General features: G+C 36.1%; 4 protein-coding genes across 9 annotated transcripts; 2 read left to right on the top strand and 2 right to left on the bottom strand.

Annotated features, from left to right (window-relative positions):
* Positions 1–13,545: 13,545 nt before the first annotated feature.
* On the bottom strand, positions 13,546–16,308 carry LOC140842179 (glycosyltransferase BC10-like). The gene is made up of 3 exons (XM_073209995.1): positions 16,077–16,308; positions 15,158–15,701; positions 13,546–14,451 (listed from the first exon to the last, which is right to left on the bottom strand). The coding sequence occupies exons 2-3, from the start codon at positions 15,689–15,691 to the stop codon at positions 13,813–13,815; spliced, it is 1,173 nt and encodes a 390-aa protein (XP_073066096.1). The 5' UTR covers positions 15,692–15,701; positions 16,077–16,308; the 3' UTR covers positions 13,546–13,812.
* A 10,325-nt stretch (positions 16,309–26,633) lies between these two features.
* LOC140841151 (uncharacterized) lies at positions 26,634–29,730 on the top strand. The gene is made up of 4 exons (XM_073208365.1): positions 26,634–26,752; positions 27,027–28,411; positions 28,510–28,680; positions 29,415–29,730. The coding sequence occupies exons 2-4, from the start codon at positions 27,041–27,043 to the stop codon at positions 29,577–29,579; spliced, it is 1,707 nt and encodes a 568-aa protein (XP_073064466.1). The 5' UTR covers positions 26,634–26,752; positions 27,027–27,040; the 3' UTR covers positions 29,580–29,730.
* A 1,014-nt stretch (positions 29,731–30,744) lies between these two features.
* Positions 30,745–60,148, top strand: LOC140841152 (large ribosomal subunit protein eL28z-like). Of its 6 annotated transcripts, none has more exons than XM_073208367.1 (6): positions 30,745–30,893; positions 30,993–31,214; positions 57,691–57,856; positions 58,510–58,670; positions 59,756–59,888; positions 59,973–60,148. In XM_073208367.1, exons 1-5 carry the CDS (start codon positions 30,891–30,893, stop codon positions 59,876–59,878), a joined length of 675 nt encoding a protein of 224 aa, XP_073064468.1. In that variant the 5' UTR covers positions 30,745–30,890; the 3' UTR covers positions 59,879–59,888; positions 59,973–60,148. The 6 variants fall into 6 exon arrangements, with proteins under 6 accessions (XP_073064468.1, XP_073064469.1, XP_073064467.1 ...); XM_073208368.1 differs by having other exon boundaries at positions 59,756–59,884; XM_073208366.1 differs by having other exon boundaries at positions 59,756–60,148.
* Positions 60,149–61,676: 1,528 nt separating this feature from the next.
* Positions 61,677–66,825, bottom strand: LOC140841153 (anoctamin-like protein At1g73020). The gene is made up of 16 exons (XM_073208372.1): positions 66,346–66,825; positions 65,951–66,020; positions 65,661–65,776; positions 65,383–65,509; positions 65,209–65,309; positions 64,738–64,829; positions 64,543–64,647; positions 64,188–64,454; positions 63,830–63,962; positions 63,641–63,754; positions 63,297–63,367; positions 63,092–63,219; positions 62,897–62,979; positions 62,688–62,795; positions 62,261–62,419; positions 61,677–62,179 (listed from the first exon to the last, which is right to left on the bottom strand). Exons 1-16 carry the CDS (start codon positions 66,529–66,531, stop codon positions 62,051–62,053), a joined length of 1,989 nt encoding a protein of 662 aa, XP_073064473.1. The 5' UTR covers positions 66,532–66,825; the 3' UTR covers positions 61,677–62,050.
* Between the last annotated feature and the right edge of the window lie 471 nt (positions 66,826–67,296).

Below are 67,296 nucleotides of genomic sequence, written 5' to 3' on the forward strand. Positions count from 1 at the left end.
ATTACAGTAAAATTCCAACACAGTGCGACGGCAGTATGGCATGACAGTGGTGACAGTGGAGAGTAGCCTTCGAGTTGTGAGAAACTCAACCAAGTTGTATTTCTCATAAGCAGCAAGATCAATGTTTTTCTCTTCGATGAACTCTCTCTCAACAAACAGAGGCCACAATTCCAGAGCAGACTCAGAATAAAATTGGGGCGAGAAGGACTCGCTGAGATCATAGTCAATAGAGTCCGTGTTGTCCTCGGTGTCGGCAACATCCTCGTCAACACCTTCAGCACCAGCAGCAACTTCCTCGGAAGACTCACTTTCTTCAGACCCAATATCTTCCGATTCACCATCATCTTGTTCCTCAGACTCAAAATCAGACACCGAGGAGGAGGAGGAATCAGTAACAGCTCCAGGCTGATTTTCCTCAAATTCCTTCATCATTTCGGGGTCAGGTTCATCTTCAGCAGGAACCTTTTTCTTGGCAGCTTTTTCATCTTTAAGTTGAGCAAGAAACTCAGCCAAAGATTGTTCATCTTCCTCAGGTTCGGCAGAAGGTCCTTTCTCAGCAACCTCTTGTGGAACAGTGACAGGGGATTTCTTTTGAACACTTGAGGTAGAACCTGTTTCTTTAGCAGCAACTGTTGGTTTGGGGAGAGCCACCAACTCAAAATCATCATCAGCAGAGTCATCTCCTGATGAGAAATCAGGGTCCAATAAATTTGAGGAGGTAGATGGTCGAGGCTTCTTGACTGGTATGAAGTCAGGATCAAACCCTGCTTGTCTCTTTGATCTTCGGGGCATAGGAGCAGGGGGAAATACTTTGTTCAGGGCTTCAAAATCTGGTGGATTCTCAACATCGATTTCATTCCCAATTTCACCCGGGGCGATAATTTCCAAAGGAGTCGGTTGCTCGGGTACAGCCACAATTTCCATACCCGCAACACCGATTTCGGCGATGGGTGTTGTGTTAGATGACACTCTTTGTGCGCTTGCAGCCATTTCACTCCTGATATCTTGAGGGTCGAATCCAGCCATCTGAAAATCAAGAATAGATGCAGTAGTAAACTTCGAAATGCACAATCGTTTACTGTGGGCCGAGAAAAATTGCACAGAGAGGATGAACAGTGAGGGCAGAAGATATTTTAGAATGGGATGGAAACAATAATTAATTAAATCAATCAACACCCATTCTTATATAGCTAACCGCTGTCCTCCAACGGTAACATCCTAAAGAGCCGAAACTGCAGCACATTTCCAAACCAGAATTTACCCAACGGTAACTTTCTGAAACAGTGCAATCATTATTCCACAAATCAGCCAGGATTAAACACCACGTCGAATCAACCCCACAAACGGTTAGAGAACAAAAATTCAAAATTAAGTGGATTAGGGTTTTCTTCGAATTTCATGAATAAAAACATGATACCCCACTGGTCTTGATAAATTCACAAAACATCAGAATGAATGTCCTAAATTTATGCCTAAAATATGATCAAAAATGAAATGCACACGCATGAGATCAAACTGTGATCAGTCTGTACTTGGGTGTTGGCAACACCGTCTGGCAATACTCACAAATTGAACTCAACCTTCCTAGAACATTTTGAATTCAGACATGGTAGCTCCCACTCTAGAGGAACAGTCTTCATGGGACTCCTCCAGGTAGCTTTTTCCAACTGTATTTTGACTTAGAAGTGATGGCTCCCACTCTAGAAGAACGGTCTTCATTGGACTCCTCTAGGTAGCCTTTATCATTTTCTTCTAAACAATTTTTTGTTCTAATTTTCTCCTCTTTTCTATTTTTCACCAGGCTGCTCAAAACTTTTTCCAAGTCACTTTTCACATTGAACAAGATCATGTGTCACACGAACATTCTCAACTACTTAATGACTTAGATTGAGCATAAACCACACTTCAGGAAATTTGGAAAGGAATTTTGATTCTCAAAGAAAGCACACCATTCAGTATCCTTCACTTGTACAAACTTCACACAAAACAGGATGAATGTAATATGTCTAGCATCCTAAATAAAATGCACATGCATGTTGAGTGTTGTCCACGGGTATTGTAACACCCAGGCCAACATCCGTGAGTGATCATTGTGCACACAAACTGAGAGACTTCCTAAGATTGGAAAATCTCTCAAAATCCAAGGGTTTTGTAAAAATATCAGCCAGTTGGTTCTCAGTTCCAACAAATTCCATTCGAATCATACCCTTCTCAACTAAATCTCGAATAAAATGATGTCTAATGTCTATGTGTTTTGTTCGAGAGTGTTGAACTGGATTTTTCGAAATGTCAATTGCACTTGAGTTGTCACAGTAAACAATTAAGGTGTCACTAAGGAATCCATAATCTTTAATCATTTGATTCATCCACAAAAGTTGTAAGCAACAACTAGCAGCAGCAACATATTCAGATTCAGCAGTGGACAAAGACACACAATTTTGCTTTCTACTATACCATGACACCAAGTTGTTACCAAGATAAAAGCATCCACCAGTGGTGCTTTTCCTATCATCTAGGTTTCCAGCCCAGTCAGCATCACTAAAGCCCACTAAGTTGGTGTTTGTTTCTTTGGTATACCACAGACCTAAGTCAACTGTCCCATCAATATATCTCAAAATTCTTTTGACAGCTTTTAAATGAGTGACTTTAGGATCAGCTTGGTACCTAGCACATAAGCAGACACTAAACATGATATCGGGACGACTAGCACTTAAGTAAAGAAGACTGCCTATGATGCTGCGATACTGGGTGTTGTCAACACCTGCGGCAACATCGTCTTTGGACAATTTTTCAGTCGAACCCATTGGAGTTTTCATGTGTTTAGTGTTCTCAGCAGAAAATTTCTTCACCAAATTCTTAGCATACTTGGATTGACAAAGAAAGATACCATCATGCATTTGTTTAATTTGCAATCCAAGAAAGAAACTTAATTCTCCTACCATGCTCATTTCAAATGTGGTAGACATGCATTTCACAAAATCATCAACATGCTTTTGAGAAGAAGTACCAAAAATGATGTCATCCACATAGATTTGACACACAAGTATATCATGCTTTGACTTTTGAATAAAAAGAGTTTTATCAACCTCACCTCGTTTGAAGCCTAAGTCAAGCAGATATTCAGTAAGCCTACCATACCATGCTCGTGGAGCTTGTTTCAGACCATACAATGCCTTTTTCAACTTGTAGACGTGGTCCGGATGATGTGGATCTTCAAATCCTTTAGGCTGGCTTACATAAGCTTCCTCATTCAAAATGCCATTCAAAAAGTCACTTTTTACATCCATTTGATACAATTTTATGCCCATGTAACAAGCAATGGCAAGTAAAAGACGAACTGACTCAATTCGGGCAACAGGGGCAAATGTCTCATCAAAATCAATCCCTTCAATTTGTGTATACCCTTGAGCAACTAATCTTGCTTTATTTCTCACAACAATTCCAAATTCATCAGTTTTGTTCTTAAAAATCCATTTGGTTCCAATAACAATAACATTATCAGGTCTATGAACCAAATCCCACACATCATTCCTAACAAATTGTTCAAGTTCCTCATGCATCGCATTGACCCAAAATTCGTCCTTTAAAGCTTCAATTATATTTTTGGGTTCAGTGAGTGAAACAAAACAGGAGTGACTTACTTGAGAGTACACGGAAGTCATGCATACTAGTCCCATCATTTTCCGATAGTCTACCTTCTCCTTTCTTCTAGTTTGCATTCCTTCAAATGTTTCTCCAATGATCTGAGATGATGGATGATTTTTCTGAATCTTGCTCGGAATGTCAATCCCATCATTGGTTACGCCATCATCATTTTCAGTATTCTCTTCTGGTTCAACATTTGATTCTGCCAATGCAGGTGTTGTCTTAGGTGTCACAACACCGGGTCCAACATCTGTGTTAGGCAGCGTCTCACTTGTATTCAGGAGCCCATCAACTTCATCCTCAAATGTTTTTCCTGTTAGATCTGCAAGATCATCAAATACAACGTTAATAGATTCCATAGTCGTTCTTGTTCTCAGATTATACATGCGATATGCACGACTATTTGATGAATAACCAAGAAATAAACATTTGTCACTTTTAGAGTCAAATTTTGCAAGATGGTCTCGATCATTCAAAACATAACATACACACCCAAAGACATGAAAATACTTGAGGTTCGGCCTCTTTCCCATGATGATTTCATAGGATGTCATAGTAGAACCACTCCTTAAGTACACACGATTTGAAATATGACATGCTGTGTTCAAGGCCTCGGCCCAAAATCTCTTTGAAATATTCTTAGAGCTTAACATGACCCTAGCCATTTCTTGCAGTGTTCTATTCTTTCTTTCGGCTATTCCATTCTGTTGAGGAGTTTTAGGGGCCGAAAATTCATGAGTTATCCCTCTCTTATCACAAAATGATACAAAGTGTGAGTTTTCAAATTCTTTACCATGATCGGTCCTTATCTTACCAACCCTCATATTATGTAGATTAGTAATCTTAGCATGTAGTTTCTTGAAAGCATCAAATGTATCGGATTTTTCTTTAAGAAATCTTACCCAAGTAAAGCGAGAGAAATCATCTACACAAACACATGAATACTTCTTACCTCCAAGACTTTCCACTTCCATTGGACCCATAAGATCCATGTGCAAGAGTTCAAGACACCGTGTTGTCCCAAAGTGTTGCAACACTTGGTGGGGAACACGTGTTTGCTTACCTTTTTGACATGCACCACAAACATACGGAATTCCAGAGGATAGATTAGGCATACCTCTCACAGCATCGTACTTACCAAGACTCTTTAATGTCTTGAAATTTGCATGTCCTAATTTTTGATGCCACATATTTAATTCGCTCACTTTTGAATGATTGCTCACTATGTCTTCTCCAAGTTGATAGCAATTATCAGCAGACCTAGTACCTGTCAAAATGCGAGTATTAGTCTTATCAAACACTTCACAATTGTCTTTATCAAACTTAACATGCAAACCGTCGTCACAAAGTTGACTTATGCTTATTAAGTTTGAGTTAAGCCCTTCAACATAGAGCACATTGTGTAGATTAGGCAATCCATCAACATTCAAGGTTCCTTTCCCAGCAATTCTTCCTTTAGCACCACCACCATACGTCACATGACCACTCCTAAGCTCAACAAAGTCAATCAGATGGTCTTTAGAACCTGTCATGTGGCGCGAGCAGCCACTGTCAAAGTACCATATTCCTGCAATGTTAGTCTTTAATGAAGTATAAATAACAGAACATTGAATCTGTGCCTTTGGTACCCAAACCCTTTTTACCATCGGTTTTCTGTTAGTAGTGTTGCGCCGGGTGTTGTACAACACCCGGGACGACACCTGTTCAGATTCCCATCTCTTGTAATCCTCTCTCAGTTTAAAACAGTAAGGTTTGATGTGTCCAGGTCTGAAACAGTAGTGGCAGATAAAGTGGCGTTTTCTGGATTTAGACTTCTTGATAGACATTCGCACTTTTGATGGAGCACTCTTTTCAGTATATGTGGTATTGGGGGTTTCAACACTTCCTTTCACAAAAACAGTTGGTTTTTCCTTTGCATTGGAAGATTCTCCAGTTTCGAACAGACTATTCGAATAACCAAGTCCAGCCTAATCATTCTGTCCAATCATCAAAAGTGATTCAAGCTTGGATGAACTTGAATTCATCTTGGCAAGTACCTGAGTTGCTTCTCTCAGTTCTTCCTTGACTTTGCATAATTCCAGATCTTTCTTGCTCAGGATTACTTCAAGTCGTGATATTTGTGACTTCAGCTCAACGTTCTCTTTGGAGAGAATTGCATTTCCTTTTGTTCTTTTGATCCAGTCTTCATACAGTTCTTCGTACATTGACTGCACACTTTCTAGGGTGACTTCATCATCATCAACCTCTTGTGTTTCGGACTGACTTGACTCCCCAAGGACTGTCGAATTAAGGCATACAGGATTCGAAGCGGTGTTGCGACCAGGTATTGCAACACCTGTGGCAACACCCAACGGATTGATTTGCATTGAGCGTTTCTCCTTGATCACAGTAGATAATGATGTGTGATTTTCAGATTCATTTGATCCTTGATCATCTTCAGATTCTTCATCACTCAGGGTGACAGTCATGCCTTTGTTTTTCCTAAGACGATTGGCACACTCATTGGCATAGTGTCCATATCCCGAACACTCTCTACATTGCACTGAGTCCAGGTTTCTGACATTAGATTGAATTTGCACTTCGGTTTTTGGTCGAACCTGTCCTTTCATAGGAGTAAACTTTTGAGCTTTTGTAAAAATGGTGTTATTGGGCAGCTCAGATTTTTGCCCAATTCTCTTCTTTTCTCTCATGGTCTTCAAGTAATCACCAAATTTCTTAGTAAACAGAGAGATCGATTCTTCACCTAAATCAGACTTATCCACTTCTTTAGATAGTTGAAGAATTTCATTATATGATTCGGTTGAGGCTTCAAGGGCTATTGTCTTCCCTTTATCCTTTTTCTGCAGATCAAGATTCATTTCAAAAGTTCTTAGGGAACTCATGAGTTCATCCAGGTTGATGTTTGAAGTGTCTTTAGATTCCTCAATGGCGCAAACTTTGACATTGAATCTCTCAGGAAGAGATCTCAGAACCTTGTTTACCAATCTTTCGTTTGGTATGGGATCTCCTAGGCCATGTGATTCATTTGAGAGTTGTCTCAACCGGCAGTCATACTCAAGAATGGACTCCTTGTCCTCCATTCTCAAACTTTCGAATTTTGATGTCACCATTCTTAGCCTAGTTTTTCGCACACTTGCAGATCCTTCACAGTGTTTCTGGAGTATCTCCCAAGCATCTTTGGCGCATACACTGGTGGTGATTAAGTTAAACATCCTTGTGTCAACAGATGAAAATATAGCATTGAGAGCCTTGGAATTGTAGTTTGAAGATTGCACTTCATCGACAGTCCATGCACTTTCAGGTTTGAGTCGTGTGTCTCCATCAGCATCCTCGAGTTTCGGTGGACTCCAACCATCAAGTACACGTTGCCAAGCTCTTTCATCAATGGATTTAATAAAAACCCTCATCTTAACTTTCCACAGTGCATAGTTTGATCCATCCAACACGGGAGGCCTAAAAACAGTATTTGTTGATCCTTCCATAATTCTTTTTCACTCTGAAAACAAAACAAAACAGGATCTCACTTAGTAACGTCAAGTGGAGGCTCTGATACCAAATGAAAGTTCCGTTTCCACAGTGTATGAGAAAATATGGTTAAGTGTTACGTGTATCAGTAAATAGGTGTTGTCTTTAGGTGTTGTAACACTCAAGACAACATGCAGCGGAAATTTTAGTTTAACACATTAACACATAACTTAAATGAAAAACAATACGAGAGACAGGATATAAATTATGCACAAGTACTAAGTACTTGTGCGGTGCCTCAGGGCAAAACAATTCACTAGAAAAACATGTATGATTACAAAAACCAATACTAGTGAAAGAATAAAACAACTCCCTTATTAAGGCGAGTAACAAATTGCATCCTATACTTCTAACAAACCGTATAACCAAAACTTAAAGGATGCATCAACTGAGAAGTGAAAAATCTTCAGAAATCAACACACTAATCAAAACAGTGATTAGGTGTTGTCTTCAAATGTTGTCAGCACTTCACAGCAACACATTCAAGATGGCACGAGATATCTTCGAACTCAGAAACTCTTCCTCGCAGCTTCGTCTCTCTATCACACCGAAATCCTCAATCTCGTCTCTATATATATCATCTCTTCGCAAACCCTATTAAGCATAGGAAACAAGAGTTTATTAGGAAACAAACTCTTTTTAAACAAGGATATCACATCTTAGGGATATTATCACTTCTTAAAGATATCATATACCATGTCAATCCTAGATTTATATCATATATTAAATCTTATATCTAGAAAGGCAAAACACTAGAGATATTCAAATAAGGAAAGAATATCAAGGAATTAAATTCCTTTCAGGCTCGACCTCGCCTATCAACATACTGAACACTATAATAAGGAACATCGATATATCGAGCCACACAAAAAGATTTAACTTTTTCAAGCAAATCATACCATTTGTCGTCCCTTAGCTCATGAAGCAATTTTTTTGTAGATGACACTAACTCCATTGCATTCAAAATATCGTGAGACTTACTCTGCAATCTTTCCGTGATCTCTATAATCATGCTCATTAGATGCAAGATGAATACCAAAACAAATTAAATCATAAACAGATGTTGCATCTGCTCATTGGGAAGGAAGCACATCCTCAATAACTTTGAGCAATACCGTACATGCTGCACTAAACATCTTGATCAAGCTCGATGATGATCTAAAATGAGAACTCCGACGCATATCAGCATATCTGATTAAGTCCAAGCCCTGTCTCGAGTTCATTAATAGAAATCAAAGGAGCAATGTCATCTGTGTGAGCTTCCTTCAACTCATCATCAGGCTTGCACGAAGCACAAACCATAAAAATTGATGAATGGGAGTTACATTTTTTGCTGCCGCAACAAGAGCCAACTGCAGCTAATGGGCAAAACCAAATAAATTTTGCATGTCTGTTGGTTTCATCAAACAAAAATTTGTAGCTAAGAATAAATCAAAAGATGCAGAAACACAGAATGATGCCGAAACTGGAAAGGGAAAAAAAATGTCGATCAAACGTAAGTGATGCAAAAACAACTTCTTAAGCATTTAAACAAACACTTGGTAAACATAATTACAAGTCCACTTGATAAATCGTCGTCTGTTTGTACATCAAACCTTATAAACAAAAAAGCCCACTTGGTAAATCAAATAAGTTCAGGTGCAAGAAGGCAAACCACATAAGATTTTAGAACCCTAAGTGTCAGATTCAATACACCAACATTGATTATGAGAAAAATCTATTTTTTAGGTGTGGAAACATGGGATTTATTTGGATAATAGCTCAAAATTTAAGGATGTTAGTATCACTTGCTTGGCCTCGATTACCTTTTTAGATGCAATATTTGGGGTCACGCAAACATACCAGTTAATGCTTATAGAATGCTTGTAAAACATGAAGAGGCAATTAGAAATTCAACCAGGGCAATACCAATCTGAAAACAACACCAGAAGCGCACTGTTGAATCAAACGTCATAACTCCAAAATCTAAAAGTTAAATTTTTTTCGGACATATAATAAAATTCACTCCAATTCTCATGAAATCAGACTCACTTTCTCACAATCAAGCACGCACTTCAATAATAAAGAAAACCCATGAAGAAAAATATTGAATCGATTATAATTTCGACAATTTTTTTTAAGAAAAATAAGAAAACAGAGTACCTTGGATTGCTGGACTGAAGATGGCGTGCAATGGAGAAGATGAGCAGAAACACTGATTTTGTGCTTTCCACTCCACGAGCTTGTTTTTTTCTTTTTGTATTTTCCAAACCTTTTCACGATCTACCAGTCACACCACCATTTGTTTAAATATAGAAGTAAATAAATTATAATCGATTCATATTTGTGTGTATTATTATTGGCAAAAATTTGTGTGAGACGATCTCACGGGTCATATTTATGAGACATATCTCTTATTTGGGTCACTCATAAAAAAGAATTAATTTTTATGCTAAAAATATTACTTTTTATTGTGAATATGGTAGATTTGACCCGTCTCACAGATTATGATCCGTAAGACGGTCTCACATGAGACCCACTCGTCATTATTATAGAATGTTATAATTGAGCATCGATCCTCAGATTTCGTTTTAAAATTAAGATTTTGATGTCAGATAATTTGCAGATTATCTAACAATTACTTATAGGCAAAAATTTGTGTGAGACGGTCTCACGGGTCGTATCTGTGAGATCTCTTATGTGGGTCATCTATGAAAAAGTATTGCTTTTTATGCTAAGAGTATTACTTTTTATTGTGAATATGGGTAGGGTTGAACCGTCTCACAGATTAAGATCCGTGAGACCTACTCTTACTTGTATATTTCAATGAACCTTGTTGGGCTCTCACAATAATGCATGGGTGTTTTGGTTTACCTGCAACCAGAGTCTTGGGCTTTTTGAGGAGCTTATCGGCATCCCGGAACTCTAAAGTCCAAATCGTGTTTTGAACATTTTTCTTTATAATTTAATTTAATATTTTGTATCAGAATTTTAAATCGTAATAATATATAATAATGCAAAAATACAAGTACGAGAATATAATATGATACGACACTGATATAATAATACAATGTCATTTTGAAAAATTGGGATACAAATAAGGTGAGGATATTATTGTTACTCAGATAATTTGCTATGATCGTATTTTAAAAGAGTATGTATCTTGTAAGACGATCTCACGAATCTTTATCTATGAGACGAGTCAACCCTACCGATATTCACAATAAAAAGTGATGCTCTTAACATAAAAAGTAATACTTTTTCATGGATGACCCAAATAAGAGATATGTCTCACAAAATACAACTCATGAGACCGTCTCACACAAGTTTTTGTCGTTTTAAAAAAACTATTGTTTCTTTGTATGTGTGCTTATACATTTGAAATACTTATCTAGATTATTTTATCCATGGGAAAAAAATAAATTAATATAAAAAATGGTGATTATTTAGAATATAGTTTCAAAAATAATATCTATAAGTTGTTCTTAAAAATAGGACTGAAAGATTTTTTTTTTCTTTCTAAAAGGCTATGTTAGGAAAATAAGAATGAAAAAAGATTTTACCAATAAAGTTATAAAATGAGAACATATTTTAAATTAAATTTCATCAAATTAATTAAAAATTAGCTACCTCTAGTCTAATAATATAACATAAAATACATAGTAAAGAATCAAACCAAGTTGAATATCAATAAAATTTAAGATTTGAATTCGATTTTAATTAGAGCTCGAGTTTGAGTTTGATTCGGAAGGTTGAAACATATTAACAAGATATTGAAATTATTTTTTCGAAAATAAATTTCTAAATATTTGCAATGTATTTATTTAATATAAAATTATATAATATTTTTTACACTATATATAAAGTCGAGTTCTTTAGTTGTAAGATTTTGTGATATCAATTAGTTTTACTCTATCCATTTAGATAAGTAACGTTGTTAATATAATTTACTCATAACTACAATATTTATTTCACTTTAAAAATTAAAAAAAAAATCACATATTATCTCTACAAATCATATATTTAATATAATTGCATTATCTTTTATCCAAATAATAATTAAAATCTATAATAAAATTTTGTAAATCAACTTGATTTATTAATAATCATGACCATAATTCATATATGTAATAATCATTATTTTACACACGCATCGTGTGTACGTCGTTATCTAGTTAATATAATATTATTGCTCGATAACTATCAAAGAAAATAATTTTCATTAGAGTTCAGTTGGAAAAAGCTCGAACATGTTCGAGCTCGCTCAAATTCGATAATTTTAATACGAATCAAAGTGTGAGCCCTGTATTATAACATTATCATTATCTTACACTTACACTAGCGGAAACATGTACAATCATTGACTTTACAAAAGATAATAAAAACAAAAAATTTAACAGAAAAATCACGGTTTTGCTAATAAAACATTTATTTCTAAATTTTCATCATCTTTGGATTCATGAAATCTTGTATTTGGAATTTACGTTAAGTAGAAAGAAAATAGAGGTTAAGTCTTTGAGAATTTGGTGAGGGAATAAAATTGAGATTATATATTTAAAACAAATGCAATAATTCAATATGAGATTACATGTATCAGTAATAACTTATCATTATGTAAATATCTTATCAAGTGAAATGCACCTACTGTTCAGGACTCTGAAGTAAAGATAGCGGCTAAAGAGCTGACTGTCACCAATATTCGGTGTATCACTTTTCCCCAGGTACTCAAGTAAAATCCGTAAAATCGATAATTTACAAGACAAGATAAATTCACATTTTCGGACCGAAGTCATGTTGTTCAAATGAATTATATAATTGTTTTAAACATGTTTATTGGACTAATATTTCTGGGCCGAAGCCGCATTGTTCAATGAATTAACACTCTGGTACATAGACTATTTTGCAAGCTTAATTCATTCAGCCATTCAAATTTGTAATAGACGATTGATAACCAGTCAAAAACCAACAAATCCAGAAATTCAATATTAAGTACAATATGACCAATAAATTAAGAAATACACAATATGATGTTATAGATACGAATAATCGGTAGTTGTGAAACTATACGGTAAATACCAGGCCTAATGGCAAAATGCTATTATTGAAAAAACAGATAGGAAACCTCACGATAGAGAAATCTCACGACAATAACTTATTATCCCATCTGATTGGATGAACCCAATCCAAGATAATTCCCAATAAATATTATTGGAGTAATTTTCGCGTGAGTAGGAATGGAGATAGGTGTTAGAAACTTTAATACCATTTTTGTACCAAACTTGTATCGAGTATTGTTGGTTAAAACTCTAAAAAAACATAACAATTAAAATACAAGTACAAAAATAAAAAACTTTACCACACAACTGGAATCATGTCAGAATTTGATCGGAAAGAGAAAAAATAATAATTTCCGGCCAGCACGTGAATTGCATGTGCCAGTGCGGCGGCGTGTGTGGCTGCTCTGAGGGCCATGCGTGGTTGCAATTTTACATACCGCTGTAATTTTGAATGATCAACAACTTTTATGTTGAACATTTTTAAAGATCCCCGACAGATAAGTATCATATTTTCAGAAACCAATATGGTGATAAAGCTAGTTTCAGATGTCAAAAATAGTACTTATGTACATCGTGAGAGCTATCGGTCAGCACAAATGAAAACTAGAAAACATTTTGAACAAATTTTGTGTTCGGACGAATGGAAATTTGTTTAAGAAGAACGAGAAATAAGGAGCACAAACTAGTAGCCTGGATCGATTTTTTTGGAAAAATTTCTAGAAATGTTCTTCACGATTTCCATCGATTTGTTAAATTGTGGTTGGTGATCTTGATACACCTTATTCTCCAAAGTGTTTCTGGGTGGACAAGGGTGGTTGTGTAAAATTTTGGGAATTCTTGGACAAGTTTTGGAATTTTTCATGAATTTTCTTATTTTCACTATAACTTTATCATAACACTTCATTTCTCTAATTCCACGAATTTATGATGAAATACTTCATAATGGAGATTATTTATAGGATAAGAGGAACCACTAAACATTGACACTTTTCTTAAATATTTTCTAATTTTTGACACTTTGTCCAGCCAAATATTATGTTTTTCCAAAGTATGCTTATTTATTTATCACTTAAATAATTTTAATACTATATAAATTAATATATCTAATTAAGTATTTTAAGTTTTATTGTTTCTAATTTTGTTCAACAAATTTGACCATTTTTTAAATTTTCTTGGATATCATTAGTCTTATTATTGATTTCATTACTAAAATTTAACATAATTACACAAATATTTATCGAGTAATTTATGAACCGACTCGATTTGTTTCCTCGTTGATCCGACACATATCCACCAAATATTCAACAAAGAAACTATTTTTTGGATGTATTGAGTATTCATTGCATTCAAAATAATTTTCTGAAGTACCTCAACCAGCAGCCAAAACTTTTACAATTATAACCAAATCCCAAGCAAACTCGAGCTTAGTTTTCAGGTAATGACAAACTTCTATTACAGTTACAGAACTTCAAAGTCCGAAGAACAGTACAATAAACATAACCAGATGCTAAATCTGATGTACATACTCTGCTACATCCATGTTATTTGCCCATTTTTATGCCTAAATTCATGCTAAATACTTCAAATCTTACGGTATAAACTCCTCTCAGAACCCAAAAAATTTAGCCGAATGATTTAATAAAGGTGCCAAAGCACTGGGAGCAAACTTCCTAGCAAACAAGAAACATAGAGAAGTTGGCTTACCATTGTACGTACATTCCGCACCTTCATATAGTTCCTCAAAAAATTCCACGGTAATATCATCTTTCCCGAACGAAGCAGGATGCGCCCCGCCCCTCGACCAGTCCACCCATGTTAGGCTCCTATTAGCGAGCAAACTAGGAAATTCAATGCTCAACATGGTTGGAAAATAATGCTCATCAACATAACAATCTGGTTTACAGAACTGCTCGAAAATGGGGTGGTAGGTGTTATCTTGAACGACTTCGACAGCAAGTTTTCTGTTAAGTTCGAACCACTGGGACCCTTTTCGCCAATTCGTGATATTGACTAAAGGGGCCATCATTTCGTGGTAACGTCCTCTACCGGAAGGACCGGGGTCATCAAACGAACCGATGAAGCTGAGTCTGGATCTTGCTAGGTACTGGTAGACAATGCTGAAGTTTCGGAGAGGAATGCACGCCTCGGATAGGAGGACAAACCATTCATTGGAGATATCAAGTAATGCATTGGCTAGGAGTCGTCTTTCAGCATCACACATTGACATCATGCCCCACTCAGCAACCTGCACAGAATAAATGAAGGATAACACATTTATGGATGTCAATCATGTTGAAGTAGTGAAACCATTGTTTTCTTTTGCTTCCGTTCGGTGGCAGCAATTGCTATGTATGTCTATTTAGATGCCATACCAATCGAAAGATGGTGCTTGGGGTCTTAGTTACAGGTATAACTTTTAGCACATCAGCTAAACACTCTGATCCTACATTAACATAAACTATAAAATGTGGACTGAGATTTTGCAATAGACAATCAGTGGATATGCAACATAGTGTTTCTCAACAAGAAAACGAACTTTTTTGCTACAACTAGATTGATATACTGTGTCATCCTAAGGTACAAGGGATAGACACACTCTATGAGCTAACTACATTTGCATTATTAAAACCAGTTGAGAGTCATGTTCTCAAAAAAATAAAGTAAAAGTATTTGCAAGTTTTGTGTAATATTATGAATTTTTTATTTATCCGAGTCTTGTGTAAAATTCATGAGATTCTTATCTGCTAACATTTTTGTTGAGCCCGCATAGCGATAGATGCAGATAGAGCGCTTGCTTAGTAGTGATCAGGACTTAATTTCTCCACATGTAATTTTAACAATAACGGAAAGTCGGTAAACACTCATTCGGAACAGTTTCGATTTGATGAGGACCTATATAAAAACAGCATAAAAACAATCCACATAACCAGAAACAACGCTGATCTTATTACCTGGCTCGGAATTTGCCTATTGTAGAACACGGATGAAGGCCGAAACTCTGGCTGATAAGATGGAAACGAATGAATGTATATCGAATAAAGCTTCCCATTCCCCTTAAAGAACTTCTCCCAAAGAGGTGCCATAGGCAAAGGCCCTCTAGTCAAGAACATGAATGCAATCTTGGCCTTTCTTTTCATTGGGTACTTCTTAATCTTAGGAACAAATGAAGCCCTCCAAAATAGCTCAGAGTCTTTCATTTCGTGCGAAAGGGTAGTTGGAGGCCTCATCCACGTTTTGAAATCCATCGGTTCCTGAACACAGGGCGGTTCGATTCTCGGATGAACTACAGGAATGACACCTGGGAGGCGAATGTACCAGCTTGCATGAATACTTAGAAATGAAAAAACGATGCTCACTCCCATGAAAAGCAATAGAAACTGAAGACATCTCTGTGGCACTGGCCTGTAGTGTTGGCTTATCAGTCTAACGGGAGGGTCTTCCCCTCCATTCAATGACCCGAAACTCCCCATTCTTGCTTGCATCATTATTTCAAACCTTACGAGTTATAAATCAAATTAGAAAAGGGAAATGGCTATGTTCTTCATCCAAGAACCACAAAAGATGCCAGATTTTGGAAATTTAAAATAAGGTTCTGAAATATGCAATATCTTATCTCTGATTTATGAAAAGAAATAATGCGTAACGGTTTACTTTCACATATCAAATCCCTCACGTGTAAGTATCTCAGTAAATCAAGACTCACACCAATGTTTCAACTCCAAAATAATGATAATGAATGATAAAGTAAATTTTTTTTTAAGAAAGATCGCGACTTTTCAGTTTCTGCGATTGCAACTATTTTAAATCATGAATGCACCATCGAGAATTTCTCCAAAAAACCAAAAATAAATACAAATTTGATATGCTTACCGAATGAGAAATCCCAGAACTCGAAACTCTGCATGAACACCTGATACATCAAACAGATGAAAAAAGGTTCGAAGCCAAGAACTTGCAGCTTGTTTTCTTTGATAAATATGAACAAGAAGGAAAAAATCTCCAAGTTTTACAATACTAATTCAAGGTTTATGAAGTTAATTTACTCATCATCATCATCATGTTGGGAGGATAGTAAATGTGCAGTCATGAAAATGGAATTTATTGTCAATGAGAAGAAAAACGTATGGATTTAAATGATGAAACTGATTATTAGCCTTTCACACCTTTCTTGGGTTGTCTTAATTTTTGCCCAAAACGCCAAGAACAGTGGTTAGCACCAAAATGCACCACTCATGATTTGTTGTGTGAGAACTTGTGAAACTGAACATTTATTAAGGAGTGATTGATGTCTTGGAATTTGTCGGAGATTTTTAATGACTGTTTTAGTGTGTATTTAGAGAGTTGGTGTGCTTTCTTACTAGATTTTGAGCATCGAATTACGGTAGATTTGGTGAAATACTATGAAGATTGTGTACCAACGATTTGTGAGATTTTTTACTTTTGACTTTGGCAATAAATTGGAATTACTTGAGTTAAGAACTCAGACTTGTGTTGATAACATATTTTATGAAGTGTAAGTTTGTGCATATATTTCAAATTTTAAGAAGCTGAAACTCGAATTCAACTCAGTTGAATATGTAGTGCAGTTGATTTTTTCGATCTCATCACACAGTGGTTGTTGTTACGGTTCCATCCAGCTGGATCTTGTGATTAACATTTCACCTAGATATGCATTACGAATCTCATTATATACATATTTCCGATTCGAAGCTCAGATCAGATCTTAATGGAGTAGTCCTCTTGTGAGACGGTCTCACGAATATTTATCTGTGAGACGGATACTCTTAGCATAAAAAGTAATATATTTTCATGGATGACCCAAATAAGATATCAGTCTCACAAAATACGACCCATGAGACCGTCTCACATAAGTTTTTGCCATCTTAATGTAAAGGCTACAAATTTTCAAACTCAACATTTTAAATTTGCAAAGTTCATAATAGATTGGTGCCAAGAAATTCGAAATTATGTATATATATCAAGATGTATATTTCAAGATGAGCTTAGGCAAAACGTTGCAGATTTTCTCTTAAAAAAACAAAGATTTCGAGGTTTGAGGAGGCTAATTTTCGAGAAGACCCCTTGTACTTTTCATGTTGTTTTTAAGAATAGTCTGTAAGTGGGCTTGTTGCTTTAAAATCTACGAAAAAGTTTTGAAAGATCCGATCACACATGCTTATTTTGTTTTGTATTTTATATAATAAAGAATTCAAAACACCGTGATGATTCAAGTTTGATATGAAAAATAATTTTTGAAAAATATATGACCCATACATTGTGGGTATAAAAACTGTTTATTGTCCCTTCATGGTGAATATAAAAGATATTATATAACCCCTACAGGGTGGGTACAAAACTGTTGCCTCGCTCATTAAAGGATTAAGAATTAGATATTTATCGATAAACATGGAAAATAAGATGAAATATTAATAATACACGTTACGATTTGTTATGAACTGCCTTGTCTTTATACTCCTGATATTGAAAAATTATGTATTAGTACATTGTGCATCGATCGTCCTCTGTTTGTTGAGTGTTTCCTCAAACACTCACCATTTACTCTCATTCACTAGATAAAAAACGAGGACCAGTTAAAAGAACATGAACAAACTATTTTTTGGGGTTGGTAAAGAATATGCTTTCGAATTTAAGAATTTATTTTTGTTATATTATTTTGATTTAGTTTAAGTTGTAAAATGATTCCGCAATTCTATTTCGTTTTTGGAATTTTCGTTATAAATACGAGTTATTTATGAAATAAACAAGTTTTGGTTCATATTGTACTACGAGACTTGTTGTTTTACGATTTTATGATTGTTAAACAATACTGATGTCGATGCGCTTAGGTCTCTGGCATGACATTTAAGTTGGAAATTTCGAGCTCCAGTCACCTCAATGCCTAACATTCAATTTTTTTTTTGGAAATTCTTGTAGGACTCATAAACTTCGCATAGCAAAGTCGGAATTTGATTCCATAAATTGTTCCGTAAACCTCTTTATGTAGGCTTTCCATCTATATCAAAATCTCCAAATTTTCCAATTTTGTAAATTTTCTCGGAAAATCTCATTCGACCCTTATATGACGAAATTACTTGTACTGCCTATTGTTTACTACTTTCTGACCATTGTTCTGATTCTGAGCATTTTCACTTGTATTGTTCTAGGAAATGGTAGGAAAACTTGCCCGAAATAACCGTAGCCCACAAGACAATCGCAACAATCCTAATAGAGAAGAAAATCTGCCACCAACAGTTAGCATTAGCAAAAAAAGTTCTGATGGCCATAACAATTATCGTAGCGGAAACTCTCCAAGGACTAAACAACACAAACACAACACCAATCAACCGTCGCCACCCATACTGAATGGTGTCAAGTATCAATACGAATTCCTTTGTAAGAATCTAGTCAATACTTTTGATGGCAATCCAGACCCAGAAGTTGGACATAACAAGCTTAAGATTGTCGAGACCCAACTCCGACTTTCGAAAGTTCCGGAGCAACATAAGGTGGATGTTATTACACTTTCTTATAAGATAAGACTTAGAAAACGATGTGAAAGAGTTTCAAAGGAAATGTAAGAGGCTGGACCTATCACATGACAAATATTCCGTAGTGCATTTTTTAAACATTACATTCTAGCTGAGTTTCGACTGCGGAATTTGAGTAAATTTTCAAATTTACTCAGAATTCGGGCATTTCAATAGTAGAGTATATTTCTAGATTCATCTCTCTTGGAACTTATGCTCCAGCCATCATGGTAGATAATATCTTAAAGTTATACTGTTTCAAGAAAGGGTTGAACAACTGGATTCAATCAGCTTTGGTGGTTTACAAGCCTACAAACTGAGGACTTGATGGGAGCAGCCATTAGTGCCAAAAATGATATCAAGCGTCGGGAGGACGAGAACAATCTTAAGAGACCTCTCCCTTGTCATTCCTCTCAACCTGATCAAAAGTTCAAGTGGGTAAACTAGTCGGACGATCTATCCAAAAAACCCTCGACCAGACAGACCTACCCAGAGGTGAAATCTTGTTCCTTCTGCCACCTGTGTCACACTGGGAATGTCATAGAAAGAGCGGTGCTTGTTTCAATTGTGAAAATTTGGAGCACCAAATTGCCGTTTGCCTTGAACCTAAGAATATAAGGACTAGAGCATATATTGGCGCAGCCTCGACCAGGCCAAAGGAAAATAATCGGAATATTTTACGCACAATATCCACATCCCAATAGCCCGATGAAGAGATCAAATATTTCACCATGAACAAGGATTATCAGACATCGCTTTAATTTGATGACCATCACCCACCCTCCACCAACAACCCTAAGATCTCGGCTACACAAAATCGATCTCCAAAAATACGAGGGAATAGAACCCGAAGTCGCATCGAAAATATCAACATGTTTAAAGTGTCTCGATTTAAGAATTTTTGCCACAAAGGATGATGGATCATGAATGCTTCGCCAAACATGCTTCGCTAGGATGGCCCGATTAAACTCAATAAAACTCTGAAACCTACTTTCCCCCATATTTTTTTAGTTTACGCATATTTTTCCAGCTGGCCCTATGCAACTCGTCTCTTTTTGTATTTGAATTCTAACAAAATTCCGCACAAAGCTGCTCCAATTCATAACACAACAAAACAGACAATTTTAAAATGACATAGCAGAACTCGATGCAGCTTGTAACACAGATTTTATAAGTGTTAATTTAACCTCAACCGAAAAAAATCTAGAAGACCGCCCATTAATTTTTTAAGACGCCCGATCCCTCAAACCTCTAAACTGGATGCACATGGCAGTACAAAACCAGCCCTTTCTTGAATTGTGTCCGAAGAAGCACTTGAGCTGAAATTAAGAGCTGATTTATCATAATTTACCAATTGACCAGAAACCCGTTCATAGGATTGTAAACAATGTCAAATTTGAACACAATTATGATCCAATGTTGAGAAAACACTAAGACTATCATGGGCGAAAAAGGGGTGAAAAATTGATGAGCAAGTGGTAGGAAATTTTAACTCCTTTAAAACGCCTCTTAGCCTCAGTTTTATTAAAAAAAAAAAAACCCAAAAACCCTTGGGCAAATATAACAAACAAGTAAGGAGATAGTGGATCACCTTGTCGTAGTCGTCGATGTGGTTTTAGAAAGCCATAAATTGATTGGTAAACACAGAATGAATAAGAGAATGAAGAGACACATCTGACATGAGATTGAAAAAGTTCATTGTGAAACTCAGTTTAGTCATAATCATATTCCACTCGGACACATGCTTTGATCATATCTATCTTGAGGGCACCAAAACCATTAAGATTTTTTTTATGTTGTTCCGAATCCAATGCATTCACTCAAAACCTATGATAATGTTGTCCCTTACAACTCTCCCTAGCACGGAATCATTATGTAGCTGGTTAATAACAATCGCCATAATCGGTCTCAGCCTATTAGTAATCGCACGAGAGACAATCTTGTAGCAGATATTACATAAACTTATGGACCTAAAATCTTTCGGAGACGAGGGATTCGACACTTTAGGGAATAAAGTAATAAATAAGCATGTAATTCCATCAAGAAGGATCACCCCTCCCATTCAAAATTTTCATAACAATGGAAGGAACCTCGTGTCCTAAAATGGACCAATTTTTCTGGGAAAAAATGATGTGTAACCATCATGACCAGAGGTGCATATCAAATAAAGCCTTACGAATTTCAACAGCCGTAAAAAGAGCACAAAGCGAGTCATATTTCATGTTCCAACCAATTAGTGTGTGTTGGAAATTACACCGAAGCGACAACGATCATGCTAATAAAAAATATGTGAAATAAAATAATCAGCAAGAACATAAAGATTTACGTGGTTCACCCAAGATAGGTACGTTCACGGAGCTACTGAAAATCTTTATTATAGGGAGAAAATATTACAAATATATACAACATTCAGTCTCTCACAATCTCAACCCCGAGTATTACCGAGAAAATATTTTCTCTAACTCACACAAGCATACCACTCAATTTTTTCTTCTCACTTGAGTTGCTCTCTTGAGCTTTGGATGCTTAGAAAGTTTGTTGGGATTGGATATCTAGCAAATGAGCTCTATATATAGCAAACTCTTCAAATGTTAAAGTTAATGTAAATTAAAACTTTGCTAGTCATCATTTGGACGGTAGTGCATACGTTCGTATTGGACGACAATGTGAACATAAGCAAAATTTTCTTGCTTACAATTTGGTCAAAAATCACATGTCCAAATCTTAACAGCACGAACTCTCTGTTTCCAATGCATTTCTTCTTGGATCACCAGCTATTCAATTTCATGATCTAAATTAGTAACCCTAGTGAAGTTATATTTGGCAAAATTCGAATGTAGCAATCCATTTAACTCTTTGCACAAATTCAATATTTTTCGAGGAAAATACGAGAACCTAGATCATGTCCAAGATTCGAGTACTCCGATCCACTGAAATGTGACAGCTTATTAAGGAGATCATCATGAAACCCACATACCTTCCAATGATCAAGAAGCAAAAAGAATCTTCCTCCGCCATCCACTTATGCTCAAAGGTAAATTTCTTAGGCCCTTTCCTAAACTGAACATCACAGAGAAGATATCTCATACTTTCTTGCTATCGTAAAGGATTTCATTAAAATCCCCACCAACAAGCCACAGAGATGCTGAAATTCACTAATCTGATAGAGGAGGTGGAGGAGTGTGCAAGAACGAGGTATAAGGTGCGGCACCTAGGGGTGGGCAACGGTCAGTTTAGTCTGATTTTATTCTATAATGGTTCGATTTTTCAGTTTTCGGTTTTGAATATCTCTAGTCCAAAACCAAATCATTTTATTATGGTTTGGTTCGGTTTTTCTAATACGGTTCGGTTTATACGGCCGGTTATATACGGTTAGCTAAAATTTGTAAAGAAATAAAATTATGTGTCACTTTGTGTCTTATATATATATATATATATATATATATATATATATATATATATATATATATATATATATATATATATATATATATATAAACTGTGTCATACGAATATAATAACAATATATAACTAATTAACCATGTAAACACGGAAAATGCACGAATCCAACAGAATATTCAATAATAAGAATTATAACATGGTGTCAAACAGCTCGAATGGAACACCAATCATTTTACGAAAAAATTATAGAAAATATTATAGAAAAGAAAAGAAAACATCGACCGGTGAATGGTGAGAAAGAAGATAAAACGACCGGACTGAGAGGGTTAATGATACTAAATTCCTAAATCTTAATAGACAAATTATACATAAAAAGTCTTATACTTAACAATAATATGACCCATTATACATAAAAACCATATACTTAACAATAATATGACCGGTTTGATTATTCGATTTTTTTGGGGGATTAAAACCGAAAACTGAACCGAGAATCAAATTTCATAAATTTTAAAACAATAATCGACCAAAAAACCGATAAAACTGAACAATTTAAACCGAATTATTCGGTTCGATCGATTTTTTCAGTTTTTCGAGTTTTATGCCCACCCCTAGCGGCACCGAATTGCCATAAAATCCTTTGAACCTCCAAACACGCAGCTCAAGAGAAACAAGGCATCGATGTGACCTGTCGAATAGGTACTGACAGTAATATCCAAAGGATCAAACCACAAAATAACCGAGCCATCTTTCTTTCATACCTTCACAATCCATGTAAAGAGCCCTTTCAATTTAAGTTGATACTTCCATATTTGAAACTAGATTTTATGTAATTTATTTTCATATATTAAAGAAGAAACAACGATATAAACTAATATTAGTATCATAAAGCGTTCTAATAAGGTGTAAGGTGTTCGAGTTGGTAGAGTAGATGATCGTTTGACCAATAATCAGGAACTTAATCTCTTTATTAACACTTTATTAGATGAGTTTGTCATATGTCCGGTATATTTTGTTTGACTAATCTAGTTTATAAGCTATTGCGTGAGTATGAAGGTTTAACCAATGAGAATCGAAAGGTGATGCCTGTGAGTTTCGTTATATGAATATTATCATAAAATGTAAATTTTAAACCTTTAGAATTTAATATTTTTAGTGTGTTCATTAAACCAATGAGAAAAAAATGTTTTCCATTATATCTAATTTTAAGTTTTTTGACAACAAAAAATCATTTGGCCATAATTTTTTTATTAAAATATCTTCGATTAAAATGCTTTAAAATTTACAAATTTTGACAAAAAGTATCTGAATTTGATTAATAATATTTTATTTATTATGATAAAGGGATTATAAAAACATTTTCACACAATTGGTAAATATAATTAAAACTGGATGAAAATATGATTTACAGGATTGTATATGACAATTAGTGAATATATTTTTTTAGGAAAAACATTATTTACGCCTTTAACGGATATAAATTTTTAAAAACATATGTTTTAGCAAATTTCAAAATTATGAAGAGTATACATAAAATCTATATTCTAAACTTTTTAAAATAATATTTTCTAATAGACACGACTTGTGCCAATTTACTAAATTAATAATTTTGCTAAAGTAATAAGATAATAATTTTTCGAAATACCCTTATATAAATCTAGAGTAGGTCTTTGGTGATACGATTTCGCGAATCATTATCTGTGAGACGGGTCAACCCTACCGATATTCATGACAATAAAAAGTAATACTCTTAGCATAAAAAGTAATATTTTTAATGGATGACCCAAATAAGAGACTTGACTCACAAAATACGACATTAAGATCATCTCACATAAGTTTTTACTATAAATCTATGATATCCTCAATATCAAAATTAATAGCTCTCCAAAATTACAAACATGGTTAGAAAAATTTAGTAAAATATGATTCTATTGCTATTTAATTTTTACTCGTTATCAAATCGCAACAAAAAATTGTGAAAAGTTGTTACTAAGAGTGTCATTTTATGTTATTCGTTCCAAAATACTTATACTCATATTATAAAGTAAATTTTATTTGAATAATCAATCAATAAATATTATTTAATTATTAAAAAATGAAATCCTTGAATTATTTTACACACATATATATGTATAATTAATAATTTTTAATCTTAAGCTGCTCTTTCATAAGCTGTGATGGCTCTTTTTTTTGAGTCGAGAAATCCCGCCTCGGAGCGAAGGGTTAGGCAGGTAGTATGGGCCCTCTGACTTCCAGCTATGTGCTGTGCGGCTCTCGCCCTCCGACCTTCTTCGGAATTGAGCTCTTACTTTCCTTGCCCATCCTTTTCGGCGGCTTGTCGGACGTAGTCCGAAGAGGTCTCCGGGTTTATTAAACAAATTTTTAAAAATTGAGTAGGAAAAAGGAAAGTATTCAAAATCGTAGAGTATACAGAAGGAGTTAAGGGAGAGCAGTGATCCGACGGTGCGTGCGGACCATTACATTAAGAATTCAATAAATACGATAAGACTTTAGTGAAAGAGAGTGATTTTTATACATGATTATGTTTGCCAAATCTAAAGAACAATCTTTAAAATATTAAATTATCAATTTATCGATTAATTAATATTTTTTTAAAGGTAGATCTCTTATGAGACGGTCTCACGAAACTTTATCTGTGAGACGAGTCAACCCTACCAATATTCACAATAAAAAAGTAATACTTTTAGCATAAAAAGTAATATTTTTTTATTAATGACCAAAATAAAAGATCCGTGTCACAAAATACAACCAATGAACCGTCTCACACAGATTTTTGTTAAGCGAAAGAGCCTACAGTATAGGGTTTTTTTTAAAAATATTATAAAATAATAAAACCATTATAAAAATATGGCAAATCTTAAAACTTTGTAAAACTATGGCAATCCAGACTTGCTGTCCCGGATTCAAAAAATCTTTTTTTAAAAAAAAAACAGAAAGTGAGGGCTCGAATTTTAAAAAAAAATAAAAGTGGATCGGCGACGGTTTGGAAATTACCGTCGCTATTGGCGACGGTTTAAACACACCGTCGCTCTTAGCGACGGTTTTCATCAAAACGGTCGCTAACAAAATCCGTGAATCACTGTCCCGGATTCTAAGAAGCCATGCGTGTGTTTTGTTCCTCTAACTAGAAATGCGGGTATTTTTCTATCATTGTCGAAAATAATTGTTTTTCGTAGTTATTTTCGCAACTTATTTCTTTGATATGATTTATACATGCAAAATCCATCTTTTTTACTTCGATCATATATTAATATTATTTGTTTATTTTATCGTCCATTTTATTTGAAGAGATACGAAGATGTAATGTTTAATTTCGTTGATAATATTATAATTATATATTAATAAGTAATTTTTTGTGTAATTTTTTTATAATACTTGTCATTTATTTCAGATATTAGCATCGTCCGTTGATATTATTACAAGTTCCGTATAATTACGTCTGAGAAAATAATTTAATTAATTTTTTAATATTTTGTTTGAATTATTTATATTATATTAATGTAATTATAATTTTGTTCAATAACATTATATGATTAAATATAATATAGTTAAATAGTATATTTTTTATATTAATCGCAATATTAGAAAATAGTTTGAATATTAAAAAAATAATAAATATGGTACCTGCAATTTTTTATAATATTTCAAGGTTAGTATTTTTAATATAAATAATTTATTTTAATATAAAAATTGGTTAATATTAGTGTACTTAATACAAATGAAATTATAAAGTATTTTGTTACGTTTTTTAAGTATATTGAGAATAATTTTTAAAATTTCACGTGATTTTAACCTCCGTGATTTATAATACAATTAATATTATAATTATACATATACTATACATAAAATTATTTATTAATATATAATTATAATATTATCAACGAAATTAAAAATTACATCTTCGTATCTCTTCAAATGAAATGGACGATAAAATAAACAAATAATATTAATATATGATCGAAGTAGAAAAGATGGATTTTGAATGTATAAATCATTTGAAAGAAATAAGTTGCGAGAATGAATACGAGGAACAATTATTTTCGACAATGATAGAAAGAATACTCGCATTTCTAGTTAGAGGAAGAAAACACACGCACGGCTTCTTAGAATCCGGGACAGTGGTTCACGGATTATGTTAGCGACCGTTTTGGTTAAAACCGTCGGTAATAGCAACGGTTTGTTTTAAACCGTCGCTAATAGCGACGGTAATTCTTAAACCGTCGCCGATCTACTTTTATTTTTTTTTTAAAAATCCGAGCCCCCGCTTTCTGTTTTTTTTTTAAAAAAAGATTTTTTGAATCCTGGACAGTAAGTCCCGGATTGCCGTAGTTTTATAAAGTTTTAAGATTTGCCATATTTTTATAATGGTTTTATTATTTTATAATATTTTTTAAAAAAACCCTACAGTATATGAGACACCAAATGTTCAATTCAAATACAAAAAATTAAATAAAAATTGAATGGGTCCAATTGTCGGATAGGATCCGACCCAGTTGACCACGAATCTCGCTTCCAAAAGCAATTTACAGACTTGCTTCTCAAGAAACCCTCTTTTCTCATGAGCTCCGTTTTCCTCCCCCAAATTCTATTCGGAAGGTACGAGGCTTTTTTAACCTATTGGCGTTTTGTTTTCATTGTTTTTTTTTGTTTCTACCGAAATCTCAGTCGTTGAATCGTTTATGTGAATTTCATGTTTTCTTCGATTAGATTTTCGTGATCTTTTTATTGCTTGTATGGGGGTATTGCAATGTTCTTTAGTTTTGTGAGAATGCTTTCGCATGATGGCTACGGGTTATTGTAAAGTGTTTTACTTCATGATAATTTTGAGTTCTTATTGACTAATTGCTTGGACTGATTTTATGGGGAATAGAGTTTGATCGGACAATGTTTTGGAAGAGAATTGCTTTGCATCAGCTCCTCGAGGGAGATCATTCTACTAAGAAATCAAGAATTGTTGGCGCCAATTCGAAGTTAAAGCCCTTGAGAGGGAAGCGAAAATTAGATTGCAGCCGTGTCGAACCGAACAATAACAGAGCTAGGAAGAAACGGAGGATGAATGAAGATAGTGCGCCTAATGATAGACCTCCTGAAGTTGATCGGATTTCGGAATTACCTGAACCCATTGTTCATCACATTTTCGCACACCTGCGTTGCCCGAAAGATGTGGTGCGTACGTGCATTTGGTCAAAGAAGTGGAAAAGCATGTTCGATTCATACTTGACATTTGATTTTGATGAGAGGTGTTTTAGTGTACGAGGGGGAGAAAGGAAGCATAATAAGCTCAGATCCCGCCAAGTGCAGGAAAGGAAGTTCAAGAGTTATGTTGAGAAATCGATTGCGACAAGACTTGCACCTGCTACTTGCATAGATAAGTTCAGGCTGTATGTTAGTAATCTTAATTATCAATTGGAATTTAGTATGGAACGTTGGATACATCTTGCTGTGGAGAAAAATGTCAAGGTGCTTGAGATTCATGTAAATTCAGAGGAGAGCCGATATAGCTTACTTTGTGATGGGCTAGTTTCCAAGGCAATAACTTCCCTGAAGTTGTCAGGGTCAGTTATATCTTGTTTAAGTTCTCTACAGCTATGTAATTTGAGAGAACTATCGTTGAAAAGCGTTATTGGTATTGCACTTTTGATCAAGAAACTTGGACAAAGCTGCCCATTGCTAGAGGATTTGAGGCTGGTTTGCTGTACTGGATTGTCCTCTTTGACTATTCCTTCACTTGCCAAGCTCCGGAGGGTGGAGGTGCATGAGTGTGCTAGCCTCATTCACATTGAAATAATGGCACCAAATCTTGAAACCTTTTGGTATCATGCAAAGAAGCATCAGTATTGCGATATCGACTTAAAAGGATGTGAGACTCTGAAGAATCTGACATTGAGGGACTGCAGAATGACAGATACTAAGTTTCAGTGTTATATGTCCAAGTGTCCATTGATTGAGAATTTGGTGCTCCAAGAATGTAGCAGAGTGAAAAGACTCACAATTTTGAGTGCAAAATTGAAGAGTTTAGCCTTATTGAAGTGCACGAAAATGCAGGAAGTTAACATTGATGCTCCAAATCTTTACTCCTTCCAGTTTAGCAGCCATCGAATGCCTTTTTCTTCCATGAATGTTTTGGGTCTGTGTGAAGTAAAGTTTTCCTTTGGTCATATCGTGAAAACACCTCAGATTATTGATGAATGTAAAAAAATTTTTGGGAATATTAATCGATCTAAGGGTTTCAAATTAGTTGTACATACCAAACAGGTACCATAAGTTCTTGATTCATAGTCAATGCCAAAGTTCTCTTATAACGTCTGGCTATCTTAATAATTTGCATCTTTCCTTTCTATTGCTTTGTCTAGATTATGCAGATTTATGAAGATCTGAAAGAAGCTGATCTAGTTCAAAACAGCTTTAGCAAGCTAGATTTGACTCTATCATCATCAACTGTGGTGAAAATTGTTGACAAGTGGTTATTGGAATCACATGGAAGGAGTCTTACTCTAATTTCTCCTGGCAGTGAATTGGTGAAGGTAAGATAGATTTTGTCCGTATATTTAAGTTTGCTATGAAATTTTTTGGAGCTAATTAGGGGCAAAGTATTGTTAGCTTTCTGTTTTTAACTTTAATTAAACACCTAATCGAAGAAATGTTCATGACTGAAGCTTAATACTTGCAACATGTTATACACAGCTGCTCAACGTAAATGATGTATGTGTAAATAATTCGCTCTGGATTTCGAAATCTTATAAGCATTGCGTCATAAAATATTTAATAATAGTTATATCTCGTGGGTGGATTCAGGCTTCAGTAAGATGGAGCAACTCTTTAAATCTGAAAAAGATAATTTTAACATTATCACGAAAGCTGCATAGTAGATTGAATATTTTTTCTTCCCATTTTAGACAACTACCTTATCCACTCTCTTCGAATTAGTGCCGATGAATATATAGCGGTCCCTATGGTGAGTGCACTTGAACATCCAATAAGTTGATTATCTTGTGTTCGACAGATTTCCTTTTTACTTCTGTTTATCTAGATTTAGATTGTTCAGCATTCCTAAGGTTGGTGGTCACAAGGTGAATAGGTTCTTTTAAATGAAAAGGTAAATTCAGTTTTTTTTTTTTACTTTTGACCCGACAAATAAATCACTCCCCTCGACATCTAAAGCCTCACACATCCCTCTTTTTAACTTTCAACTTTTGCTTTATTGTGTGCTCTCTCCTTTTCTTTTCGTCATACTAAATTTAATTCAAATCAAATGCAGTTAATTCGCATGATGATCGTGAATCGGGAAGATGATCCACACTGCTGCAGTTTCTACTCGAAAAAATGTTGGCGACACTACCTAGCAAATGTTCAAATGGCGGTCTCAAAGTCTTCAAGAAAGACATTTTATTTCTTCAAATGGAAAGGACATAGAAGCATGTGAATTGCATGAAAGCTGAATTTTTAAACTTTTTAAAAAATTCTCGAGTTCTTGTCAATTAGGTAACCAATCAACTCAAGTAGTATGCCTGCTTCTATCGACTTTTTGCATGTGAATTGCATGAACGCCAAATGATGCATATGACTTTTTGAGAGGGTACAGTACCATTTAATTATGAAATTTTATGCAGAATTCATATACATTCATGTGGGTGCCATGTATGTTCCGCATGATGTATGTTCCGCATGATCAACTTCTTATATTGTAGCAATTAGCATAGAATGTCACTTGTTATAGTGCAAAGGTATTAATGTGATTACGGGTCCACACGAGCTCAGTCGAGTTCAATTATCGTATTTACTGAAGCTCAACTCGATTAAAATTTTGTAGGCTCGACCTGAACTTGATCAAGTATTCAATTTCATGTTCGGGTTCGACTCATGAAAATATCGAATTATTCGAGCTCGTACTCCAAAAGTTAGAAAATGATTGTAGTATAATTTTAGATATTGTTTGGTTTGGTGACTAGCTTGCCCTTTTTATGTAAACAAATTACTCCATGCTCCCCATTTTCACCCTCACAACATGTACGATAGTTTAATGTCACCTTCGACATCTCTCGTAGACTGAATCAATTAGTCACATCTTGAATTTTGTATTTATAAGAATAAAAATATTCTTAAATTATATATCTTCTGGGAAAAAAAATATATATATATATAGCGCATGCTACTCAAATAGAAACCATTAAAACTCGAATTCGACTCGAGTGTTCGATGACAGACTATTGAAACCTCCACGTCCGAGGTTGGATTTATCTATCTCGGGCAGGGGCTAAAGGTGTATGCATCACAAAATGGATGGATGTAGGTAACACCATAATACAGTCTCCCTTTTGAATTCTGTTGGGATGCAACTAAAGTCTCACATTGAAGATTTAGAGTAAGATCATGGGTTTATAAATTTGGAATGATATATCCATTGGTATGAGGCTTTTTGGATGGTTTCAAAAACAAAACCACGAGGGTTAAAACCCAAAGTGAACAATATCATACCAGTGATATCAACAAATTCTTTGTGGTGCATTAGATGCTTACCCGATTCTGTAAGAACAAGATTCAAAGCATATTGGCACTTTCGCCAGCTAATTTGATACCAGAATGAAAAAGTAAAGCAATATTTTTATGAGGTGCCACAAGGGGAATCAGATACCATAGCTGAAACACCACTTTTTTGTTATAAGTTGAAAGTAATTTCCACCTCCAGAAAATCATCGTTCATCGCAGCTATTACATCCTCCGCTCCCTGGAGAAAATGGTATGTGAAACTGATGTCTATACAAATATCTGTAATTTTTTTAGTTCTAAACTATCCCACTTTAGAATATCACCCGTGGAGACAAATTCTGGTTTGTAGGAAGGGAACAAGGACCGGACGGATGAAAAGAAGACGATAGTTGTTGGGCCATGGGGAGGTAATGGAGGGACAGATTGGGATGATGGAAGTTACGACGGAGTTAGGGAAATCACTGTCGTTTATGCTCGTTGCATCGACTCGATAACCGTAGTGTATGACAAGAATGGTAAGCCCGTCTCAGCAGAAAAGCATGGAGGTGGTGGGGGCAATAACTCTGCTGAGGTAAACTCAGTTACTCGTTTCTTTAATCTTTTTGGATGCATTCTATTAAGCTCCTGCCTATGTTTGATCTAATTACTTTTGAAACGGACCTTGTACATATATGGGACCCAAGATCAAGTTGCAGTTTCCGGAGGAATTCTTGACAGTCCGTGAGCGGCCATTACAGCCCGGTGGTTCGTGGTGGCAGCCATGTTATCCGGTCCGTCACATTTAAGAGTAACCGAAGAACATATGGACCTTTTGGAGTGGAAGAAGCAACCCCATTCTCTTTACCTATGGAAGGGGGGCAGATTGTAGGATTCAAAGGGAGGAGCGGTTGGTATCTAGATGCCATTGGTTTCCATATTTCGCGAACCAAAACAACCAAAATCATGCAGAAGGTTCAACAGAGGTTAAGAAGACTCACCAGCACCGTGTCGCTCGCTGGCCCTAGAGATGGCGAAGAAGCTAGAACCAAACCTTTGAAGTCTCTGGTGTAGAACAAACATCAGATAATCTGTAATAAGGCCTAAACTAAAGTATCCCAAGTCGAAAGATTGGGACAAGATAAATGGACACTTGAGAGTTTCTGTTGTAGCAATGTGTATCATTTTGTGTTCGTTTTTTTCTGTCAAACGAATATAAATATCAATACGAATTCATTTTTATATCTCTACCAACACTTTATCGGGGACAAAAATAAATTTTAGGAGGGCACGTGAAAAACTATAATTATCACTCACAATTAACATCCTTGTTCGGATGAACAAATTCCATTTATTAAAAAAGTAAATATTGACTAGTTAAAAAAAAAAGCTTCGTAATCGAATATCAATGTCTCGAGTTTTAATCTCAATGCTAGAATCACTGGAGAGTGGTGAAAAAAAAATACTCCACGATCAGTCATATATATATATATATTATATATATATATATATATATATATATATATAGTCATAAATATTATTAGAACACCCACATTGGTGCATTAATGGGTAATTATTAACATCAATTAACATTCATGCACCAATGTAGATATATAGATTATTAATCTTGGCTGCTATGTCAGAATGAAAATTCATCAGTATTAATCTCATTAATTCACATACTTTTTTTTTTTAAAGGACAAAAGAGTCAAAGTGCTCTTTTGACTATACTAGTATTTAACCTGTGCGATGCACGGGATGATATTATTAAAAATTAGTGAAAAATGAATAGACATGTAAATTTAAAAATAATATAATTATAAAAATTATTTTTCGCTAATTTAATTTTTTTAAAAATATAAAGCACGTTGATTAATTTTTTGGCTAATAATCACTATCATATATCAAAATTTTAGATTGCATTAATTAGTCTTTGTCAATGACATGATGCTTATCATGTTTAGTGTATTGATGTCGACCACCAACCTTAATACATATTTAATTTTTTAATTTTTGAGAAGTTATATATTATTATTTTTTAACATGTGATAAAAAATATTTTAAAATCAAATTCAATAAAATTAATGAGAAATACTTTTTTTTTTAAATTCAATAATTTCATCTAAATTCACGTTCACAAACAATTTTGTGACATGACACGTGTTTGACACATTTGAATGATAATAATAATTGTTTCATCAATATCTTTATCCAAATAGGTTTTGACTTTATCTACAAAATCTCTTCATAATATACACAACAGCCTATTATTCCTAAAGAAATGAAATATGCTACTATAAATAAATTATGTATAAACCATAAAATTTATTTTATTAACATTTACTATGTGTATTCCAAAACAATATCAATGAATTTTATAATGTGTCTTCTAATAAGATGCGTACTTTCTTTAGAATTGGTTTAATTATTTCTATTACGGGTCATTTATAGTATCATGTATTCGTGAATTTTGTAATATAGAAGAAAATTATCACATTAGTAAATACGTAATAATTAAAATTTTGTACAAATAGAAGAATAATATTTTTGTTTACTTCTCGATCATGAAAGTCAGATTTCAAACTTAATGTCTCGTTGTTTCCATATGTAGTTAGTTCATAACAACAAACAAATCTAAATGTAAACGAAAATTACATCTGGAAAGAATTCAACTCAGATATGGTCCTGAAAAGATGAGTCATTTCAGAATTCAATTTTGGAGTAGATAAATTTAGTAAGATAAATAGAGTAAAATTGATTTTTAATATAATATGCAATATTCAATTATTTATAATTTAAAATTCAAATAAGACATCTCAAAGGACAAAAATTAAACACTGGATGCTTTTGACAGAACTATATCATACATTAACTCTTTGAAATTATGGAAATATCGAGTTGCATGCATTGGGTGTCAATATTTCTGATTATTGAGGGTAATATACATGTTTATTGAGGATAATTTAATGTTCATTTGAAACTCTTTTGAATCTATATATTTTAATTTTCTTGGGCTCTCTGGTTTGAATGTTCAAGAAGACAATTCAAGATATATAATATACATATGATTTTGGAAGATAACTACAATACATTAATTCTTTCAAATTAAGATAATATCGAAATAATATGCATTTGAGATAAAAAATTTATTACTATTAAATGATAATTTAATGTCCATTGGAAAACCTTGTTATACTGATAACTTTTAATACTCAACCAATTTTATTTTTAGAAATTTAAATTAACTAATTAAATATTATATTTCTTTTTTATTAAGTAATTTGGACAGGAAATTACTTAAAATAGCAAAATATATTTTTGAATGATTTATCTCATGAGTGATACTGAATATTGCAATCATTTGTATTTTAAATTTATTTTACATTTTTTATAAAATTTATTGATATAATCAATGCAAATTTTTTAATATAATTTATGTTTTCAATAGAGTTTAGTTTCAGTTTGAATAAAAAAACAAAAAAAACATATAATACATAAATCACATTTGAATTAATATAAAAATTAATTAAATTCAAAATTGAATTAAATAAATTGATATAATCAATGCAAGCAACAATTGAAGTGATCATTTATTACAGTACATATATTTCAATATTCATGATATATCTTTCTTTTTTAGAAATGATATTTTGAATGAGAATTATTATTTTTGCAAAAACTCTGCATACATACATACATACATACATAGTAACACAAAATCATATCACTAATTAAATTGATTGATATAATCAATGCAAAATTTTTAATGTAATTTATGTTTTCAATAGAGACTTTTAAATTTAAATATAATACATAAATTATATTTGAATTAATTTAAAAATAAATTAAATTCAAAATTGAACTAAATGAATTGATATAATTGCAAACATTAATTGAAGTTATCATTTATCGCAATACACATATTTCAATATTTTTGATGCATATTTCTTTTTTTAGAAATGATATTTTGGCGGAAAATTACTATTTTTGACAAAACTCTGTTTATATATATATAGATATATATATATATATATTTTATTTTGTTCTGAAAAATAAATCCTTCCAAAAAAATTTAGTTTATTTAGAAAGCAAATGTGGGGACCCGGGCTCTAACTCAGTTTTTTTTTAGATTAAATGGATCTGTGAGAAAATGTGGGTCAAATTTTCGCTTTTTTAACATTAATTCAAATGTATATAAACAAACACAAAGTCTGTATTTATTTATTACAACACACGTAATATACATATCTCGTGTTATTCAAATTCTACAAACCAGTCTTTAAATACATTACATATCAAATGTACAAACTACTAGTTCATCTGCCATGCCCGAGATCACCACGCTATGTCCATCTCTCATCTCTGTCGCGACCCAGATCCTGTCCCACCTGTTGTTATGCACACGTACAGACATAACAACAGCCGAAAAATCCGATGAGAACAAATCCCAGTATAAAACATGTATACATGCATATGCATAATAAAATCATAAACACAATGTCATGCATGTAACATAATCATAGGTCCCATAGTCTATGAAACCAATTTATAAAATCATGCAATGCAAATCAAATAATGTCTCGACTCAACTCGACTCTACTCTAGGGATCCCGGTGTGAATAAGACGTCACTGTCTGTCACCTACTGTAAGGCCCAAGAATCTAATTACCGTAATCTGAAATGATTTGGGTATAATTACCGTAATTTAAGATTAATCTGGAATGATTTATTGATCAATTGACATGATTGAGGTTATAGGAACTCAAATGAAGAAGCCGTGCATTGTTACATTATAAGCGAAGATGTTCAACCGAACATCTCAAGATGTTCGGCCGAACATCTCGGCGCATATGCGCGAGATAAGTCGCGCATATGCGCGACCTGTCCAGAAGGATCGGCGCATATGCGCGACGTAGAGGGCGCATATGCGCGGGAGGGATAAGAATGAGATCGAGTTAGAGTATATGGTAGCTGATATTGTACTGGTTTTGTCTGATTTTGGGACTGCGTTACTAAGATTGATATGCTAACCAAGTACAGAACTACCCTGGGTTCATTCCAGAACATGGTGAGAATCGAACCTGAGATGGCCAAGGGATGAATATTGTACGATAAGGATTCTAGATTGAGAATTCCTTTGATAATTCGTACTAGCTATGATTCGATTAGTACAGAAAGGAGCAGAATGACTCCTTATGTATTCAGTTGATTTACTGAAATTGAGTCTATCATTGGCTGATTTACCAATGATATGAAAGTTATTAATGTTTTCTCTGATAAGACTTCAGATCTGATTCCAATCAGAGAGATTGATTTTAGCCTGGAATCGGATTGAATATTGATGCTTATTCTGAATAAGTGTTTAAGACAGATTGTAGACAATGGAGATTACATTGTACCGTCCGAACCAGAGCTGATGTTGAAACGTTAGCAGTTCAAAAAGCTGATTAGAATGGTTAGAACTCAATATCGATAGTCAAAACAGAGTGTCGATCAGAGTAACAGATACGTGATTTTGTATTTTGTATGAGATTGATTATTCTGTGATGTCAGATGTGTCAGAATTGTACAGCAAAGATTGATAGTGATAGTCAGAGCCGAATACCAGGTAGGTATTTTCTTTTTAATTTATGTTATTAACTGATTGTATATGTCAAATAGTTCGAATCAGAAAAGAAAGATAGTGTCAGAAACTTACAGTAATGGATTCGGTGTTCAGTCTGATGATTGAGACTGTATTGTATTCGGACAGATAGTTGAGACATAGACATATGAGATCAGTTATAACAGAAATGTCAGAAATGTATTGAAATGTTGGCAGAAATTGTACTGATATGTCTAAATCGCTAACATAAAAGATAGAAAGATAGAAATCAGAAGATTTATTACAGAATTGTATAGTTCTAAATAGAAATGGGAGTACATTTCTATGGCTTTCGTAATGAAATTACCGCCATTTTCTACAGATTGTGATATAATATGATTGTGATTGACAGATTGTTCAATCTATAATCTATTAGTTTGTACAAGATAACGTACAAACATGACCAGATGACATAGATCGATGTCAGAGAAGTGGTCAGAAAGATCAGAATGCCACAGTAGACTATGTCAGATTGTGATTTTGCTTGAGATTGTATTCGTGACAGAATGTATCACGAGCTTTCTTCTAGATTGTTTTACAGATTGGCAGACTGTCAGAATGTATTATCCAGATATTAGAAGATTTTTATACAGCTTTAGTGCTGGATGTTAGCACTAATTGATATGACTTATTATCATGAAGTGAGAATAGCTACTAAGACAGTTCAGAAGAACAGATGTCATAACCAACATCGGATGATGATGATTGGTATTTAAGGTCGAGGATTGAATATGTCCTAGATTGAGAGCAGCAGATTTAATGATGGTTGGCTGTATTGAATCATTATAAAATATGGAGTGGTTTATACGGATGTTGTTGGAAACTGAATTCTGGAGTTTGACAAAACATAAACCAATCAACTAAACCAACTAATACATGAAAGCATATTCGGCAGCTGAACATTCATGTAAGGACCGTGTATCGTATTATCGTAAATCCTACGTGATTATCGATAATTTATGAAATTGTCATATGATTATGTATTTGATGTATATTATGACAATGAAATTGAGAAATGAATATTGTATATAAATGGATGTTGTACGAATTTGATTTGAACGGCCGAAGCGCCCGAGATTTAATTACTGTCATCAGACGTTGATTAATTGATAAAATTGAGGTTATAGGAACTCAAATGAAGAAGCAGGGCATCGTTAAAATATAAGCCAAGATGTTGTACCGAACATCTCAAGATGTTGGACCAAACATCTCGCGCCCGAACGGTAGAAAAGGACCGCCCGAGCGCCAATTTTACTTCTGGGGCAGAATGTTTGGCGCCCGAGCGGTAGATTATTACCGCCCGAGCGCGAAGGAGATGTTCGGCTGAACATCTCGACAGAAACTGCCGCGCCCGAGCGGTAAGTTTTAACCGCCCGAGCGCGAGAGGCGGTGAGATAAGCTTAAATTCTTCTCTTTCCTTCCTCCGATAGTTAATCTCAACAATTTCGAGGGAACACGAGAGATTTTCATTTTCTTTTGTATAAATCGACTTCGAAACGCCGTCTAAACGCGAAACAAATTATATATTTGTTATCTGCACGTCGAGGGCTTCAGACTGAGGTAATTTTCTTCTGGTTTCAGCAGCTTTAAATATCACAGTGCTGGAATAGCATGTATTTGAAGTTGAATTTCTGATATGTAGTAGAATATCCGACAATAAACTCGTATTCGAAGTCGGAATTGAATTATGATATGATTTTGATTTGATATGAATTTTTGAAGTTTCAAATGATATTTGAAACTCATATTATTGATTTTGAAGTATGTTATTGATTGAAATGAATATGTTATTGATGTAGATAGAGTGTTATATCAATATCTTCAGGCTACATCAACTGGAACGAAGAATTGAGGTATGTTGCGACCGGGTAACATACGACATGTATCTGTATTATATGATATATGTCGATTTGATTGGATTGATTGGATTGGAATACGTGTCTATGTGCCTATTTGTTGATTTGATGTGGCATACAAGACATTGAGATTGGAGTGTCGATGTATAAAATAAATGTTTTGTTAACACACATCATTTTATGCATACATCGATACATGACATGCACGTTGAGCTATGATCCTTGGATACCCTGATATGATTTGATTGGATTCCGGGGTTTGTGAACACAATGCTATGTTTGGTATTACATGACCCTTAAAACATAGACAATTGTGGCCCCATATGATTGGATATGAGATGTGGGATTGATGGCGCTTCGTCGACGCTATCATATGTGTATTCCCATATCGGCCGGTGTGCCAGCTCGAGCATTGATTTGATTTGATAGCGATTCGATTGATTCTGACATGTGCTCAGTGGATGGGCATTTGACCCTATACCTCCACGACATACATGCATTGCATACCATATATCATTGTTTAGATATCTGTGGTATATATGATTGGTTGTTCCATACGGAGCTTTGCTCACCCCCAAGGGGGGCTGTTGTTGTCTTTGTGTGTGGACAATGGCAGGTACTCCAGGATATCAGGAGACCGGAGAGGGTACTTCTGGAGGGAGCCACAGCTTGGGCTGAGGTTTATGTTTATGTCTTGTTCCCAGTATATGTATATATATATCTATATACCGGGGCATGTCCCGAGGATAGGAGATGTTTGTATGTGATTGGTTTTGATTATGTGTGGGCGTGTTTTATGTTTTTGAATTTAAATACTATTTTTAGTATTTAAATATCAGAAAAGATATTTTGGGCTCATTGTAAAGAAATTTTAAACTCGTTTTCCGCTGTGATTACTTAATCCTAATCAGATTGTGTTGTAATAACGATTAGGAGCTAAGGGCCCCACACAGTATGGTATCAGAGCATAGCTGGGAATGCTCTATTGAGTCTTGTGTACACTTGAATAGGCACAAATGAACTGTGCGTATGTGTTTGACTTATTTGTATTACTTGCTCTTATGTGCTTTGATTTGAGTAAGTATTTGATGAGATGATGATATGAGATGATGAGATTATGAAATTGATATTGATCTGTGATATTCATCATTGATTTGTAGATGGATCACACAGATGAAGTTGCGAGTAGTAATACTGAGAGGATGGTTGGACAATTTGAAGGATTGTCCATGGATGTTGTGATGGCCCGATTCCAGGATCTGAAACCACCGAGGTTCTTTGGCACCGAGAGTGCTGAAAGAGCTGAGGCCTGGCTGAAGGACATTGAGCATTTGTTTAATATTGTTGAGTATTCTAAAGCTCGGAGACTGAAACTCGCTTTATATCAGTTGAAGGACCGAGCTAAATCTTGGTGGGAAGCCGCTGAGATTGGATTGAAAGAAGCCGGGACTGAAGTCACATGGGATGTCTTCAAGGCCCAGTTTTTAGAGCAGTATTCTCCTCCTTCTTATTATACTGCACATGAGAATGAATTTAATAATCTGCAGCAGGGAACGATGTCTGTTGCGGAGTATGCTTCAAAATTTTCTACTCTGTTGAAGTATGCACCTCACGTGGCTGGGAATGCGAGGGCAAAATATAACAGGTTTGTAAATGGTTTGCATCCTGTTTTATATACATATGTTGTTTCTGGATTGCCTACCAGCTACGCAGAGGCAGTTGAACGAGCCAAGGCAGCCGAGGCTGGACTTAGGAGAGGAGGTCCACAGTATACTCCTCCACCACCGGTGTCAGCTCAGCAGCCTACTTTGCGACCGAGGGGTAAGAAGTTCAAGAAGACTGGCTTTGCTTCTTCGTCTTCTTCGAGTTCAAGTGGATCACAGCGAGGGAGTCCTATGATTGCTCCCTATTGTAGTCATTGTGGCGGCAAACATACTATCGAGCAGTGTCGAGGTATGTCTGGTACTTGTTATCAATGTGGGCAGGAAGGCCATTTCTCTCGAGTATGTCCGAACAGGGGTACGACTTCTGCTCAACCCCAGCCAGGATTTAGAGGTGGCCCTAGTATGATGAGACCTTCTGTTCCTGTTCCATCTTTTCAGCAGTCTAGTGTCCCACGATATCGAGGACCGGGTGGTCAGAGTGCCCAAGTTCCTCCTCAAGTGAGAGTGTATGCCATGACTGAGGATCAGGCGAGAGAAGCTCCTGGTGGCGTGATTGCAGGTATTTGCACGCTTTGCGATTATCCTGCACGTGTTTTATTTGATACAGGGGCATCTCATTCATTCATATCTCATGTATTTGTTGCATCTCACGATATTGAGTGTACCCCGTGGTATGATACTTTGTCGATAGCCACGCCAGCAGAGAAGATTATTTTGTCTGAGAAAGTTGTGCATAATTATGTATTGATATATGAGGATAATGTGATATTTCTGAATCTGATTGTCCTCCCAATGCACGACTTTGATTGTATTGTTGGCATGGATATCTTGATGACAAATCGAGCTACTGTTGATTGTTGTCACGGAGTGGTTCGATTTCGACCGATTGATGGACCTAAGTGGAATTTTTATGGCAAGGGTTCCCAAGCCAAAATTCCATTGGTATCTTCTTTGGAAATGTCTCGATTGTTGACTAGCGGAGATGAGGGTTATCTTATCTACGCTATTGATGTTTCGAAGAAAGAGCCTTCTTTATCTGAGATTCCTGTGGCGAAAGAGTTTCCGGATGTATTTCCCGATGAGATTCCTGATTTTCCTCCTCATCGAGAAGTTGAGTTTAGTATTGATCTTGTACCGGGAACTGCGCCTATATCTAAAGCTCCTTATCGCATGGCACCCCTGGAATTGAAAGAATTGAAAGAACAATTACAAGATCTTCTCGATAAGGGATATATTCGACCGAGTGTATCACCTTGGGGAGCTCCAGTTTTATTTGTTCGAAAGAAAGATGGTACTATGCGAATGTGTATCGATTATAGGCAGCTGAATCGGGCTACTGTGAAAAACAAGTACCCACTTCCGCGTATTGATGATTTATTTGATCAGCTTCAGGGTACTTCAGTATACTCGAAGATTGATCTTCGTTCTGGGTATCATCAAGTACGAGTTCGAGGCGAATATGTGCCCAAAACTGCTTTTCGTACGAGGTATGGCCATTATGAATTCTCGGTTATGCCTTTTGGTCTTACGAATGCTCCTGCTATCTTTATGGATTTAATGAATCGGGTCTTTCGAGATTATCTTGACCGATTCGTTATTGTATTTATCGATGATATTCTCGTGTATTCGAAATCGAAGAAGGAGCATGCTGAACATCTGAGACTGGTACTTCAGACTCTTCGTACTAGTCATCTGTATGCCAAATTGTCCAAATGTGAATTCTGGATGGACAAAGTGGTATTTCTGGGCCACGTCATTTCGAGACATGGCATATCTGTTGATCCTTCGAAGGTCGAAGCGGTATTGAATTGGCCGAGACCTACGAATGTTCCTGAGATCCGTAGCTTCATGGGTTTAGCTGGATATTATCGTCGTTTTATTGAGGGATTTTCGAAGATAGCTAAACCTATTACTCAACTGACACAGAAGAATCAGCGATTCATTTGGTCAGATGAATGTGAAGCTAGTTTTCTTGAATTGAAGACGAGATTGACCACAGCACCTGTGCTTACTATTCCCTCAGGTACCGGAGGATTTGTGGTTTGTACAGATGCGTCTGGTAAAGGGTTGGGCTGTGTTCTGATGCAACATGGCAAAGTGGTTGCTTATGCGTCTCGTCAATTGAAATCTCATGAAACACGTTATCCTGTTCATGATCTCGAATTGGCTGCCATTGTATTTGCTTTGAAGATCTGGCGCCATTATCTGTACGGAGAAAAGTTTGTTATTTATTCGGACCATAAAAGTCTGAAATATCTCTTTTCTCAATCTGATTTGAATATGAGGCAACGCAGGTGGATGGATCTCTTGAAAGATTTTGATTGTGAGATTCAATATCACCCTGGATCGGTGAATGTTACTGCGGATGCCTTGAGTCGTAAAGTGCATGATTCTGTTTTAGCTTCTATCAATGTCGCCAAGGTACATGAGGATATATGTACTTCTGGTTGGACTTTTCACTCGAATTGGAATTCTGTCACTGTATCAGCATTGTAAATTGAGCCGAATTTGATATCAAAAATACGAAAGGCCCAACGAAGCGATGCTCAGATCCAAAAGTCGAAAGAACTTGTATCTGCTGGACATCAGTCTGGATTTCAAATTTCTTCTGATGGTTCTTTACGACTTAACGGTCGGCTGGTAGTTCCTAATGATACTGATTTGAGATCTGCCCTTCTTCGAGAAGCACATTGTAGCAAATACAGTATTCACCCTGGAGGTCGGAAGATGTATTTGACATTGAGACCTCAATTCTGGTGGAGACGTATGAAGAAGGACATTGCTGAATTTATTTCGAAATGTCTTGTCTGCCAGCAAGTGAAAGCCGAGAGAATGAAACCTGGAGGATTACTCCATAGTCTTGAAATCCCGAAATGGAATTGGGAGCATATTGCTATGGATTTTGTGACTCATTTACCTCGTTCGCCCAAGGGCTGTGATGCTATTTGGGTGATTATTGATCGGCTTTCGAAATCTGCACATTTTATTCCGTATGAGCGGACTTATCCTTATAAGAGAATGGCCCGTTTATACATTGAGAATGTTGTGAGACTGCACGGTGTGCCAGTCTCAATTGTATCTGATCGTGATCCCAGATTTGCTTCTAAATTCTGGGGTAGTTTCCAAGAAGCAATGGGTACGCGTTTGGCTATGAGTACTGCGTATCATCCTCAAACTGATATCAAACTGATGGCCAGACTGAGCGTACGATTCAGACTTTAGAGGATATGTTGCGTGCTGTTGTGATGGACTTCAGAATGGGATGGCAAGATGCCTTACCATTGGTTGAATTTTCATATAATAATAGCTTTCAGACGAGTATCGGTATGGCTCCGTTTGAAGCTCTATATGGGAGACGATGTCGATCACCGTTATTCTGGGATGAGATTGGTGAGAGACAATTGACTGGACCTGAAATGATACAGGAAATGAATGATAAAGTTCAGTTGATTCGGCAGCGGATGAAAGCTGCTCAGGATCGTCAAACGAGTTATGCGAATAAACGAAGACGACCCTTGGAATTCCAGATAGGTGACAGAGTATTTTTGAAAATATCTCCCTTTAGAGGCACTGTTCGATTCGGCATGCGAGGGAAGTTATCTCCTCGATATGTTGGTCCATATGAGATTCTCGATCGAGTTGGTGATCTTGCGTATCGATTGGCATTGCCACCAGCTCTATCTGCTATTCACGATGTGTTTCATGTTTCTATGTTGAGGAAATATGAACCTGATCCATCACATGTACTTGCACCTGACGAGGTTGAACTTGATCCTTCTCTTTCCTATATCGAACAACCTGTTCGTATTATGGATCGAAAGGAAAAGATATTGAGAAATAAATCGATTCCTTTGGTACGAGTGCAATGGACACGGCATGGTGTTGAAGAATCAACGTGGGAACTGGAGAGCAAGATGCGAGATTCGTATCCTCATTTATTTGATTCTACGACATCTGTTCCATTGTATTCGATGTATTCTGATCCTTTTACTGATTTTAGTTTTGATATGTACTATAACTGGTGACATATGTATGCTTGCCAATGTTATGTATATAATGATATTTGAGATTTCGAGGACGAAATCTTTTAAGAGGGGGAGAAATGTAAGGACCGTGTATCGTATTATCGTAAATCCTACGTGATTATCGATAATTTATGAAATTGTCATATGATTATTTATTTGATGTATATTATGACAATGAAATTGAGAAATGAATATTGTATATAAATGGATGTTGTACGAATTTGATTTGAACGGCCGAAGCGCCCGAGATTTAATTACTGTCATCAGACGTTGATTAATTGATAAAATTGAGGTTATAGGAACTCAAATGAAGAAGCAGGGCATCGTTAAAATATAAGCCAAGATGTTGTACCGAACATCTCAAGATGTTGGACCAAACATCTCGCGCCCGAACGGTAGAAAAGGACCGCCCGAGCGCCAAAGATTATTACCGCCCGAGCGCGAAGGAGATGTTCGGCTGAACATCTCGACAGAAACTGCCGCACCCGAGCGGTAAGTTTTAACCGCCCGAGCGCGAGAGGCGGTGAGATAAGCTTAAATTCTTCTCTTTCCTTCCTCCGATAGTTAATCTCAACAATTTCGAGGGAACACGAGAGATTTTCATTTTCTTTTGTATAAATCGACTTCGAAACGCCGTCTAAACGCGAAACAAATTATATATTTGTTATCTGCGCGCCGAGGGCTTCAGACTGAGGTAATTTTCTTCTGGTTTCAGCAGCTTTAAATATCACAGTGCTGGAATAGCATGTATTTGAAGTTGAATTTATGATATGTAGTAGAATATCCGACAATAAACTCGTATTCGAAGTCGGAATTGAATTATGATATGATTTTGATTTGATATGAATTTTTGAAGTTTCAAATGATATTTGAAACTCATATTATTGATTTTGGAGTATGTTATTGATTGAAATGAATATGTTATTGATGTAGATAGAGTGTTATATCAATATCTTCAGGCTACATCAACTGGAACGAAAAATTGAGGTATGTTGCGACCGGGTAACATACGACATGTATCTGTATTATATGATATATGTTGATTTGATTGGATTGATTGGATTGGAATACGTGTCTATGTGCCTATTTGTTGATTTGATGTGGCATACATGACATTGAGATTGGAGTGTCGATGTATAAAATAAATGTTTTGTTAACACACATCATTTTATGCATACATCGATACATGACATGCACGTTGAGCTATGATCCTTGGATACCCTGATATGATTTGATTGGATTCCGGGGTTTGTGAACACAATGCTATGTTTGGTATTACATGACCCTTAAAACATAGACAATTGTGGCCCCATATGGTTGGATATGAGATGTGGGATTGATGGCGCTTCGTCGACGCTATCATATGTGTATTCCCATATCGGCCGGTGTGCCAGCTCGAGCATTGATTTGATTTGATAGCGATTCGATTGATTCTGACATGTGCTCAGTGGATGGGCATTTGACCCTATACCTCCACGACATGCATGCATTGCATACCATATATCATTGTTTAGATATCTGTGGTATATATGATTAGTTGTTCCATACGGAGCTTTGCTCACCCCCAAGGGGGGCTATTGTTGTCTTTGTGTGTGGATAATGGCAGGTACTCCAGGATATCAGGAGACCGGAGAGGGTACTTCTGGAGGGAGCCACAGCTTGGGCTGAGGTTTATGTTTATGTCTTGTTCCCAGTATATGTATATATATATCTATATACCGGGGCATGTCCCGAGGATAGGAGATGTTTGTATGTGATTGGTTTTGATTATGTGTGGGCGTGTTTTATGTTTTTGAATTTAAATACTATTTTTAGTATTTAAATATTAGAAAAGATATTTTGGGCTCATTGTAAAGAAATTTTAAACTCGTTTTCCGCTGTGATTACTTAATCCTAATCAGATTGTGTTGTAATAACGATTAGGAGCTAAGGGCCCCACAATTCAACTAAAATCAGTTGACACAAACTGATCAGTAAAACATTCAGCCGAATATATTAAAGCTTCTCGACTGAAGATACCTCGGGAAAGATCATTCAAACAGACAAAAAGACATATCAGACATCAACTGAATGTGGAAAGCCGCACTGCATAGAACAATGTGTTTCGGCTATCAAGATTTATACGCCGTCTTGCAATAAATGATGAAGCGGCAATCAAGAACATTGTCCAAGAAATAATAAAGTGGCAATCAACGGATACGAGAATTCAAAATTACCGTTGAAAGAGAAGTCTATAAATATGACAAAAGAACAGTTGACAAAGAAACGCTATTGAGCAATCTTAAACTTGCCATTACTCTGTCAAAATCTCTGCTCACTCGTATCAGATCTATTCGTAGCAATCAAGGCTACATATTGAGCAAATTAGCACTGTGAAATATTGAAAATTCAATTAAGTGCTATGTTCAGTTACTTACAGAGATTATTGTATTATACTAAGAGTTTCAGTTCAGGCAATAGATAAGTCCTAACTGAAGTGGGTCTGTACAAGCGTTGTACTCGATCAAAGTCTTTTAGTAAATATCCTATCCTTGAGATAGAAGGGGTGATGTAGGAGTTATTCAATTCTCCGAACATCCATAAACATACGTGTCATCTTTACTTTAGCTTTTCATTTTCAGTTAGATATTCTATCTATCAAACCGTTTATTTTCCGCAACTGCTTATTCAGTTTAACTGGTTGATATTGACTGACGGGATACTTAGTTCAGTTTGTAACAAGACTGAACTATCTTTTTCGAAAAACATTTAAATTCCTATTAGTGTTTATTCAACCCCCCCTTCTAAACACTAATTAGCCAATAACCGATCCTAACAGATGTTGTGTAACCAACATGGCAAGATTGATTTTGTCAGAATTAAATTGAGAAGTATTATGATAATATACTTCATGAAGTTTTATTCCAGATTTGAAATCAGAGATTGATACAAGAAAGAGATTTCAGAATGGATTCGGTAGGATGAGAGTTTTGATCTAAAACTCTGTATACATTTTTTTTCCGATATATCTGAAGTTATTACCTGTGAGTTCGAGGACGAACTCAGATCTAAGAGGGGGAGAAATGTAAGGCCCAAGAATCTAATTACCGTAATCTGAAATGATTTGGGTATAATTACCGTAATTTAAGATTAATCTGGAATGATTTATTGATCAATTGACATGATTGAGGTTATAGGAACTCAAATGAAGAAGCCGGGCATTGTTACATTATAAGCGAAGATGTTCAACCGAACATCTCAAGATGTTCGGCCGAACATCTCGGCGCATATGCGCGAGATAAGTCGCGCATATGCGCGACCTGTCCAGAAGGATCGGCGCATATGCGCGACGTAGAGGGCGCATATGCGCGGGAGGGACAGTAGGTTCAGCGCATATGCGCGAGAAGAGTGGCGCATATGCGCGCGTCATGCAGCCTGAAATTGAGCCACTTGGCTTCGTGCATGTACGTGTATGTATTTATATATATATATACATGAGTCTTCAGAAGATAAGAAACAAAGGAAATCGAGGAAAGAGGGAAAGAAAAGGGTTCTAAGCATAGACTTGCGATTTTTATAAAATCCGTCCTTCTGATTTTGAATCTGACTGCGGTACTGAGTTCCTATCGACGTAGGCTACAACTGGATGTAAGTTTTACTACGTTTTAATATGATTTGGAATTATGATGTTGTTGAAATTGAATACAAGTCATATATGATGTTCTTGACATGTTAGACATCATAGAATCGAAGTCAGATTACGAAACGGACTGATTATGGAATTGTTATGAATTTTGAAGTTGAATTGATATCAGAATGGTATTATATCGAGTATGAGATGTTAGAATTAATATCAGATTGATGTGGTATTGTTGGGTATATCGATATTATACCGTTATGCCATCGATATTGAATTAGGTTGAGTATTGAGTAGAACAGATTTGATTCGAGTGGTGTATTGATATTATACTCCTCGATATTGTTCTTGTCAGATTGAGTATTGACAGGCTTTGAGTTCAAGACTTCGACAAAGTCAGAATAACAGAACGACATGTATAAATTAATGTTGAGTTGGGATTGCACAACTCGAGTAAGGTTTGACTCGAGTCTCCCTAAATCACATACTTAGTTATTACATTGATATTTGTAATTGTTGAGGATTGATGTTTGTAGTCTATTGATTTATAGCAACTGCATATATGGACTGCTGAATTGTTTAGTCATTGGCTGAGTCGCCTAGTCACCGACTGATTCGTCTAGCTATCGGCTGTTTCGCCTAGCTATTGGCTGATTCGCTTATTTATTGACTGATTCGCTTATTTATTGACTGATTCGTCTATCTATTGACTGATTCGTCTATCTATTGACTGATTCGTCTAGCCATCGGCTGTTTCGCCTAGCTATTGGCTGATTCGCTTAAATCTTGACTGAGTCGTCAATTCTGTGGCTGTTTCGCCCAGACATCGGGATCCCTAGGTTAGAGTTGAGTCGAGTCTGAGATGACGCGTTATTTGAGTCGAGTTTGAGTCTGAGTATGATTCATTGTTTGATATTGATTTATGTTCTGATTTGATACATGTTATGAATATTTGTTATTATGCTTTTATATATGTTTTTATATGATTGCACGTATACATTGTTTATACTGGGATATTCATATCTCACCGGAGTTATCCGGCTGTTGTCTTATTTTGTATGTGTGCATGACAACAGGTGGGGCTGGATCAGGGTCAAGAAGAGGATGAGAGAAGATAGATAGCGTGGAGATCCGGGCTTTGCAGCAACTTAGGATTCAGCTTTGATATATAGTTGAACCTAGTTTAATTGTGTAGATAACATAAGAATTGTATGTTCATGTTTAATATGTAATTTGAGTAAATTACATTACGTTTCCGCTTTGTATTTTAAAAAAAAATTTAGACCCTGTTTTATAATTGATTAATTAGTCCCAATGATGATTAAGAATTTGATTAGCATCCGGGTCCCCACACCTATCCTCCCAATCGGGGTAACTGTACGTCTTATTCCTAGACTTCGGTCGTGTCTGTATCGAATGTCTACAATCGGAGGAAATCTGCTCCTATGCGTCGATACACCGAACGTCTAGTTTTGACAACTCTGTCAATGACACTTCTATCTCAATGCTTGAATATAAATCTATAAACAAAGCATGATCATATCAAAAGATTTGCATATAAATCTATAAACAAATCCAAATCAAAATCATATCAAAGAAATCAATAACAAGTCTAGTATGTGATTTTGTTGGGAAACTCCAATCAAGTCTGATTCGAGTCTTGTCTTCCCACAATCACATGAATTATACCTTTCTTGCACAATCTGTGTTGTTGTTGAAATCTCGATGTCAAAGTCGTCGGTACAAATCTGGAATGGTAATGTATAAATGCATTTTATCAAGATCCAATCTAAAACCATTCCCATACAACTCATATTCAATCTCGGTATAAATCAACGGCGTAACGACGTATCTCTCAATACCGATCAACTCAATACAAGATAATCAATATCCACAATTCATCATTCTCTTCATAACATAAACTAAACTCTGAAATCTGAACATATTCACTCGTATATATGCTCAAATTCTCAAACAATCGCATATTATATCCTTTTTCTCAATCTGTTTGCGAATACGCGATGCTCATAATCTCAAGAACACTATATAATCATCATATCATAATTTCCTCGACATCTAAACTTCAAACCATGTTGAAATTAAAAGAAACTTACATATTCTTGTAGCCCTTATCGCGAGGAACTCAAATCTTAACTCGGAATGAAAATCGGATAGCTAGATCTTGCATAAGATAACTTTTAAGATGAAAGAAACCTTGTTTCTTTTTCTGAACTCTCCCTCGGTTCTCAGCTGGTGAAGGAAGAAAGAATGCAAGACAACACATCATATATGCATGACTAGGGCAGGTGTCAGTATTTTTCACGTTACACGCACGACCGCGGGTGCGGTAACTCCAAGAGCGCGGGTGCGCTGTGCTCTCGGCAGCATTTTCATTTTTCTAAATTCATCGACCGCGGGTGCGGTCATGTTTGCACCGTGGGTGCGGTCTGGTTCTTACCGCGGGTGCGGTCTCGAAATGTCAAAAACCTGCACCCTACTGGACATCTACCGCGGGTGCGGTCTCTCCTTGCACCGCGGGTGCGGTATGGCTTCGGCCTGCCTTCAAAAATTCTCATTTTTATATTGTAGTCAAAACTATAATTTCATATCATGCATTCTTACATCTTCCGAATCTCATATTAATGACGACTAATAAATCAAATCTCAAATCTTATACCATGCATACTCATATATTCCGAGTATTTCGTCAATAAAGACTAATAAATCTCGAGCCTTACATTTCTCCCCTCTAAGAAATGATTTCGTCCTCGAAATCGCAGGCATTCTATCAATCATACATGACAAGTAATATAATCAAAATTGAAGAATTACTTACATCAAGTAAATAACTCGGGATGTCTCTGTCTCATATCCGCTTCTGTCTCCCAAGTTGCTTCTTCGATGCCATGTCGACTCCATTGGACTTTCACTAGCGGAATAGTCTTCGTTCTGAGCTTCTTTTCTTTCCGATCAAGAATCTGTATCGGTTGTTCAACGTAACTCAACGTTTGATCAAGCTCAGCTTCGTCAGGATGAATGACATGAGAAACATCAGGCATGTATCTACGCAACATCGATACATGAAACACATCATGTATTCCTGATAGAGAAGGAGGAAGAGCAAGTCGATAGGCTCGATCGCCAATCTTCTCAAGAATCTCATAAGGACCAATGTATCTCGGAGACAACTTTCCGCGTTTGCCAAATCTGACGACGCCTCTGAAAGGGGAAATCTTCAAGAATACTCTGTCTCCTTTCTCGAATACCAATGGTCTACGTCTGATATTGGCGTATTTCGCTTGCCTATCCTGGGCTGTCTTCATTCTTTTCTGAATGATCTTCCCCTTCTCAGTCATTTCACGGATCATATCAGGGCCAAGTTCTGGTACCTCTGCGATGTCATCCCAGTACAGTGGAGATCTGCATTTCTTACCATACAAAGCTTCAAACGGTGCCATCTCGATGCTCGTCTGATAGCTATTATTGTAAGAGAATTCGCAAAGAGGTAGGGATTCTTGCTAACTAGTGCCAAAGTCTAGCACTACGGCTCTCAACATATCTTCCAAAGTCTGGATAGTCCGTTCTGACTGTCCGTTCGTCTGAGGATGATAAGCAGTGCTCAGGTGTAAAGTCGTACCTAAAGCCTGCTGTAAACTGTGCCAAAAGTGTGAAGTAAATCGTGGATCACGATCTGATACGATAGACTTCGGCACACCATGTAATCTGACCACCTCTCTGACATAAATCTCTGCCATCTGATCATGACGATATGTCGTTCTATATGGAATAAAACAAGCTGATTTTGTCAGTCGATCAATAATGACCCAAATCGCATCACATCCTCGGGATGATCGAGGTAACTTCGTCACAAAGTCCATGGAAATGTGATCCCATTTCCATTCTGGAATAGAAAGACTCTGAAGTAATCCTCCGGGCTTTTTCCATTCAGCTTTCACCTGTTGACAATTCAAACACTTTGACACAAATTCGACGATATCTAACTTCATCTGTTTCCACCAGAATTGCGTCTTCAAGTCATTATACATCTTTCTGCCTCCAGGATGAATGCTGAACCGACTACAGTGTGCTTCTGACATAATCTGTTGTTTCAAATCTGAAACATCTGGCACTACAAGACGGTTATTCACATATAGTACCAAATCATGTACCTGGTATTCTGAAATATGCCCTGCTCTGACCATATCAATTGATTTCTGCACATTCGGATCACTTCTCTGCGCTTCTTTGATTCTCATAATCAAGTCTGGCTCCACTTGAATCGAAGCAATTCTCAAAGGTCTATTCACTGTGTCAAATGTCAGTCTAGACAAACAACAATTTTCTACTAGATTCGAGACACCTATCGTCGATAAGGATAGAGAACATACCTTTCGACTCAAGGCATCTGCTGCTGCATTTGACTTCCCTGGATAATACTTGATCTCACAATCAAAGTTTTTCAGTAGATCAAGCCATCTGCGCTGCCTCATGTTCAACTCTGACTGAGAGAACAAGTATTTCAAACTCTTGTGATCGGAGTAGATCTAAAATTTCTCGCCATACAGATAATGACGCCATACCTTCAATGCAAATACGATAGCCGCCAATTCAAGATCATGAATTGGGTATCGAGTCTCGTGTGGTTTCAGCTGTCTAGAGGCATATGCTATCACATGGCCTCGCTGCATAAGAACACACCCCAGCCCTCTGTGAGATACATCACAATATACAACGAAATCGCCTGTACCTGAAGGAATCATCAAGACAGGTGCACTAGTCAGCTTCTTCTTCAACTCTAGAAAACTAGTCTCACAGTCTTCAGACCACATAAATGGCATATTTTTCTGTGTCAACTGGGTAATTGGCTTCGCAATACTGGAGAAATCTTGAATGAATCGTCTATAGTATCCTGCTAGACCCATGAAACTGCGTATCTCTGGCACAGAAGTCGGTCTCGGCCAACTGATCACAGCTTCAACTTTACTCGGATCCACAGAAATACCATCTCCAGAAATGATATGACCCAAGAAGACAACCTGTCTCAGACAAAACTCACACTTGGACAATTTAGCATATAATCTTTCATTTCTCAGTGTTTGCAACACAATTCTCAAATGATAGGCATGCTCATTCAAATTCTTAGAGTACACCAAGATATCATCAATAAATACAATCACAAACTCATCCGAGTATCTCTGGAAGATGCGATTCATCAAACTCATAAATACCGCTGGAGCATTTGTTAACCCAAAAGGCATGACAATAAATTCGTAGTGTCCATACCTGGTTCGAAATGCTGTCTTCGGTATATCAATGTCTCGAACTCTGAGTTGATGATATCCTGATCTCAAATCAATTTTAGAATAGATGGATGATCCCTGCAACTGATCAAATAAATCATCAATGCGAGGCAAAGGATACTTGTTCTTTATCGTTGCCTGTAATCTATGCATAATCTCATTGATCCATCTTTCTTTCGAACGAATAACACCGGAGCACCCCAAGGAGACACACTCGGTCTAATGTATCCCTTGGCCAGAAGATCTTCTAATTGTGCTTTCAATTCTTTCAATTCAATCGGTGTCATTCGATAAGGAGCTCTCGATATTGGAACAGTACCAGGCATAAGATCTATACTGAAATCAACCTCTCGAGCTGGAAGTAGCCCTGGAATCTCGTCGGGAAACACATATGCAAATTCTCATACCACTGGCAACTCTGCCAATGCCGGGCTCGATTTCTGTAAGTCTACAGAATAAACAAGGAACCCTTCTGCTCCTTTCTGCAATAATCTACTCATAGTCAGAGCAGATACCAAGGGAATCCGAGATCTGGAACCCTTGCCGTAGAATTTCCACTCTTCTGTCATTTCAGGTCTGAATCTGACGATCTTGTGGAAACAATCTACTGTGGCTCTGTACTTGGTTAACATGTCAATACCCACTATACAGTCAAAATCAGCTAACCCAAGTACGATACAATCTAGCTCAATTTCGTGCCCTTCAAACTGTAACAGACAATGTCTAACTGAAGTTACAGATATCAGACCGCTTCCTAACGGAGAAGTAATGGACACTACAGTAGACATCGACTCGACAGGCAAAGAATGCAATAATGCAAAACGTTCAGAGATGAATGTATGCGATGCACCTGTGTCTATCAACACATATGCAGGATAACCGCAAAGAAACAGTTACCTGCGATGACATCGTCCTGGTGCCTCCTGCGCCTGCTCCTCTGTCAGCGCAAACACCCTAGCCTGCTGTCTGGGAGGTTGACTCACTGTCTGACTACCTCCTGGTCTCTGCTGGGTCGGTGCTGATGGCGGCTGGAAGGAGTGTACTGACGTCTGTCTCTCCATCTGTGGCACTGATGCTGATGACCCGACACTCTGGGATCTCTGAGCGCCTCTCTGGGGACAAACTCTGGCAAAGTGTCCCGGTTGCCTACAGATGTTGCAGCGTCCCATAACTCCTTGACACTGTTCCGTGGCATGTCGCCCTCCGCACGAACTGCAATAAACGCCACTATAATCTGAACCCTGACCTCTCTGTCGGGATCCACTGGAGCTCGATGAACTGCTCCCTATTTTCTTAAACTGCTTACCCTTGGCCTTCAGAAATTCTTTCTTGCCACTGCTACTGCTTCCACTATCAAATCGAGGAGGAGGTGGTGGAAATGATGCGGCGGCCGGTGGCTGTCTCTGACCCTGCACACTATAGGAAGCCCCTCGCTGCCTAATCAAGCCAGCCTCTGCTCCCTTTGCCCTGTTCAGTGCATCAGAAAATGTATTGGGTCGCCCCGTGTTCACTAAAGTGAAAATATCTGGATTCAAACCGTTTATGAACTGATCAGCTACCGCCTCGTCATTCCCTGCTACATGTGGTGCGAATCGAAGCAAGGAAGAAAACTTGGCAACATACTCCTCGATGTTCCATTGCCCCTGTCTCAAGTTGGCAAATTCTGCCCCCTTGTCTTTGCGGTATGACACTGGAAAGAAACATTGATAAAATTCATCTTTAAACACTTTCCAAGTAATGTCAATACCTCGATGTTCTAGGGCTCGTTTCGCAGTCAGCCACCAACTCTTTGCCACGTCTTGCAACTGATAGCCAATCAGCTTCACTCTACGTTCGTCGGTGTAGGCAAGTGATTCAAAAAGCATCTCTATGTACGTCCAGCCAACTTTCACAATCAGCTGCATTCTCAGTGCCTTTCAAAGTCGGGTGTCGGAATGACTGAAACCGCTTCAACAGAGTCTCCATTGGTGTAGCGGTCACGTCCATCTGAGTACCAGACGTACTCCCTTGTTCTGGCACTTGTCCTGCAGCTGGTTGTGGTATCCTTCTAGGCGGCATATCTGAATATCAAACAGATTAATACACAGTCTATATAATCTGTCTCAGCCCTCTTCTGATCATGTAACTCTGATCGAGAATCAGTTCTGATTCAGGCTTGTACAATCATATGCTGTAAATCAAATCAGATAATACAACAACACATAATATGGAAAGCAATAATCATGCTAGTATATCAAAAGCAAGGAAGATGACTCGATCTACCCCGCTCATTCTACTCTATCTCAGTCTACAGAACCTACTGCTCTGATACCACCTGTTGTGGGGACCCAGGCTCTAACTCAATTCTTTTTGGGATTAAATGGATCTGTGAGAAAATGTGGGTCAAATTTTCGCTTTTTAACATTAATTCAAATGTATATAAACAAACACAAAGTCTGTATTTATTTATTACAACACACATAATATACATATCTCGTGTTATTCAAATTCTACAAACCAGTCTTTAAATACATTACATTTCAAATGTACAAACTACTAGTTCATCTGCCATGCCCGAGATCACCACGCTATGTCCATCTCTCATCTCTGTCGCGACCCAGATCCTGTCCCTACCTGTTGTTATGCACACATACAGACATAACAACAGCCGGAAACTCCGGTGAGAACAAATCCCAGTATAAAACATGTATACATGCATATGCATAATAAAATCATAAACACAATGTCATGCATGTAACATAATCATAGGTCCCATAGTCTATGAAACCAATTTATAAAATCATGCAATGCAAATCAAATAATGTCTCGACTCAACTCGACTCTACTCTAGGGATCTCGGTGTGAATAAGACGTCATTATCTGTCACCTACCCTCCCAATCGGGGTAACTGTACGTCTTATTCCTAGACTTCGGTCGTGTCTGTATCGAATATCTACAATCGGAGGAAATCTGCTCCTATGCGTCGATACACCGAACGTCTAGTTTTGACAACTCTGTCAATGACACTTCTATCTCAATGATTGAATATAAATCTATAAACAAAGCATGATCATATCAAAAGATTTGCATATAAATCTATAAACAAATCCAAATCAAAATCATATCAAAGAAATCAATAACAAGTCTAGTATGTGATTTTGTTGGGAAACTCCAATCAAGTCTGATTCGAGTCTTGTCTTCCCCACAATCACATGAATTATACCTTTCTTGCACAATCTGTGTTGTTGTTGAAATCTCGATGTCAAAGTCGTCGGTACAAATCTGGAATGGTAATGTATAAATGCATTTTATCAAGATCCAATCTAAAATCATTCCCATACAACTCATATTCAATCTCGGTATAAATCAACGGCGTAACGACGTATCTCTCAATACCGATCAACTCAATACAAGATAATCAATATCCACAATTCATCATTCTCTTCATAACATAATCTAAACTCTGAAATCTGAACATATTCACTCGTATATATGCTGAAATTCTCAAACAATCGCATATTATATCCTTTTCTCAATCTGTTTGCGAATACGCGATGCTCATAATCTCAAGAACACTATATAATCATCATATTATAATTTCCTCGACATCTAAACTTCAAACCATGCTGAAATTAAAAGAAACTTATATATTCTTGTAGCCCTTATCGCGAGGAACTCAAATCTTAACTCGGAATGAAAATCGGATAGCTAGATCTTGCACAAGATAACTTTTAAGATGAAAGAAACCTTGTTTCTTTTTCTGAACTCTCCCTCGGTTCTCAGCTGGTGAAGGAAGAAAGAATGCAAGACAACACATCATATATGCATGGCTAGGGCAGGTGTCAGTATTTTTCACGTTACACGCACGACCGCGGGTGCGGTAACTCCAGGAGCGCGGGTGCGCTGTGCTCTCGGCAGCATTATTTTTCTAAATTCATCGACCGCGGGTGCGGTCATGTTTGCACCGCGGGTGCGGTCTCGAAATGTCAAAAACATGCACCCTACTGGACATCTACCGCGGGTGCGGTATGGCTTCGGCCTGCCTTAAAAAATTCTCATTTTTATCTTGTACTCAAAACTCTAATTTCATATCATGCATTCTTACATCTTCCGAATCTCATATTAATGACGACTAATAAATCAAATCTCAAATCTTATATCATGCATACTCATATATTCCGAGTGTTTCGTCAATAAAGACTAATAAATCTCGAGCCTTACAGCAAAACATCTCTTTCATTTAATTTAAAAAAATTACATATGAAAAAACTATAATTTATTCACTATAAATACTAATCAATTTCTACAATTATATTAAATAATTATAATTTATAAGTTTAAAGAATGATAGCAAAGAATTCAACTGTTTTTTCATTTTTTTTATAGTGTTTTAATCAATATTGAAAATAAGTTATTTTTAAAATAATAATACTATTTATTTTCAATAACATTTATTGTAAATTTTTTAACAAAATTAGAAAGTTATTTTTAAAATAATAATACTATTTATTTTCAATAACATTTATTGTAAATTTTTAAACAAAATTTGAAAGATATTTAATTAATATGAAATAAAAAAAATTAATAAATGGACAGTGAGATCCATAAATAATGAAAGTTGATATTCAATGAATGTGAATGTGTATTAATAATGAGAAAATGTTAATATAATGATTATGTGGCTCGCAGACCTCATACTTTTTGAATAGATGGAAAGTTAATAACATAAATTAATGACTACGGACGCGGACACATTTAAGACGAAAATGTAAATAGGGCTAGTTTTGTCATTGCATCTTCTTCAGGGTTTTTAATTTATCTATTTATTCAGTCTCTTCGAATCCCTTCCAAATTGCTAATCACCAAGCCGTCTCAGTTAAACCCTAGAACCCAAATCTCTCGGGTGGTAAATCCCAGCTACCGTAAGCTTTTTCTTCATTTACATATAAGTGGGTAATTTATAGATTATTTTTTTTGTATGATTTAGGATTTTTCCGTGTTAGAAATGGCGACAGTACCTGGCCAGCTGATATGGGAGATCGTGAAAAAGAATAACTGTTTCCTGGTGAAGGAATTTGGGAACGGAACCGCTGGCGTGAAATTCAGTAAGGAGCCCAATAATCTGTTTAATGTTCACTCCTACAAGTACTCTGGTTAGTTTTTCTTTTTAAGTATTATCATTGCTAGTTAGCTGCATTTTCCGTATTTCTAGCTTTGTTCTATTCGAATTGTGATTCAGTTGTTTATTTGAATGTTGAAATGTGATTTCTGATCTGGGAAAATGTTGAGAAAAGTTCAATTGGATTTTTTTTCGTATTTCTGCAATACCTTTTTGTGGGAATTTGGTGGATTCTGTTTAGGGCAAGATTTTTTATTTTTGCAATCTTTTGTTGTCTGTAAAGTGAAAGTGAGATGAACTTGCAATATGTATCTTGGTATTAAACGGACAACTGAGATTATTTTTATTGCCTACTTATAACCGCCGTACATTTTTTTCCGGGCACGTTCGGGTTTCATTTAAGTCTCTCTTTGTGCAATTTCAAGGTTTGATTCAGCGGTCTAATATCACGTGTCTTTTGGTTCATGCTTTGTGGAAGAATGTATTATAATGTAGTTTTTTGGTAACTTTGTCAAAGGATCTTGCTGAATTTTGAGCTTTTAAATTCTCTCTTTTTTCTTTTCTGAAAATTATAAGTTGGCTGTGTTGTGATTCTGACCATACATCTGGTTGAGTTATCATATTGAGAATGTGTTTTATTGATGCATTTATATTGGATTATGTCCACTTGATTATTATGATTTGTAGGGTTGGCGAATAAGAAAACTGTGACCATCCAACCAGGCAAGGATCAATCAGTGTTGTTTGCAACTACGAAGACCAAGAAACAGAACAAGCCTGCCCATTTGCTTAACAAGTCTCTCATGAAGAAGGAATTCAGCCGCATGGCCAAGGCTGTATCGAATCAGGTATATGAGCCCCATTGCTAATGTGGTATTTTCTGTGCAGTTTTAATAATTTGTTTTTTGTGTTTCTGATTTGCTATGTATCTTCCTAGCAAAAATACTTTGGAGTGTGGTATTTGAATTTTTTTGGTATTACACTAGTCAAATAGGTAGCTCAATCTCTGGATTACTATTTATTGCCTTGTAAAAAGTGCATTATGACTCTTTAGTATAGCCCTCAATTTTTTGGTATTACACTAGTCAAATAGGTAGCTCAATCTCTGGATTACTATTTATTGCCTTGTAATAAGTGCATTATGACTCTTTAGTATAGCCCTCAATTTTTTGGTATTACCTAAGTTAATATGTATGGTTTATCTCTGCATACTCTTTTCTGCTTCTACCCATTCTTAGGCAGTGTCAAACCTCACATATTTTTAGTGCATGAGCCACTGATTCTATTTTTGGGCTACCCGTTGGGGAATTTAATCGAATAAGCGAGCTAGATAATCTATGTGATGACCATTATCTAATAAAAATGTTAATGATATGTTACGTGCCTGCGTTTGGGATCGTGTTATGGGTCGTTGGACAGTGAAATCTTTTCGTTCGGAGTAGAATTCCTGTCTTTTTGATTTACGCCCTTGACGACCTATGATTAGTTGAAGCGTTGGGGCTCGAGAGAACAAGAGAACCACCCGATCTTGAAAAGTAAACTTTTATTGATAATATTTTTGATGAGCATCTCTTTCTCCCAAATCCCTACATATACTAATGATGCAATCCCCCACAACTGAAAGAAAATCCTACCAAATTTAAAAGATATGCTGAAATCTCAAAAACAAGGAAATAGTAAAACAAGGAAATAATTATCTTTGCCAACTAAGGAAAAAATCTTCTTGCTCCTCAACTTTTAACCCTAAATTTCCCATGTATGAAACGTTGATACCTCTTGGGCTCGTCCTCCCCATTCTTGGGCTCTTTCTCCACATTGTTGTCCACAGCCCCTTCTCGCGTCGTCTTCGCGGCTCGTGACAGCTGTGTTCTAAAGTTTACATAAATCATGAGTTTTACCCCTGGTTGTGTAGTAATTGAATCTCTTGCTACAGGTGGCAGATAACTATTACCGGCCCGATCTAAAGAAGGCTGCTCTTGCTAGATTGAGTGTCGTGAACAGAAGCCTTAAGGTTGCCAAGTCTGGAGTCAAGAAGAGGAACAGACAAGCTGCTTAGGTCCAAGTAGGTAAAGACTTGTTTTACTTTGCTACATCTGAAAATGGGGTACTAGTTTTTCCTAATTCTCTCTTTTACTCAAACTTCTCATCAGGCGGATGTCATACTTTGGGGACTCAAGTGGAGACCACTATCTTTCAGGCTTATTTAATGTCTACATTTCCCTTAGTTTGCAAGTTTTTATTGGATTTGAAATTGATGGTTTTGTCTTGGCTATTCATTGCTCAAAATATTGATTGAATCATGGAATGAGTTTGCACTTGTTTTTTATGTACTTGAGTTTTGGAGCTTACTTGGTTTCTTTGCCTGGTTTGACATTGGACGGTACATTATGCTTTGCATATAATATACACATGCACCTACAGGTATTGGTTCGGCTCGATATCTAAATACAGATCATTCATATTTTTATATATTTTTGCCATTTCTCCTGAACAACTTACCCAATGGATTTGAAGCTAGTAATTTAAATCTGTATTAACAAATCTCTTGGTTTATTTGGGTAATTCATTTGTCAATGGATTTTAAATCGTTGACTAGTAATTTTTTGGGTCAAATTTCAGATTCATCTCATTAGGTCATTTCAAGCTTACTATTTCATATGATATTAATTATAAAACTTAGAAAAAAATTACTTTTCAACAAATTGGATAATAAAAAAATAAACTAATTAATCCACTTCTTCAAATGTTCAGTACACATTTTTCTCCCCGGTCTGTAGTCTGCTCAAAGTGTTTGCTATGTCGCAATAACACCAGTGATTTTGATTGTACCTCTTTTGCGGCTCTTTAATCACCTTTGAAGTATCTTTGCACTCCGTAAAAGCGGAATCTTATCCTACGATTGAATCGGGGGGCAAACGACTACGAAAAGAAAGTGTAATCACCCAAAAAAATGCAGAAATACGAAATTCTTAAAGAGGGAAAATGAGAATTTACCCTCAAATTGTACATGATTATCATACTTATAGATATAAGGGATGTGGTCTTTGAAAGGTGCGAACCTTTCTTGGGCTTAATAATAAGCCTAATCATGATTCTCGTATGTAATTTAATGGGTATAAGTCCCAACTTAATTTTTTAAACGAAGTAAATAATAAAAATGAGCTGTAACCTGTGACAGGCCTCCACTCTCGAGAAAGAATGCGCAGGAGGTGTTAAAAAGAGAGGAAATTTATGGGGTAGTAAAATTCTGAGCAAATTTGTGTGCAAATTTAGATCACAAGATATGACTCTCTTTTACACCATCAACATATATATCAACTTTCATAAAAATATGAAAAACCCACATTATCTAATAATATTGAAAAATAAAGAGAAACACTCCTGATGTAACATAGACTAACTTTCTTTTATCCAATATTTTTATGCACGTACGAATATATAAATTTTAACACTTGAATTTCTTACGTTGCATTTGGTTGGTGGACACATTTTTGTTATTTTATAGAAGTGAGACCATAAACTTCAAATACATCGTTAGATGTTTATACAATGTCCATGTTAATTATGTTGTAATGGAAAAATGACATGTTCCAGAGGAGGAATTTATAATTTTAAAACCTCCTACTAAGTCCATGGATCCCTCTCCTTGCAAACACTACTCTAAAAATAAAACAAAATATCTGTCTTGCACCTGATCATTACAAGTTAAAGCAATGTCAAAAATTTTGTCAGCCCAAGACAACTCGTTTCACAGGGTGTAAAATATATTGTTCCTTGGCTGCAAAAAGTCCCAAAGCCATATGTTCTTTTGTTTCTTTCATGTCCCCAATCCAACATTCTAGTATGTAAACCTATGAAAGATAAAACTACAAACTTGGAAGGACGTATAATACATCCTATGATTTAAACTACCTCTTCATTGCTCTAAAAGAGGTCTAGAGTTGAATAGCAATGATTTGGAGTACTCTGTTTTACTTTATTTCGGGGGTGCAAGTGGGAGAAAGGCTCATTACACTGTACACATTTTTCATTCTTCAACTGAACTATTACCAAGAAAATATCATCTTTATCACACACAACTCATACAAACTACCATTTCCACACAAATAAAACTTCAGCCAATACTTACATACACACAAGTAGGAAAGCCCTGATCAGGATCTTGAACTCGTGAAAGCAAAGAAAGTGATTGAAGAACCAACTGGTTCAACAGCTAAAAGTTTGGCTTCTACTCTTCTTTCTTCATCTCCTTGAAGATGTTTCCGTCAGCCGAAATGCTCCTCAAGAGTTGTTTAGAACACATTTTTTCGGCCCGAGTCACATTCTTCTTCCGAGCAGCCCTCACCCACTCTGGCTCCTGCCATTCGCAACATTTAAGAATAATACACGATTTTCTATTGAATTGTTCAAGTATCTTGAAGAAAAAATTTGGCCATACATCGGGAACAATGCGTGAGAATCCAAATTTAATGAACAAAAGCACGTGTTCCATGACGAGGATGGCCCCCAATCCTGGAGATAAATTCCAGTTCCCTTCCTGATCATATAAGCATACCAGGAGTGCACTATTTGTACAAATGGAAGCCACGACAAGAAGCTGACAAAAATCAATAGCAACTCCAGCTTAATAAATCAGAAAGTACTTGCAAAAGTAAGAAAAAATAGCAAAATCATGCCCGAATCCTATAAGAATGGGCGGTGAACCTACCAAGGAGGTTGTCGGCATATTTAATTTTGTTTAGCTAGAAAAACAGATTCGTGTGTGATTTCTTAGACAATGTAATGAAACAGCTCCCCTTGAAATATATTGCATCATCGCGTGTAAATAACTTTCCAAGTCCTCCCTTGTAAGAGTATATGCTTACCTGAAATATATTTAACCAAGCTCCGATCGTGGCATCAGCCCGGGGTATGGGCCTTCTAATCATGGCAAGCAATTTTAAGGCATCAGCCCGAATTTCTGTAATATTGTTCTGCCAGTCATCATCAAAACGCAAGACACCAATTAGTGTAAAACTTTAAAAAGTGATGTGTTGTTCATCACTTGATTAAAGGGAAGAAAATCCATCACTACCACTACTGAAAAGGTGAATCCAAGGGGGAACGCGCATGCAAACATCATGATCATCCCGAATTGCAACACTAGCTCCAGAAAATCTGCCAGAAGTCGGATTTTTATGTCTAAACATGATAATATAAGCTCAAAATATGGACTCTCGCATAGTTATGATTTATTTATAATGGGATGAGACAAAAAATTGCATATTACCGTCAAAAAGTCCATCTTCAAGTTCTAGCCCGATACTTGCAGCATAGGAAGCTTTAAGATATTCCTTCTCGACTCGTGGCATGGATCCCATTTTAACCTTTGATTGTCCTTTTTCATGCTTCTTGTTCCTTCAATGGAGCAATTTATTTCTTTCATATAAAAATCAAAATAATAGTCGTCCACAAATTAATGATAATAAAAATACCTGATAGCCCGGAATTTCTTGATGCTATAAGACAAATACGGTATTGAATTTTCAAATATATTCCCAATCACCTGAGATACAGTTCCTCGCATAAGCACAAGACACAACAGGGGAAGCTCTAGCAAAATCGGGATGGACGAGATGTGACATACTAATCATTAGTTTATCCTATCCTTCAAACCAAACGCAGCCTAATGGATTTTCTGGGAGGCCAAATTTGCAGATTTTAGAAAATTACATGATATTTTTTGGCATGAGTGCGGGATAGCACTCTGGCTCCCGCTGGATTTGTCCCAAGACAAGAAAATTACAAAAAAGGAAGGAAAGAAGTCGCATGCTTTTACCTCAGACGCGACTAAACGCTGAATTAAAATTTGTCGAAGGGTCGTGAGGTTGCGGTGCAAAAGAGCGTGATAAAACAAACCGATATACGTCTGCAGAAAGTAAACACCAAACACCTGCAAAAACCAAAGCTCGTTACAATGGAGCTATATTTTGTAATCCCAAACGTGTCACCCAACTTTCTTGCTTACCTTGTATACTAAGCTGTTTGCACTATACTCTACATTTTCATTATTTTCATATTTAACAAGCTTCATTGATATCTTGCCCCCCATTCTTGTGAAATACTGAATGGCAACAATGTAAACTGCCGTCAAACCAAACCTGGAACAAAAGGAAGTCTAAAAAAAGTTACCAAAGTAAATCTATATCTACTTATAATGAAAGAGCACCTAAGAAGTCTCTTAAGAACCATTTACTAGTGGAACTGAGGACAAGGACAATGCCCGATGAATGTATTAGCATCCATGGCACCAAAAGTAAATCAAAATTTGAAACAAAATTTAGTGCCAATAATTCAAAATGAAAACAAGACAATGCAGTGCTTACTTCAGAAGTTCAGAGCCTATAACCTCGTATAGATGAGCATAAGCCAATTCAAAAGGGAGCTGGAGACAAAGGATACCGATTATAACAAAGACATCATTTCTTAACCTCATCAACCATGTAAACCATTCTTCTTTTTGGAATACCGCTTTCTCTTTCAATTTATTCGTCCCTTTCTTCATGTGTTCTGTAGGAGATGATGAAGAGCTCCGATCTGTATGCCAGAACTTATATTCAGACTCTGCAGCACCTGAATCGTAAATGTGCCATCTGCAGCATCCATGACATAATCAAGACAAGATACGGATATGAGAAGGGCAAAAAAGAAATCTGTGATAGAAAAGAACTTGTATAATACCTGTTTGACAGGGCAGAGCTTTTACGTTTCCAGAACTGGAAAAATAAGGTGGCCCATGATATCAGAGATATGAAGAAAAACGGGAGAACTAGAAATCGCAAGGACCTAGACGATGAACAAAAATCACTTGTGAGTCACAAAATTCAGTGTCTAAAGTACAAACAAACACAAATGCATGTAGATGAATAAGATTACCCGAAATCAACCAAGTGCACAATAAGTCCTAATGTAGCTGGAAACAACATCCATTTTGTGTACATTCCAAGGAATGCAAAATACGTAGCAATCTACAGAGAAAATAAAATTCTCAGAAAAAATTTGAGAACGTTAATTTATGATGACGAAAATCAAAACCAGGCATTTAGTCTCTATGAACAGGTAATAACTATAATTTTTTATGCTACACCGTGATACACACAGCATCTTTAAAACTGTTGAATCATACAGGTCTTATGCGAGCAACGGCAGATGCAAAAAATCAGAAGAGGAAGCCATCCCGAAGAACACGGAGAGGTGAACATTTTTTATTTTAGAAAAATTACATGTTAATTTTTTATTAAAAAAACAATGGTGGTGCTGTTAGTCCCACCTACATGCTTGTCTCAGATGATCTCATGGTGATCAAGCAATTTAGTGGACACAACCAAGGTGCACCACAATCATTACCTTCACTCCATAGTATGAACAAATGTCATCAATCGGCTGTGCGGTGAAGTCCAACCAATTCATAGCCCAACTTCTCAAAAGCTGCTTCCGTTTACTTTCATCTAAAAACAATATTGACAATGTGTTTTAATGTCTGATTTTGAGAACTATGAAGGTTATAGGATCAATCAGTACCATGCAATGGAAATACTTCTTTCACAACGCCCACCGACTCCAACTTTTCAAGTAAAGATTCTCCCGGATTCCAGTGTACCTCCTTACAGTTGGATTTCATTGCTATAACATCTGTTCCTGTATTGACCTGCGAATTTTCTGCTTTAATCAGTGATTATGTTCCCTTGGTTACACATATAATAACCAATTCCTTGATCTCTCATTAGTAAATGTTACTGAAATTTAATGCATTTTGATGAAATCAAGTATTAAGTGAGACAAGCACACAACTGACTCACAATTCCATATATGATGTGATGGTAGCAATGGAATCGTTCAGACCAACCAAACAACGAACCATCGGGATGCCTAACAAAAGCCTCGGCCTCATCCCATTCAAATTGAAAATTCATTCCTGGAAACATAATGGGTCATTCATAATTAAGGAAAAAAATAGCACATCGCACCGCTGGATAAAGTACTGGGTAAATTTCTGGGTGAGCACTAAAAATAGATTTTGATTCACCACAGGTTCTAAATTCTAGGCTCCACCCGTACAAAGAGCAACAAGAAATGACAGCTAACTTACCTATATGAGTCCGTTTTCGAAATCGCAGCTCAGCAGCAGCCTTTCCTAACACCTCCAACGGTGCAAGCAACTGCAAACAGGTAAAGTAATGTATTCTACAGTCGAATTTGATTCAAGCCCATAAAAGTCGCATCATACGCATACTCACAGAGTTAACAATCAAGCAGAGAATTCCATGAAATACATATTAACAACCATGCAGAAACTTTGGTCACATAATACAGAACCATCCAAGTTTAGGAACAAAGGATGTAAAAAACAAGAAAGCATGAAAAATTTGCGGGAGCAAAAAAAGTCATAAACAAAAGGATCAAATCAGAAAGCATTCATTCAAAGGAAAAAACACAAATGGGCACCTTCAAAAGTGGGAGAAAATAATAAAACTCACTAACTACCTTAATGAATTCATTTTGAAGGCCAGAGACTCTTTCAACAATCAGCCCTTTCTTCCTGAGCTCGTCAGCAAGAATCTCCACACAATCAGATGCATCATCGCCATCTTCTCCTTTATCATCACCCCATTTAGGAACCACCAGCGCTAACTCGAAAACACCCTCTTCCTCCCTCTCGTTCCCACTCATTTTCAGCCCAAAGTCTCAAGAAACTGTTCTGCTTAAAACAGCTAATAAAATTTTCCAAAAATGCGTCCGTATTTTAATCCTTTTTAAGATACGATCACATAACAGTGAACAAAGATTGAAACTTTTTCGTGAAAGTTCACAAACTCTCTTGTTTCGATTATAAAAAAAAAAGGGAACCACGAGAAAATAGTAGCTGCAGGAGAAAAAAACATATAAACAAATAACAGATGTCCGTATCAGTCGGAAACCGAGGAAGAGATCCACTTGGAAGTGTCACACAGGTCTGCGAGGCGAAGAGCTAACGCGTGGCAACGCATCTGTTCCTATAAACATTTGTTTATATTTATATTAAAAAAATATTATATGTATATATACACATATTATCAAGATTGCCAAATACACTGCCATGCAGTTCTAGAAGTAATTTCATTATTTTAAATCTTTTTCAATTTTCATTACATATTCTCTTTAAAATGGTCACAAATTTTAATATTTTTTTAAGTTAAAAGGCTGGCAGTAGCTGTTGGAGGTCAACTTCCAAACCATTCCAGAATCACTATTCATTCAATGGATTCAAAAAATTAGAAACTAATCACAAATTATATATAGAAAACCATATCTATACGTTGTGACGTCCGAGTTGCCACCGAGATACTCATTCAAAACTCGATTTAGCTTAATTGGGAGTATTTCCAGAAATTGTTTTGAGATAAAGTAATTAAGCTCAAGGAATTCATTTCTCATTTTTTTAAAAAAAGTGTTAAT

The sequence above is a fragment of the Primulina eburnea genome, chromosome 9 (assembly GCF_022965805.1).
Source record: "Primulina eburnea isolate SZY01 chromosome 9, ASM2296580v1, whole genome shotgun sequence".
NCBI lineage: Eukaryota > Viridiplantae > Streptophyta > Magnoliopsida > Lamiales > Gesneriaceae > Primulina > Primulina eburnea.

Excerpts from the sequence above, each read along its gene's own strand:
- LOC140841153 (XM_073208372.1), bottom strand. The coding sequence starts at position 66,531 with ATGAGTGGGAACGAGAGGGAGGAAGAGGGTGTTTTCGAGTTAGCGCTG. Across the intron at positions 63,220-63,296 it reads AAGAAATTCCGGGCTATCAG|GAACAAGAAGCATGAAAAAG; the intron begins GTATTTTTATTA and ends GCTCCATTGAAG. Across the intron at positions 62,180-62,260 it reads TCTCACGCATTGTTCCCGAT|GAGCCAGAGTGGGTGAGGGC; the intron begins GTATGGCCAAAT and ends TGCGAATGGCAG.
- LOC140842179 (XM_073209995.1), bottom strand. The coding sequence starts at position 15,691 with ATGATGCAAGCAAGAATGGGGAGTTTCGGGTCATTGAATGGAGGGGAA. Across the intron at positions 14,452-15,157 it reads ATAGGCAAATTCCGAGCCAG|GTTGCTGAGTGGGGCATGAT; the intron begins GTAATAAGATCA and ends TATTCTGTGCAG.
- LOC140841151 (XM_073208365.1), top strand. The coding sequence starts at position 27,041 with ATGTTTTGGAAGAGAATTGCTTTGCATCAGCTCCTCGAGGGAGATCAT. Across the intron at positions 28,412-28,509 it reads TAGTTGTACATACCAAACAG|ATTATGCAGATTTATGAAGA; the intron begins GTACCATAAGTT and ends TGCTTTGTCTAG. Across the intron at positions 28,681-29,414 it reads CTGGCAGTGAATTGGTGAAG|TTAATTCGCATGATGATCGT; the intron begins GTAAGATAGATT and ends AATCAAATGCAG.
- LOC140841152 (XM_073208366.1), top strand. Across the intron at positions 31,215-57,690 it reads GGGGCAATAACTCTGCTGAG|GATTTTTCCGTGTTAGAAAT; the intron begins GTAAACTCAGTT and ends TGTATGATTTAG. Across the intron at positions 57,857-58,509 it reads TCACTCCTACAAGTACTCTG|GGTTGGCGAATAAGAAAACT; the intron begins GTTAGTTTTTCT and ends TATGATTTGTAG.